This window comes from Dendrobates tinctorius, unplaced genomic scaffold, assembly GCF_039654945.1.
Source record: "Dendrobates tinctorius isolate UK_male_01 unplaced genomic scaffold, ASM3965494v1 ptg000321l, whole genome shotgun sequence".
In the NCBI taxonomy this organism is placed as follows: Eukaryota; Metazoa; Chordata; class Amphibia; order Anura; family Dendrobatidae; genus Dendrobates; species Dendrobates tinctorius.
Window position 1 is genome coordinate 1,393,885 of NW_027361988.1, and position 72,089 is coordinate 1,465,973.

The 72,089-nt window shown below is 47.1% G+C and overlaps 2 long non-coding RNA genes across 2 annotated transcripts; both read left to right on the top strand.

The window, feature by feature from the left end:
* The first annotated feature begins 1,827 nt into the window (after positions 1-1,827).
* On the top strand, positions 1,828-29,290 carry LOC141073989 (uncharacterized). The gene is made up of 4 exons (XR_012227106.1): positions 1,828-2,032; positions 3,978-4,061; positions 14,064-14,156; positions 28,942-29,290. It is a non-coding gene; the product is annotated as an uncharacterized lncRNA (long non-coding RNA).
* A 693-nt stretch (positions 29,291-29,983) lies between these two features.
* On the top strand, positions 29,984-43,938 carry LOC141073988 (uncharacterized). Its single transcript, XR_012227105.1, has 5 exons — positions 29,984-30,159; positions 30,242-30,546; positions 30,745-30,835; positions 42,438-42,595; positions 43,185-43,938. It is a non-coding gene; the product is annotated as an uncharacterized lncRNA (long non-coding RNA).
* The last annotated feature ends 28,151 nt before the right edge of the window (positions 43,939-72,089 follow it).

Here is a 72,089-nt window from a genome sequence, read left to right on the forward strand (position 1 = left end):
TCAGCACTATGGCACCTCACCTCCTATCACAAGGATAAGTCCCCTGATGACTCAGCTTGGAAGAAACACATTGGGCTCTTCCATGGGGGAGTGCAGGGCTTGTTTAGCACAGGGGGAGCTGTGGACTGTCAGGGTGGAGTCTTGGGGATAGACTATGGTTCGCCCTTTAGGGTCTTGTAGGGCATTTTCTTCCCCTTGTCCTGCATGGATCATCCTGGACCCAGGATCTACTTTTCCTCCCGCACCTGCTTCATGAATTGCTGAGCTTGTGCTTTTTCTCACTTATTGCTCTGGCATATTCCGGGTGGTAAGTGTAACTCTACTAATCTCATCCAGATTCCAGTCATTACTGTTATATGCAGCCAGAATCTGTCAGTCGTTGTTTGCAGGGTTCTGTGGGATTCTCCCAGATCCACGAGAGATTCTGGGACTTGCTGATTGCAGTTCAGCCATTGCAAGTGGGAATCATTCCTCCTCACGCCCCTCTATTTGTGACTTCACCGATACATTGTTTATATGTATAATAATAATAATCTTTATTTTTATATAGCGCTAACATAATCCGCAGCGCTTTACAGTTTGCCCACATCATCATCACTGTCCCCGATGGGGCTCACAATCTAAATTCCCTATTAGTATGTCTTTAGAATGTGGGAGGAAACCGGAGTACCCGGAGAAAACCCACACAGACACGGGGAGAACATACAAACTCCTTGCAGATGTTGTCCTTAGTGGGATTTGAACCCAGGACCCCAGACTGCAAGGCTGCAGCGCCACCACTGAGCCACCGTGCCGCCCTAAAGGGTATGTTTACTAAAGGGTATGTTTTATCTCCCGTCCACCACACACCAGCTCCGGCTCCGCTCCCGTCCACCACACACCAGCTCCGGCTCTGCTCCCATCCACCACACGCCGGCTCTGGCTCTGCTCCCGTCCACCACACTCCAACTCTGGCTCTGCTCCCATCCACCACACTCCAGCTCCGGCTCTGCTCCCGTCCACCACATGCCAGCTCCGGCTCTGCTCCCGTCCACCACACGCCAGCTCCGGCTCTGCTCCCGTCCACCACACGCCAGCTCCGGCTCTGCTCCCATCCACCACACGCCGGCTCCGGCTCTGCCCCCGTCCACCACACACCAGCTCGGCTCTGCTCCCGTCCACCACACACCAGCTCGGCCCCTACACCCATCCACCACACGCCGACTCCGCTCCCGTCCACCACACTCCAGCTCCGGCTCTGCTCCCGTCCACCACACGCCAGCTCTGGCTCTGCTCCCTCATGCTCACCCTCTGACCCCCCATTCTCAGCCTCTGCTCCCCCCCACGCCCAGCCTCTGCTCCCCCCACATGCCCAGCCTCTGCTCCCCCCACGCCCAACCTCTGCTCCCCCCATGCCCAACCTCTGCTCCCCCCCATGCCCAGCCTCTGCTCCCCCCATGCCCAACCTCTGCTCCCCCCATGCCCAACCTCTGCTCCCCCCCACGCCCAGCCTCTGCTCCTCCCCCCACGCCCAGCCTCTGCTCCTCCCCCCACGCCCAGCCTCTGCTCCTCCCCCCACGCCCAGCCTCTGCTCCCCCCACATGCCCAGCCTCTGCTCCCCCCACGCCCAACCTCTGCTCCCCCCATGCCCAACCTCTGCTCCCCCCACGCCCAGCCTCTGCTCCCCCCCCACGCCCAGCCTCTGCTCCCCCCCACGCCCAGCCTCTGCTCCTCCCCCCCACGCGCAGCCTCTGCTCCTCCCCCCCATGCTCAGCCTCTGCTCCTCCCCATGCCCAGCCTCTGCTCCCCCCACACTCTTCCTCCCCCCTCCACACACCGTCTCCCTTCTGTCCTCTGCGGGGTGTCGGCCGCTCCCTCCTCCGGGCTTCTTGGTGTGTTGTGCCGAGCTGACTGCTCTGCTACTCTGCTGCGCGCTCTCCACAGTGGAGGAATGGTACAGGACCTGCAATGACATCACAATCATGTGACTCAAGGGGGAGGAGCCACAGCATTTGCAGGCTGGAAGCTGAAGGAGATGGGAAACTTGTGAGAGGTAATGGCGGGAACAGGGAACATGGGGAGGACAGGGGGTGTGTGATAGAAGGGAGCAGGGGGTGTGTGATAGAGGGGAGCAAGAGGGTGCAGGGGGTGTGTGATAGAGGGGAGCGAGAGGGTGCAGGGTGTGTGTGATAGAGGGGAGCGAGAGGGCGCAGGGGGTGTGTGATAGAGGGGAGCGAGAGGGCGCAGGGGGTGTGTGATAGAGGGGAGCGAGAGGGTGCAGGGGGTGTGTGATAGAGGGGAGCAAGAGGGTGCAGGGGTTGTGTGATAGAGGGGAGCAAGAGGGTGCAGGGGGTGTGTGATAGAGGGGAGCGAGAGGGTGCAGGGGGTGTGTGATAGAGGGGAGCGAGAGGGCGCAGGGGGTGTGATAGAGGGGAGCGAGAGGGTGCAGGGGGTGTGTGATAGAGGGGAGCAGGAGGGTGTGTGATAGAGGGGAGCGAGAGGGTGCAGGGGGTGTGTGATAGAGGGGAGCAGGAGGGTGCAGGGAGTGTGTGATAGAGGGGAGCAAAAGGGTGCAGGGTGTGTGTGATAGAGGGGAGCAAGAGGGTGCAGGGTGTGTGATAGAGGGGAGCAAGAGGGTGCACGGGGAGTGTGATAGAGGGGAGCAAGAGGGTGCAGGGGGTGTGTGATAGAGGGGAGCAAGAGGGTGCACAGGGTGTGTGATAGAGGGGAGCAAGAGGGTGCACGGGGTGTGTGATAGAGGGGAGCAAGAGGGTGCAGGGGGTGTGTGATAGAGGGGAGCAAGAGGGTGCAGGGGGTGTGTGATAGTGGGGAGCAAGAGGGTGCAGGGGGTGTGTGATAGAGGAGAGCAAGAGGGTGCAGGGGGTGTGTGATAGAGGGGAGCAAGAGGGTGCAGAGTGTGTGTGATAGAGGGGAGCAAGAGGGTCAGGGGGTGTATGATAGAGGAGAGCAAGAGGGTGCAGGGGGTGTGTGATAGAGGGGAGCAAGAGGGTGCAGGGGGTGTGTGATAGAGGGGAGCAGGAGGGTGCAGGGTGTGTGTGTGATAGAGGGGAGCGAGAGGGTGCAGGGGTGTGTGATAGAGGGGAGCAAGAGGGTGCAGGGGGTGTGTGATTGTTATAATAATTGTAATAAAGTTCTTTCTTTTATGTGCGTGTATATAGACATATATATCCATACGTGTATGTGTGTGAGTATATATATATATATATACACATGATTGCATATATGCCATTATTATGCTTAGACTGAAACTCTTTTCTGCTGATGTAATACATGGGTGTAATGCTTAGTTTGCTATCCTTATCTAACGTACAAAAATAAAAAGTCATACCTTTACTTCTCTGGTAACGTAGATAAGGATATCTTATCTCCACAATTTTAAGCGTGCCCTGAAAACGCATTTATTCAGACTGACTTATCGCCTCAACACATTAACCTAATCTATCCCTGGGTGGCACAGCCAAAAGTTTTGCCATAACCAGGTTCCTCGCATCATGTTCCCACATGCTTTATGCATCCATTAGCCCTCTGTGTCTGTACTGTTACACACTTAACATTATGGCTGGTCCATACAATCAGGGCAACTGTTACCACCCACCTTTCGTGTCTCCCTCTTTCCTCATAGACTAAGATTGCGAGCAGGGCCCTCATTCCTCTTGGTATTTGTTATAATCTACTGTATGTGATTATTGTTATGCTGTAATGTCTATTGGCTGTACAAATCCCCTCTGAAATGTAATGTGCTGCGGAATATGTCGGCGCTATAGAAATAAAATGTATTATTATTATTAAGGATTGCTAACAGCTAAGTATATTGTATGTACTATTTTTGCAAACGAAGTATGTTTCAACGCCCTCCTCTTTTATTATTTAAACTCTAAGAATATGTATTGAGGCAGACAAAGGACTGCTCACATCTGGTGTGGCTGTCATTCTCTCTCCATGCTAGCATGACCAAATAAAGGATCTTACTTATTCAGGTCTGGACGATTTCTAATTGGAAGACTGAAACTCCACTGACATTTGGTGTGTTGGCCAGGAAATCCAACACCTTTCCCTCACCGGTGAGTACTGTAACCCATGCACGGGGGAGTCTGGAACTCCTTAAGTAAGTCCTCCGTCTTGAGGAAGCATTGACAGCGAAACGCGCGTCGGGGTTTAGGATCTTTTAGCGGGCCACTTGGCATTTATGTAACAAGAGCTGGGAACAGGTAATATGTATTTATGAGACATCTATAGCGTTATTCGCATATCTGATTGTTAGCCTTCATAAGTATAGCTTTCTGTGTAATACAATGGCAGCACTTGCAGCCGCCTTATATGCTTAGGTCTATAATGAGACTTTGCACTATGCAAGGCACATGGCAGCATTGGGAACTGCCTTAATGAGATTCCTGTGTTTTCAATGCAGGATACACACTCATTTAATAGTGTGGCTTTGAGTGTGCTATACTATGTCTATATTGAGCTGAAAAATATTCAGAATTGAGAGTCCTCAGTGGTTGATACCTTTTAATGGCTAACTGAAAAGATGGTAACACATTGCAAGCTTCCTAGACTACTCAGGTCTCTTTATCAGGCTAGACTAATACAAAATCTGAAGAGTCACATATTTATGCACAATACAACACAGAAAAAATGCAATAGATGAGACAAGTGACGTGAAGCAGAACTATCAATATGGGAGAGGGAGAAACATAAATATTGGACCAGTACATAGATAAGGAGTTTTACAGTCCTCTGATTGGGGTCTCCTAATGTGTTGTGATGCCCCTACAAGGTCTTGGAAGCAAATTCCTTAATTGATGTAAAAAGACATAAATCCATGCGACACTTTCATTCCAGCACTGAGAGTGTCAAAGGTCGTCATAAATTTATACTCACAGACTCTTCTCTCTCTCTGAGATGTGAAGTTACCTTTCAATACCAGTAATTTCATATCCGTGGTGTTGTGGTCCATCATACAAAAATGTTTTGCCACAGGTAGATCCCTTCTTTTTTCTCTTATTGTGTGATGATGAGCATTCATCCTTGTTCTAAGCTTTTGCCCGTTCTCCCCCACATACAGACTCCCAGTTGGACATTTAGTACAGATAATTAAGTACACCCCATTAGATGTGATGCAGCTGAGAGTACCTGGGATCTTGTAGTCCTGATGTGAGTTGGGGATCTTTATCTTGTCCGTGGTCATTATAAATGGACAGGTTTTACATTTTTTTCTGGTTTCAAGGAAAGGTTCCTGCAGCTGATGGAGAGGACAGGGAGCTTCTGACAATGATGCTTCTTACATTTGGGGGCTGCCTAAAACACAGCAGTGGGGGGTCTGGAAACATGGATTGTAATCGGGCATCTTTTTGCAGTAAAGGCTGTAATTTCCGTGCCGCTCCCCTTAGCACTTCCAGATTTGGGTTGTAGGTGACCACTAGAGGCTCCCGGTTATTCTCTTCTTCAGCTTTGTAATGTAGCAGGTGATTCCTTGACATTCTGGTGGCTCTTGTAATCTGGTTTTGAATTGTTCTTGGATGGTAGCCCTGACTCAAAAAGGACTTTTTGAGGCGACCAAGGTGTTTGTCTCTATCCATGGGGTTGGAACATATACGATTGTATCTGATGGCTTGGCTATAGATAGAGTTCTTTATGTGTTTTGGATGGAAACTGTCCCATTTCAGGTATGTTGGACGGTCGATTGGCTTCTGATACAGGGATGTCTCTATTTCATTGTTTTTTAGCTTAATGATGGTGTCCAAAAAGTTAATCTCAGTGCTGGAGTAGTTGAATGTTAAATTGATGGTGGGATGAAATTGATTAAACTGTTCGTGGAACGTCTTTAGCTGTTGCTCAGACTCCGTCCAGATGATTAAAATATCATCAATGAAGTGGTAGTAGGCCAGGGGCCTGATGGGGCATGAGGACAGAAAGTCGCTTTCAAGCTTGGCCATGAAAAGATTGAGCTGGTAACTTTAAAGTAGACCATATGGCTAAATATACATAATAGGAAGAAGCACGTCATAAAGAATTTTGTTATTAATAGGAGCATTTACTATACGCCTTTGATGTGCAAAATATTTAGTGGATACGGTTCTCATTATGTTATATGTGACTACTACAGTGCTAATCTAAAATATTATGTGAATTGTAATTTATTAAGCCATGTGGTTATTACAAAGATAAAATAAATATTTGCTATGGAGAAATAAGCTGTAAGAGGCAATTTAACTTTGTATAACAAATTAAATAATATACTTTTAATAATGTGAGATCTTAGAGACATTTTGGTCTTATATGTTTGTAGATATTATAGTAAATATTTTTTGCACTATTATATGCATTTGGGTATATATGACTCCTTTTATGTCCCTGAAACTTGTGTATACGCTAAATTTTGATCTTTCTATGGTATGAGGCACTTTATTTTATATGTATATGTTGGAATAAAGATTGGAATTTTTAATGAGTATTTCTATCACACTTTTTTGATCAGGAAGTAGCGTATTGTCTACAATGATCAGTATGTTTCATTAAAATAGAACCCAGTATAAAATTTTGCCGGTATTGTTTGAATGTTGTTTTCTGGTAAGTGTGCTGTTTTGTCTGTCTTTTAAAACTACATAGAACGAAAACGCCATAACTATATGTTTTATGTTACACATGAGACTCCTTGAGTGATCTCTTGAGTGAATGTATAAGGATTGGAATATAAAATCCTGGGTGTATAAGGGAGTCCAGTAGGCGTGGTTGACATTCACCTGTGGACTGGAGACAAATCATAGTTTATTATAGTGGTATAAATCACCTAGATACATGCCACCTGATTCCCATAGAGAATATTCTATGTAGTTTTGTTATATGTTTTTCTTTTAATAGCACAGAGTGACTGAACCTCCTCGTTTCACTGAGGAGAGTCCGCGCCGGTGGTGCTCTGAATACCTGATATTAAGAACGGGAACGTCTCTGTTTATAAAGAGGCGGTGTCATTGGACTTTATCTCAGCACTTCAGGTGTAGGAGTACGAGGGAACTTTACTCTCTTGTCTTATATGTCTCTGCGTATGTGTGTATGTCCAGTCCCTAACTGTGAAGATCGTTGTGTGTTTGTACTGTTACACTAGTCAGAAGTCCTTGTGAGTATATGTATCTTTGTGATATCAGTGACCATAGTCTTTGGGGAACTTTGTTATTATTACACTGTGTTGTGACACTCGCCCCTTACAGGCCTTCATTGGGTGGAGGTGGCAGGATATAGCGATACAAGCTGGTAAATATCTAGGACATGGTGTAATCAGTGAGGATTATTTAGATCCTGGATATTAGTAGCAGTAATTGAATTGTTGCTATTGGTTTATTATCTTCTTGTTGACATATGAATTTCACTGATATTTGTCAGACTTCTTATAAGTGGGTAGAAATCCATTGTGCTCCAGGGTTTATATTGTGTATAGTCCTCATCTTGTTTGTCTTTTTGTGTTTAAGAATTTTATGTAACATCATTATGGGACTTTATCCCATAGATACAGATATATATATTTTAAGGTCTTGTCCTCATTGTAAGGCAGTAATGTTATTGACCATTTCATGTGATGGCTGGAAAGTTATTAAGATTGTACCAAGAGGGTATCCATGGAATGAAACTGGATATGGTCCTTTCTCATCGGGTACCCAGAGAGAACAGTCTTCAGATCAGATGTGCAATGTGTCCTTATTGGTAACTTATAGGCCTAACTCTTATATATTATAACAAATAGAGAGTAAACATTGTAGATCCCTGACATTGTCTTTTTAATCTTGAAAAACTAGGAGAAGGCACCACCCAGAGCACACAGTCCTGAGGTGGGGAGATAAGCTGTGAGCATGAGAAATGTTTTGGAATGTGGTTGTTTGTGGTTTTAAGATAAGAAGGGACCACTAGAAGAGCTGAGGGTGTCCCCTGACCAGATGGGTTGTATTTGATGATAAAACTTACTTTGATAAAATGTGAAAATTTGGTACAAGAAAGGGGTAATGAGAGGAAAAATTTAATTTGGCTAAAGTAGAAATACATTTATAAAACACTGTATTTCCAGAAGTAACCGTCCTTGTGGTAAGCCATGAGGTCACTTCTCTTGTTGATTCAGCAGCAGCACTAGAACCTTAGTACATCCAGAAGAGATACCGACTATTGGACTGTCTGCTGCCTGCATAGTGGTAAAAGGAGCAAGTGGTAAGGGCCACAGAGAACCATTGTCTACGCCTGTGGAGACACCGGGCCCTCGGCACAGGTAAAAATGCAATTATACAAATTATAATATCAACTGTGTGGGAGGGATATGATGCAAGCCCTGAGCCTGGGAATAATTCCTACTGCTGCCGGACTATAGGTGAAATCCATGGCTGAGACAATGGTGATCCAGGGGTATGGGGAATCTAGATACTTTTACAGTCTAGATCTAGTAACTGCAGGACCATCCTTTATCAAGGAAGCAATAGATAAAGGTATACAAATGTAGATTTTCACACACCTGAAGAACTACACTGCACCATGTACTACAGGTATTTAGGGGTCCTGATGTAAAATATGAGAATTTCCATGCTCTAGATTGTTCTTGGACACTCTATACTGGGATCATGAAGGGAAATGTGTCATCAGTTTTAAACTGGCAGAACTAATTAAATTGTTGTTTTTTGCTTTTTAGAGGTTCTGTGCCACATGTTTCCCTCTCCAGATGTAAAGTAGATCATGGAAATTCCTTTGTGATTTTGTTAAAGAGTGTAAGGAAAGTAACAATGGGAGGATTTGGGTGATGGCTTATTTTACAATACCAGACTGCAGGCATGTTCACAAGTTCTAAAGTGGAACACCATTTCTAAACCCAGTGTCCACCTGCAGCGAGGCAGGGGAACGAGTGAGAAATGCTGATCCTTTCCTAGAATTAGAGGAAGAATTGATCACATACCCAGAATCGTTGTGGTCCACATGACCTGCAGATGTGGGATTGATAAAAGGGCTGATTATATCCTGTCCAGCTCACCTTGTAACACAGCCAGTAGGGAGGGCGCCCCCATCTGTAAGCGAGGCAGTGATAACAAGAGCCCCCACAGTGCCGGACCCCCATACTCTGCTGAATGACTGGAGGCCGCAAAATAAGGTCTTTACAGTGAGATCTCAGTAATGTCAGTGGAGTTTTAGTCTTCCAATTAGAAATCTTCCAGACCTGAATAAGTAAGATGTTTCTTTATTGATCATGCCGGCATGGAGGCAGAATGACAGGCACACCATATGTGAGCAGTCTGTCTGACTCTATACATATTCAAAGAGTTTAAATAAGAAAAGAGGAGGGCGTTCAAAATACTACGTTTGCAAAATAGTACATACATTGAAATATGCTTAGCTGTTAGCAATCCTTATCTATGTTACCAGAGAAGTATGACATTTTATTTGCATGCAAGACAAGGATAGCAAACTAAGCATTACACCCATGTCTTCTCATTACACCAGCTGAAAAGAGTTTCAGTCGAAGCATAAGAATGCAATCATGTGTATATTATATATATATATATATACACATACTCATACACACATACGTATATATATATATATATATATATATACACTCACTGGCCACTTTATTAGGTACACCATGCTAGTAACGGGTTGGACCCCCTTTTGCCTTCAGAACTGCCTCAATTCTTCGTGGCAGAGATTCAACAAGGTGCTGGAAGCATTCCTCAGAGATTTTGGACCATATTGACATGATGGCATCACACAGTTGGCGCAGATTTGTCGGCTGCACATCCCTGATGCGAATCTCCCGTTCCACCACATCCCAAAGATGCTCTATTGGATTGAGATCTGGTGACTGAGGAGGCCATTTGAGTACAGTGAACTCATTGTCATGTTCAAGAAACCAATCTGAGATGATTCGAGCTTTATGACATGGCGCATTATCCTGCTGAAAGTAGCCATCAGATGTTGGGTACATTGTGGTCATAAAGGGATGGACATGGTCAGCAACAATACTCAGGTAGGCTGTGGCGTTGCAACGATGCTCAATTGGTACCAAGGGGCCCAAAGAGTGCCAAGAAAAAATTCCCCACACCATGACACCACCACCACCAGCCTGAACCGTTGATACAAGGCAGGATGGATCCATGCTTTCATGTTGTTTACGCCAAATTCTGACCCTACCATCCGAATGTCGCAGCAGAAATCGAGACTCATCAGACCAGGCAACGTTTTTCCAATCTTCTACTGTCCAATTTCGATGAGCTTGTGCAAATTGTAGCCTCAGTTTCCTGTTCTTAGCTGAGAGGAGTGGTACCCGGTGTGGTCTTCTGCTGCTGTAGCCCATCTGCCTCAAAGTTCGACGCACTGTGCGTTCAGAGATGCTCTTCTGCCTACCTTGGTTGTAACGGGTGGCAATTTGAGTCACTGTTGCCTTTCTATCAGCTCGAACCAGTCTGCCCATTCTCCTCTGACCTCTGGCATCAACATGGCATTTCCGGCCACAGAACTGCCGCTCACTGGATTTTTTTTCTTTTTCGGACCATTCTCTGTAAACCCTAGAGATGGTTGTGCGTGAAAATCCCAGTAGATCAGCAGTTTCTGAAATTCTCAGACCAGCCCTTCTGGCACCAACAATCTTGCCACGTTCAAAGGCACTGAAATCACCTTTCTTCCCCATACTGATGCTCGGTTTGAACTGCAGGAGATTGTCTTGACCATGTCTACATGCCTAAATGCACTGAGTTGCCGCCATGTGATTGGCTGATTAGAAATTAAGTCTTAACACACAGTTGGACAGGTGTACCTAATAAAGTGGCCAGTGAGTGTGTATATATATATATAAATATAAGAGAATTGGGATCCAGCAAAAAGATGAAAGTTCACCAGAATTATAAAATCTTCTTCTTTATTTATCCATTAATTCATGTAAAAAATATATGAGGAACTCCAAACAATTGGTAACATTCCAGCAAGGGACTACATGTTTCAGCACTATGTGCCTTCTTCACGGTCCTATTTGAACTGAGCTCCAACACTGACAATATATCCTCCTTTGTGGAACATATTCAAATGACCCTTAATTAAAAGCAGTGAAACAAACCAATTAAAAACACCTGAGTAGATGGTTGAAACTCAGTTCAAAAATATTGCTAGAAAAATACATATATTGAACATGTTTTATACATAGACCAATGATATAAACATTTGGTAATAAATCAACAGTGATGTGGAATAACTGCCACAAAAAAAATAAAATAAATTATTTTATAAACATATATGAAAAAATACATCAAGTAGTAGGCGCGATCTAAATATCAGAGACAATCACAAATATAACTCTCAAAAGGAATAATATATTGGAGTAGGTATAAGATAGAGATATAATCTTTTGAAAACTAATATATGCACTCTATAAAAAAAAAAAAAATTCTACTCTTATTTTCTTACTTAATATTGTGTAATGAGATCCATTCTACTGTTCAATCCGTCAGGAACTCTAGTCTCTAATAAAAAGATCCACCTACTTTCTCTAGAGAGGATTTTACTTTTATACTCACCACCCCTACGTGGTTTTGTAACCACCTCTATTCCCCTAAAGGAAAAGCTTTTTAAATCTCCTTTATGCACATTAGCAAAGTGTTTGGAAACCGCAGAGGCTCCTGCAATAGGCAAATTATATATATATATACATGCACATAAAAAAAAGAACTTTATTACAATTATTATAACACCCAGGGACACTGCTGGAGGAGCCAAGAGGGGAGCATTGCTGCCGGCCGCAGGCTGGGATGAGGGGTCATTTGAATGTGTGGCGCGCCGCTGTGGGTGTACGGTGCTGCGGGGGCTCTGCCGACATTTTGTGAAAGGACAGAACCCCCGCAGTTTATATATTTATATTTACTCATTTATATAGCGCTATTAATTCCACAGCACTTTACAGACATTAGTGGCATTGTCCCCAATGAGGCTCACAATCTACATTCCCTATCTTTAGAGACGGACATGCGGCGCGTCTTTCCAGATCACAACATGTCTGTTTATTTGCGGAGACGCGATAGATCTCACCCTACAATGTATTGGACGCGGTGAATCCACACGGTTCAGTGATCACATGTGGAGTCACCTGCGTTCAGTAGCCGGCAGCGGACGTGTGCTGCGTACAAAGCGCTGCCAATTCCTGATCGTGTGCACCGGCCTAAGGGAATAAATCAGTCAATTTCAGAAAAAAAACAAATTCCTCTGACCTCTGCTGGTGTCAGTGCCGTCTGTGGCCCCAACGGGGATTTATGTGATTCCTATTTTAGGGGGATTCAGGCAGAGCCCCCGGACGCACTGCAGAAGCGCAGTGTGAACAGGGCTTAATATCCTATTGTGTGGAATAGTGCTGTCTACTATACTATTCACACTGTCCCAGTGCAGCAGCCAGACACGGACGCCGGGCAGACATGGACGCCGGGCAGACACGGACGCCGGGCAGACACGGACGCCGGGCAGACACGGATTCCGGCCAGACACGGACAGCAGCCAGACACGGACACCGAACAGACACAGACACCGGCCAAGCACAGACAGCAGACAGACATGGACACTGGCCAGACAGGTGCAGCAGCCAGACACGGACACCGGCCAGACACGGACACCGGCCAGACAGGGACACCAACCAGGCATGGACACTGGGCAGACAAGGACACCAAGCAGACATGGACACCGGGCAGACAAGGACACCGGGCAGACACAGACACCAGCCAGACACAGACACCGGCCAGACACAGACACCGGCCAGACACAGACACTGGCCAGGCACAGACAGCAGACAGACAGGGACAGCAGCCAGACACGGACACCGGCCACACACGGTCACCAGGCAGACATGGACACCGGCCAGACATGGACACCAGCCAGGCATGGACACAGGCCAGACACGGACACCAAGCAGACATGGACACCGGGCAGACAAGGACACCGGTCAGACACAGACGCCGGCCAGACACGGACAGCAGCCAGACACGGACAGCAGCCAGACACGGACACCGGCCAGACACGGACACCGGCCAGACATGGACACCGGCCAGACACAGACACTGGCCAGGCACAGACAGCAGACAGACAGGGACAGCAGCCAGACATGGACACCGGCCACACACGGTCACCAGGCAGACATGGACACCTGGCAGACACGGACATCAGCCAGAAGACACTTTTTTTTATAAATCTGTTGCTGTTGTCTTTCAGAATATTTCCTGCCAACACTGTAAATAAATCCACAGCAACAATGGTGGGTGTGAACAGACACTACAGGGGATTTCTGAGAATGTAAAAATAATTAGCATGAACTGATAAATTCCCCGTGGCTCCAGCACCGATGCTCGAGGGGTCTCTGCCAGTCTCAGCACTGGGCTGCAGGGGTCTTGTGGCTCCAGGGGTCTCTGTCAGTCTTAGCACTGGGCTGCAGAGGTCTTGTGGCTCCGGGGGTCTCTGCCAGTCTCAGCACTAGGCTGCTGGGGTCTTGTGGCTTTGGGGGTCTCCGTCAGTCTTAGCACTGGGCTGCAGGGGTCTTGTGGCTGCAGGGGTCTCCGTCAGTCTTAGCACTGGGCTGCAGTGGTCTTGTGGCTCCGGGGGTCTCCATCAGTCTTAGCACTGGGCTGCAGGGGTCTTGTGGCACCAGGGATCTTCATAAGTCTCAGCACTGGGCTGCAGTGGTCTTGTGGCACCGGGGATCTCTGTCAGTTTTAGCACTGGGCTGCAGTGGTCTTGTGGCTTTGGGGTTCTCCGTCAGTCTCAGCGCTGGGCTGCAGGGGTCTTGTGGCTCCAGGGGTCTCCATCAGTCTTAGCACTGGGCTGCAGGGGTCTTGTGGCTTCACCTTATATTATAGCTGCAAAATGAATAAAAACCATCAGGGCCCCCGAACCATCGGCCACGGAGCCAGAGGGGATTTAGCAGAGTAGTTTGGGGGACATATAGGACTTTAATCTCTTTTTATTCTGCTGTTTGTGAGGTAGGATGTAGAAAAAGACGGCAATTCTGCTAATGTTTTCTATTATGTGACTGTACGGCCCCTTCACACGACCTGTCATGTTTTTCACAGATGCCACGTGTCCCCTATTTGACCTACGGTGCTGCTCTCATGTCCGTGTTTTCCCAGCATCACAGATGACAAAGGACCAAGACAAGTCTATGGGTCCGTATAAACATGCCGTCCGTGTGCTGTACATGTGCAGTCCGTGTGCTGTACATGTGCTGTCCGTGTGCTGTAGATGTGCTGTCCGTGTATTGTACATGTGCTGTCCTTGTGCCATCTGTCTGCCATACAAGTGCCGTCTGTGTGCTGTACATGTGCTGTCCGCGTGTTGTACATGTGCCGTCCAAGTGCTGTATATGTGCTGTCCGCGTGTTGTACATGTGCCGTCCATGTGCTGTACATGTGCTGTCCGCGTGTTGTACATGTGCCGTCCATGTGCTGTACATGTGCCGTCCATGTGCTGTCCATGTGCCGTCTGTGTGCTGTACCTGTGCCATCTGTGTGCCGTACATGAGCTGTCTGTGGGCTGTACATGTGCCATCCGTGTGCTGTACATGAGCCGTCCGTGTGCTGTACATGTGCCGTCCGTGTGCTGTACATGTGCCGTCCGTGTGCTATACATGTGCCGTCCGTGTGCTGTACATGTGCCGTCCGTGTGCCGTCTGTGTGCTGTACATGAGCCGTCCGTGTGCTGTTCATGTGCCGTCCGTGTGCTATACATGAGCCGTCCGTGTGCTGTACATGTGCCGTCCGTGTGCTGTACATGTGCCGTCCGTGTGCTGTACATGTGCCGTCTTTGTGCTGTACATGTGCTGTCCGTGTGCTGTACATGAGCCATCCGTGTGCTGTACATGTGCCGTCTGTGTGCTGTACCTGTGCTGTACCTGTGCCATCTGTATGCCGTACATGAGCTGTCTGTCTGCTGTACATGTGCCGTCCGTGTGCTGTACATATGCCGTCCGTGTGCTGTACATGTGCCGTCCGTGTGCTGTACATGTGCCGTCCGTGTGCTGTACATGTGCCGTCCGTGTGCTGTACATGTGCAGTCCGTGTGCTGCGCATGTGCCGTCCGTGTGCTGTACATGAGCCGTCCGTGTGCTGTACATGTGCCGTCCATGTGCTGTCCGTGTGCTGTACATGAGCCATCCATGTGCTGTACATGTGCCGTCCATGTGCTGTACATGTGCCGTCTGTGTGCTGTACCTGTGCTGTACCTGTGCCATCTGTGTGCCGTACATGAGCTGTCTGTGTGCTGTACATGTGCCATCCGTGTGCTGTACATGAGCCGTCTGTGTGCTGTACATGAGCCGTCTGTGTGCTGTACATGTGCCGTCCGTGTGCTGTAAATGTGCTGTCCGTGTGCTGTACATGAGCCGTCCGTGTGCTGTACATGTGCCGTCCGTGTGCTGTACATGTGCCGTCCGTGTGCTATACATGTGCCGTCCGTGTGCTGTACATGTGCCGTCCGTGTGCCGTCTGTGTGCTGTACATGAGCCGTCCGTGTGCTGTTCATGTGCCGTCCGTGTGCTATACATGAGCCGTCCGTGTGCTGTACATGTGCCGTCCGTGTGCTGTACATGTGCCGTCCGTGTGCTGTACATGTGCCGTCTTTGTGCTGTACATGTGCTGTCCGTGTGCTGTACATGAGCCATCCGTGTGCTGTACATGTGCCGTCTGTGTGCTGTACCTGTGCTGTACCTGTGCCATCTGTATGCCGTACATGAGCTGTCTGTCTGCTGTACATGTGCCGTCCGTGTGCTGTACATATGCCGTCCGTGTGCTGTACATGTGCCGTCCGTGTGCTGTACATGTGCCGTCCGTGTGCTGTACATGTGCCGTCCGTGTGCTGTACATGTGCAGTCCGTGTGCTGCGCATGTGCCGTCCGTGTGCTGTACATGAGCCGTCCGTGTGCTGTACATGTGCCGTCCATGTGCTGTCCGTGTGCTGTACATGAGCCATCCATGTGCTGTACATGTGCCGTCCATGTGCTGTACATGTGCCGTCTGTGTGCTGTACCTGTGCTGTACCTGTGCCATCTGTGTGCCGTACATGAGCTGTCTGTGTGCTGTACATGTGCCATCCGTGTGCTGTACATGAGCCGTCTGTGTGCTGTACATGAGCCGTCTGTGTGCTGTACATGTGCCGTCCGTGTGCTGTAAATGTGCTGTCCGTGTGCTGTACATGTGCCGTCCGTGTGCTGTACATGTGCCGTCCGTGTGCTGTACATGTGCAGTCCGTGTGCTGTACATGTGCCGTCCGTGTGCTGTACATGAGCCGTCCGTGTGCTGTATATGTGCAGTCTGTGTGCTGTACATGTGCCGTCCGTGTGCTGTACATGAGCCGTCCGTGTGCTGTACATGTGCCGTCCATGTGCTGTCCGTGTGCTGTACATGAGCCATCCATGTGCTGTACATGTGCCGTCCGTGTGCTGTACATGTGCCGTCTGTGTGCTGTACCTGTGCTGTACCTGTGCCATCTGTGTGCCGTACATGAGCTGTCTGTGTGCTGTACATGTGCCATCCGTGTGCTGTACATGAGCCGTCCGTGTGCTATACATGTGCCATCCGTGTGCTGTACATGTGCCATGTGTGTGCTGTACTTGTTCCGTCTGTGTGCTGTACATGTGCCGTCCGTGTGCTGTACATGTGCCGTCCGTGTGCTGTACATGTGCCGTCCGTGTGCTGTACATGTGCCGTCCGTGTGCTGTACATGTGCCGTCCGTGTGCTGTACATGTGCCGTCTGTGTGCTGTACATGTACCGCCTGTGTGCTGTACATGTGCTATCCATGTGCTGTACATGTGCTATCCATGTGCTGTACATGTGCCGTCCGTGTGCTGTACGTGTGCCGTCCGTGTGCCGTCCGTGTGCCGTCCGTGTGCCGTCTGTGTGCCGTCCGTGTGCTGTACATGTGCCGTCCGTGTGCTGTAAATGTGCTGTCCGTGTGCTGTACATGTGCCGTCCGTGTGCTGTACATGTGCCGTCCGTGTGCTGTACATGTGCCGTCCGTGTGCTGTACATGTGCCGTCCGTGTGCTGTACATGTGCCGTCCGTGTGCTGTACATGTGCCGTCTGTGTGCTGTACATGTACCGCCTGTGTGCTGTACATGTGCTATCCATGTGCTGTACATGTGCTATCCATGTGCTGTACATGTGCCGTCCGTGTGCTGTACGTGTGCCGTCCGTGTGCCGTCCGTGTGCCGTCCGTGTGCCGTCTGTGTGCCGTCCGTGTGCTGTACATGTGCCGTCCGTGTGCTGTACATGTGCCGTCCGTGTGCTGTACATGTGCAGTCCGTGTGCTGTACATGTGCCGTCCGTGTGCTGTACATGAGCCGTCCGTGTGCTGTATATGTGCAGTCTGTGTGCTGTACATGTGCCGTCCGTGTGCTGTACATGTGCCGTCCGTGTGCTGTACATGTGCCGTCTTTGTGCTGTACATGTGCTGTCCGTGTGCTGTACATGAGCCATCCGTGTGCTGTACATGTGCCGTCTGTGTGCTGTACCTGTGCTGTACCTGTGCCATCTGTATGCCGTACATGAGCTGTCTGTCTGCTGTACATGTGCCGTCCGTGTGCTGTACATGTGCCGTCCGTGTGCTGTACATGTGCCGTCCGTGTGCTGTACATGTGCCGTCCGTGTGCTGTACATGTGCAGTCCGTGTGCTGCGCATGTGCCGTCCGTGTGCTGTACATGAGCCGTCCGTGTGCTGTACATGTGCCGTCCATGTGCTGTCCGTGTGCTGTACATGAGCCATCCATGTGCTGTACATGTGCCGTCCATGTGCTGTACATGTGCCGTCTGTGTGCTGTACCTGTGCTGTACCTGTGCCATCTGTGTGCCGTACATGAGCTGTCTGTGTGCTGTACATGTGCCATCCGTGTGCTGTACATGAGCCGTCTGTGTGCTGTACATGTGCCGTCCGTGTGCTGTACATGTGCCGTCCGTGTGCTGTACATGTGCAGTCCGTGTGCTGTACATGTGCCGTCCGTGTGCTGTACATGAGCCGTCCGTGTGCTGTATATGTGCAGTCTGTGTGCTGTACATGTGCCGTCCGTGTGCTGTACATGAGCCGTCCGTGTGCTGTACATGTGCCGTCCATGTGCTGTCCGTGTGCTGTACATGAGCCATCCATGTGCTGTACATGTGCCGTCCGTGTGCTGTACATGTGCCGTCTGTGTGCTGTACCTGTGCTGTACCTGTGCCATCTGTGTGCCGTACATGAGCTGTCTGTGTGCTGTACATGTGCCATCCGTGTGCTGTACATGAGCCGTCCGTGTGCTATACATGTGCCATCCGTGTGCTGTACATGTGCCATCTGTGTGCTGTACTTGTTCCGTCTGTGTGCTGTACATGTGCCGTCCGTGTGCTGTACATGTGCCGTCCGTGTGCTGTACATGTGCCGTCCGTGTGCTGTACATGTGCCGTCCGTGTGCTGTACATGTGCCGTCTGTGTGCTGTACATGTACCGCCTGTGTGCTGTACATGTGCTATCCATGTGCTGTACATGTGCTATCCATGTGCTGTACATGTGCCGTCCGTGTGCTGTACGTGTGCCGTCCGTGTGCCGTCCGTGTGCCGTCCGTGTGCCGTCTGTGTGCCGTCCGTGTGCTGTACATGTGCCGTCCGTGTGCTGTACATGTGCCGTCCGTGTGCTGTAAATGTGCCGTCCGTGTGCTGTACATGTGCCGTCCGTGTGCTGTATATGTGCCGTCCGTGTGCTGTACATATGCCGTCCGTGTGCTGTACATGTGCAGTCTGTGTGCTGTACATGTGCCGTCCGTGTGCTGTATATGTGCAGTCCGTGTGCTGTACATGAGCCTTCCGTGTGCTGTACATGTGCCGTCCGTTTGCTGTACATGTGCCGTCCGTGTGCTGTACATGTGCCGTCCGTGTGCTGTACATGTGCCGTCCGTGTGCTGTACATGTGCCGTCCGTGTGCTGTACATGTGCCGTCTGTGTGCTGTACATGAGCCGTCTGTGTGCTGTACATGAGCCGTCTGTGTGCTGTACATGAGCCGTCCGTGTGCTGTACATGAGCCGTCCGTGTGCTGTACATGTGCCGTCCGTGTGCTGTACATGAGCCGTCCGTGTGCTGTACATGTGCCGTCCGTGTGCTGTACATGAGCCTTCTGTGTGCTGTACATGTGCCGTCCGTGTGCTGTACATGTGCCGTCCGTGTGCTGTACATGTGCCGTCCGTGTGCTGTACATGTGCCGTCCGTGTGCTGCAGATGTGCCGTCCGTGTGCTGCAGATGTGCCGTCCGTGTGCTGTACATGTGCCGTCCGTGTGCTGTACATGTGCCGTCCGTGTGCTGTACATGTGCCGTCCGTGTGCTGTACATGTGCCGTCCGTGTGCTGTACATGAGCCATCCGTGTGCAGTACATGTGCCGTCCGTGTGCTGCACATGTGCCGTCCGTGTGCTGTACATGTGCCGTCCGTGTGCTGTACATGTGCCGTCCGTGTGCTGTACATGTGCCGTCCGTGTGCTGTACATGTGCCGTCCGTGTGCTGTACATGTGCCGTCCGTGTGCTGTACATGTGCCGTCCGTGTGTTGTACATGTGCCGTCCGTGTGTAACATGGAAAGTCTATGAGAAGCTTTGTAATTCCATTTCCATTATCCATACGGATGACCAAGATCAGAGTCTCATTACCCCGAGTAGAGAAGCTCCAGGGACAAAGACCCCGTCTGGTCCTAACACGCTGGGGGCCCGGAGTATCCAGCCACGGGGCCCGGATTCTCTCATTTGTGGCCCCAGCGTTTCCTGTAGAATAAATCCCTTTCTCACACAGTCCTGTAGTAATGACTTTGTTCTCACGTTTTGTAGGAGGGTTCGTCTGACTCCATCTTATGTTATCAGTATAAGTGCAGGATAGGAGAAATGTGGTCAGTCAATCCACGCTGTGAATCACTGAGGAATGAGTTCTGTGAGACTCTGAAACGCGTAGAATAAAGTCCACTGTATTAATAATCTGAGTTTTTCGTGATTCGCAGCGCGGATTGACTGACCACATTTTTCCTGTCCTGAATCTTCTATGTTGGTCCCTCGTGGATCTGTGGTTCTGCAGCAGCGAATCCTCCATTGCCGGTTACAAATCTCCATTTGGTGAGTGTATCACTTGCGATTGTTATCTGCACTCCGGATAATGCACTATTGCGCTATTTCTCTTTTACAGCAATATTAGTATAAGTGCGAGAGATGAGACACCAGCGACCGCAGTTTTACCGTGTGTGTCCGACAGAGGCGTATCTAGGCTTTCTGGCACCCGGCGCAAGAATTTGGTTCGCCCCCCCCACACACACACATGCGACTTGCACACTTAGCCATGTACCCACGAGCTGCTCTCCCTAATGCCCTCAATGTTCAGTGAGAATCTGAGAGAAGCAGGAAGATATATATAGCAGGGGTATCTCAAACCAATGTCAGATATTTAGAGGTAGCAAATTGGTATATCATAAACTATAAAACATAACCTTTAATGATTCCTTAAAAACCATGCATCAAATCTAGACAAACATGTGCCAAAGTGCAATTGTGTTGTGCTCTATTTAAAAACAAACCGTTATGTACTTTATGAGGTACCATATGGCCCTAGACATTATCGTATTTCTTGTCCAAATATTTATAAACCTGGACTCTCCGACCATATGGGCCTTATACATATATATTCATATGCCAAAGGGCCTTTATGTCATCAGAATTATTACTTGTTAGACATATACTCAGCCCGTATACAAATAGCATAGCGTGTGTACAGCACCGGTCAAATGCATAAATATAAAATCACCTCATCAGCAATTTATATCCATTTATGATACCACTGTAGAAACTAAGACCGCTGTACTTATCTTTGGACGCTTCTATAAATAACGGATGATCAGGTAAGGTCCATCTGAAAACCCCAGAATCAAGACCCGATCTCCAGAATTGTCACCCAACGCGTTTCATCAATGTCTGACTCATCAGGGGTATTGTGACATCTTTTTCTGGCGCATAGCTCGCCCATTGTGAGATAGCTGCCTTTTATAAATCGCGGCATACCGCGGCTTATTGCCGTTTCCGGTTGCCCCGTTCAGTACTTCCGGTTTGCGCATGACGCCGGCATCTGCTCAGGCATCTTGCCCCACTTCCTGGGTTTTCCTAAACAGGCGCCGCGCGTCATGTTGGGGCAGGAACCGACCCTACCCTGCCCCACTTCCTGGGCGTAACCGGGCCTGTCGGTCTGCATATCAAAATATTGCGTGATTGGTCTAAGCAGTCACCTGACCATCACGTACCATTAGGAGCCGCTCCCTTTGTTTTACTACATCAATCTAATAGTGCGGCTTCATTTACTCAATCACAAAATGTTGATTGCGTCCCCCTATCATTATTTATACGGGATCTGAATTATTAAGTCATTTTATGATTGCATAGGCGTTATGAATCAGTACAAAACGCCAACACCCATATTATGGACATTGTCAAGGATTATCTTGTGAATAAAAACAAATTCTTTACACCCCATCGTAGGGAAAGAAACAGAAAAAAGAAAATGAAAAATAATCAGGGTACCATCTGCAAATTATGTATAATGTGGAATTTGTTCAATTATTTTGTTGCATGCATAATAGGGGATACCACCAACCTCCATGTGTCTGTAGGAATTATAGAAAGGGTGCCCACTATATCTGGCCCTAAATGTCCCTAACTGACTGTTCCCTACCTCACGCGGAGGTTGGCACCCTAAATTCCTGCGCAATGGCGCCCCCACTCCTCGTCGGCTCTCCCTGAGCTAAAAAGCCCTATTAAAACTCCCTACAAGAAGGAAGAAAAGGATAGTGTCTCATTAAGTCCTTTGGGATATACAGATTGTAATGAGAAAATCCAATATGCTTCTCTTTGGAGTATACGTTTATCCCAATCACCTCCTCTTGGATTTTGGGGGACCTTTTCTATGCCCATGAAACTGACAATGGGCGAGCTATGCGCCAGAAAAAGATGTCACAATACCCCTGATGAGTCAGACATTGATGAAACGCGTTGGGTGACAATTCTGGAGATCGGGTCTTGATTCTGGGGTTTTCAGATGGACCTTACCTGATCATCCGTTATTTATAGAAGCGTCCAAAGATAAGTACAGCGGTCTTAGTTTCTACAGTGGTATCATAAATGGATATAAATTGCTGATGAGGTGATTTTATATTTATGCATTTGACCGGTGCTGTACACACGCTATGCTATTTGTATACGGGCTGAGTATATGTCTAACAAGTAATAATTCTGATGACATAAAGGCCCTTTGGCATATGAATATATATGTATAAGGCCCATATGGTCGGAGAGTCCAGGTTTATAAATATTTGGACAAGAAATACGATAATGTCTAGGGCCATATGGTACCTCATAAAGTACATAACGGTTTGTTTTTAAATAGAGCACAACACAATTGCACTTTGGCACATGTTTGTCTAGATTTGATGCATGGTTTTTAAGGAATCATTAAAGGTTATGTTTTATAGTTTATGATATACCAATTTGCTATCTCGAGAAGCAGGAAGAGAAGCTCGTTGTCACAGGACCATAACTATGAGAGTCACATATGAGTGACGTGTCCGTGTGATGACACTGGAACCTGCAGAGCTGAATCCTGACATTGCAGCTTCTGAATTCTCACAACGAATGCACTGCACACATTTAGGATTCTCACTTGCCGATGTACAGTCATGTCAGCACAAGTATGTGATTTATATACTTCTGGCCACATTCCTACTAGACATGCCCGGCCTCACTCCGTTCATTTTCATTGAGTGAGGCCACACATGTCTCGTCAGCATGTGACCGTATGTATGTAAATTACCGGCACGAGAGAATCCTGACAGCGTGCAGTGAGCACTGTGAGAATTCAGACGTCTGCAGTCACATAGAATGTCTGCAGACTCAGCACAAACCTGGACAACCCCTTTAATGTTACTAACAAATAAAAACATGAGAATAAGTCAGTATCACAAATAACATTTACCTCCAGGTACCTTATAGATGATGTCGTCTCTGGAGTCGTTCTCCTTTTCTTCATCTTGTCCAGACCCCATGATGAGTTTTCTCATCCACATCTCATCTCTGCAGACTTCCATCTTCTCCGGTCTTCTGCAGCAAATCTCCACATGACGCCCTTAAAGATAGAAGTGTCATTATAAAGCTCCTAAATACAAATATCTGCAATATACTGTCGCCTCACACTATTCCCCTCCCTCCTCATACTGTCTCCTCTATCATCCCTCTGTTCACAATACTGTCTCCTCATATATTTACCCCCTCACTCTCTATACTGTTTGCTCACACATACCCCTGACTCCCCATACTGTCTGCACACATCCCATCACCCTCACTCCCCATACTGTGTCCACATACATTAACCCGTTTGCTCCCCATACTGTCTGCACCCATCCCCCATACTGTTTCCTCATACATACTCTTCATTTTGTGTCCTCAAATCTCCCCACTCATATTAAATCCCCCATCCCCAATTCCCCACACACATTAAGTACCCCCCATCCTGACTCCAAATCCCCCCCACCCACATTAAATGCCCCATCCCCACTCCAAATCCCTCACACACATTAAATAACCCCCATCCCCACTCGAAATCCCCCCCACATTAAATAACCTCCCATCCCCACTCCAAATCCCCCCACGCATTAAATAACCCCCCATCCCCACTCCAAATCCCCACACACATTAAATAACCCCCCATCCCCACTCCAAATCCCCCCACACATTAAATAACCCCCGTCCCTACTCCCAAATCCCCCAACACATTATGTACCCCCACTCCAAATCCCCCCACACATTAACCCCCATCCCCACTCATTAACCCCCCACACATTCACCCCATCCCCACTCATTAACCCCCACACATTCACCCCCATCCCCACTCATTAACCCCCCACACATTAACCCCCATCCCCACTCATTAACCCCCCACACATTAACCCCCATCCCCACTCATTAACCCCCACACATTAACCCCCATCCCCACTCATTAACTCCCCACACATTAACCACCATCCCCACTCATTAACCCCCCACACATTAACCCCCATCCCCACTCATTAACCCCCCCACACATTAACCCCGATCCCCACTCATTAACCCCCCACACATTAACTCGCATTCCAACTCATTAACCCCCCACACATTAACCCCCCCACACATTAACCCCCATCCCCACTCATTAACCCCCATCCCCACATTAACCCCCCCACACATTACCTCCCATCCCAATTCATTAACCCCCTTCCCCAAATTAACCCCCCACTCATTAAACCCCTTCCCCCCTCATTAACCCCCCAACCCCACATTAACCCCCATAATGTCCTCAGGTTTCCCTCTCCTCCTCCCATATGTTCCTCATCTTTCTCCACCACACCACATGAATATGTCTGCATCCTGGCCTTGCGCCGAGTCCTCATACACTGTCCTCAGTAAATTTACTCCCCCTGCTCCCTCCCTATCCATTCCATGGGACTCTGCAGCCATCCCGCAATCTTCCCTTGCACAGTCGGTGGTGTCTTCAGCTCCATTACCCGTCTGAAGCACTTACCGCACCAACCGCAACGCTGCCTCACTGCCCGAGTCTTCGCCTCTGTAGAGCTGGCATGTGATGTCAGCAGCGTGATCATGTGACCTGATCATGCTGCTGGCGCATGCGGAAGTGCCGGTGGCGGTGAGGCGCCGCTGGCAGTGGCGGCGTAGCGGCGCTTACACCTCTCCAAGTGAGTCAGACAGTGTATGTACTAGTACACAGACGTGCAGCACTTTCTCTGCGCCAGCTGCAAGTTTGACAGCCAGCTCAGAGAACTGGAGAATCTGAGTGTGGGGGCGGCAGAATGCTGCCAGCGGGGAGTCTCCTCTTTGGACCACCGCATCAGGCAGCCCGATGGTGCTCCCTGTCGGCTGCACTCTGGGCAAATGCCCCAGCTGCCCCCCCTGGATACGCCCCTGGTGTCTGACATCAGTTCTACAGTGTGAGAGATGCGGGTTCTGTGACCGAAGCTGGGGGTATACGGGTGTATACAGTATACACAGGGGTCTGCGACTGAAGCTGGGGGAATACGGGTGTATGCAGTGTACACAGAGGTCTGCAACTGAAGCTGGGGGTATACGGGTGTATACAGTGTACACAGGGGTCTGCGACCGAAGCTGGGGGTATACGGGTGTATACAGATTATGCAGTGGTGTCTGTGACTGAAGCTGGGGTATACAAAGTACACAGAAGGGTCCGCACAAAGGCGGCTTTGCTCCGTACACCTCGTACACACATGGCTCTGCTCCGCACACCTCGTACACACACGGCTCCACTCCGTACACCTCGTACACACGTGGCTCTGCTCCGTACACCTCGTACACACACTGCTCCGCTCCATACACCTCGTACACACGTGGCTCCGCTCCGCACACCTCGTACACACAGGACTCCGCTCCGTACACCTATTACACACACGGCTCCGCTCCATACACCTCGTACATACACTGCTCCGCTCCGTACACCTCGTACACACAGGGCTCCGCTCCGTACACACACGGCTCTGCTCCGTACACCTCGTACACACGCGGCTCAGCTTCGTACACCTCATACACACACGGCTCCACTCCGTACACCTCGTACACACGGCTCTGCTCTGTACACCTCGTACACATGTGGCTCCGCTCCGCACACCTCGTACACACACGGCTCCGTTCCGCACACCTCGTACACACACGGCTCGCCTCCGTACACCTCGTACACACAGCTCCGCTCCGTACACCTATTACACACACGGCTCCGCTCCATACACCTCGTACATACACGGCTCCGCTCCGTACACCTCGTACACACAGGGCTCCGCTCCGTACACACACGGCTCTGCTCCGTACATCTCGTACACACGTGGCTCCGCTCCGTACGCCTCATACACACACGGCTCCACTCCGTACACCTCGTACACACGGCTCCGCTCCGTACACCTCGTACACACAGGGCTCCGCTCCGTACACCTTGTTCACACAGGGCTCCGCTCCGTACACCTTGTACACACACTTCTCCGCTCCGTACACCTCGTACACACAGGGCTCCGCTCCGTACACCTTGTACACACACTTCTCCGCTCTGTACACCTCGTACACACACGGCTCCGCTCCGTACACCTCGTACACACAGGGCTCCGTTCCGTACACATCGTACACACACGGCTCCGCTCCTTACACCTCGTACTCACACAGCTCCGCTCCGTACACCTCGTACACACACAGCTCCGCTCCGTACACATCGTACACACACGGGTCCGCTCCTTACACCTCGTACACACACAGCTCCGCTCCGTTCACCTCGTACACACACAGCTCCGCTCCGTACACCTCGTACACACAGGGCTCCGCTCCGTGCACATCGTACACACACGGCTCCGCTCCGTACACCTCGTACACACAGCTCCGCTCCTAACACCTTGTACACACAGCTCCGCTCCTAACACCTCGTACACACACTTCTCCGCTCCGTACACCTCGTACACACACGGCTCCTCTCCGTACACCTCGTACACACACGGCTCCGCTCCGTACACCTCGTACACACACGGCTCCGCTCCGTACACATCGTACACACACGGCTCCGCTCTGTACACCTCGTACACACGGCTCCTCTCCATACACCTCGTACACACACGGCTCCGCTCCGTACACCTCGTACACACACGGGTCCACTCCTTACACCTCGTACACACACAGCTCCGCTCCGTTCACCTCGTACACACACAGCTCCGCTCCGTACACCTCGTACACACAGGGCTCCGCTCCGTGCACATCGTACACACACGGCTCTGCTCCGTACACCTCGTACACACAGCTCCGCTCCTAACACCTTGTACACACAGCTCCGCTCCTAACACCTCGTACACACACTTCTCCGCTCCGTACACCTCGTACACACACGGCTCCTCTCCGTACACCTCGTACACACACGGCTCCGCTCCGTACACCTCGTACACACACGGCTCCGCTCCGTACACATCGTACACACACGGCTCCGCTCTGTACACCTCGTACACACGGCTCCTCTCCATACACCTCGTACACACACGGCTCCACTCCGTACACCTCGTACACACACGGCTCCGCTCCGTACACCTCGTACACACACGGCTCCTCTCTGTACACCTCGTACACGCGCGGCTCCTCTCCGTACACCTCGTGCACGCGCGGCTCCTCTCCGTACACCTCGTAGACGCGCGGCTCCTCTCCGTACACCTCGTAGACGCGCGGCTCCTCTCCGTACACCTCGTACACGCGCGGCTCCTCTCCGTACACCTCGTACACGCGCGGCTCCTCTCCGTACACCTCGTACACGCGCGGCTCCGCTCCGTACACCTCGTACACGTGCGGTTCCGCTCCGTACACCTCGTACACGCGCGGCTCCGCTACGTACACCTCGTACACACACACGGCTCCGCTCCGTACACCTCGTACACATGCGGCTACGCTCTGTACACCTCGTACACGCGCGGCTCCTCTCCGTACACCTCGTAGACGCGCGGCTCCTCTCCGTACACCTCGTACACGCGCGGCTCCTCTCCGTACACCTCGTACACGCGCGGCTCCTCTCCGTACACCTCGTACACGCGCGGCTCCGCTCCGTACACCTCGTACACGTGCGGTTCCGCTCCGTACACCTCGTACACGCGCGGCTCCGCTACGTACACCTCGTACACACACACGGCTCCGCTCCGTACACCTCGTACACATGCGGCTACGCTCTGTACACCTCGTACACGCGCGGCTCCTCTCCGTACACCTCGTACACGCGCGGCTCCTCTCCGTACACCTCGTACACGCGCGGCTCCTCTCCGTACACCTCGTACACGCGCGGCTCCGCTCCGTACACCTCGTACACGTGCGGTTCCGCTCCGTACACCTCGTACACGTGCGGTTCCGCTCCGTACACCTCGTACACGCGCGGCTCCGCTACGTACACCTCGTACACACACACGGCTCCGCTCCGTACACCTCGTACACATGCGGCTACGCTCTGTACACCTCGTACACGCGCGGCTCCTCTCCGTACACCTCGTACACGCGCGGCTCCTCTCCGTACACCTCGTACACGCGCGGCTCCTCTCCGTACACCTCGTACACGCGCGGCTCCGCTCCGTACACCTCGTACACGCGCGGTTCCGCTCTGTACACCTCGTACACGCGCGGCTCCGCTCCGTACACCTCGTACACGTGCGGCTCCGCTCCGTACACCTCGTACACACACGGCTCCGCTCCGTACACCTCGTACACACACGGCTCCGCTCTGTACACCTCGTACACACACGGCTCCGCTCCGTACACCTTGTACACACAGGGCTCCGCTCCGTACACCTCGTACACACACGGCTCCGCTCCGTACACCTCGTACACACACGGCTCCGCTCCGTACACCTCGTACACACACGGCTCCGCTCTGTACACCTCGTACACACACGGCTCCGCTCCGTACACCTTGTACACACACGGCTCCGCTCCGTACACCTCGTACACACACGGCTCCGCTCCGTACACCTCGTACACACAGGGCTCCGCTCCGTACACCTTGTACACACAGGGCTCCGCTCCGTACACACACGGCTCCGCTCCATACACCTCGTACACACACGGCTCCGCTCCGTACACCTCGTACACACACGGCTCTGCTCCGTACACCTCGTACACACACAGTTCTGCTACATCCACCCTGTAAACCCCTCCTGACCCCACACATAAACTTCTCCTCATCCAGCACCATGACAACCAGCACAGCAGAGTCCTGCACACACTGAGGCCCCTGATCATGTGACCCCTGACTCCGCCCCTCCTGTGACCTCATCACAGGTCCTGTGTGCACAGAGCAGCTGTAGAAATCTCCGGCCTCGGGGGTCTCACCAGACTTCGCTCTTTTCTTGCAGGGGCCGCAGTGGATTTCATCCTGGATCCATAGAGCTGAATAGAGGAGCGATGTTCCTTCACTCTGATGGGAATTGATGGTGACGTTTGTCCAACGTCCACGTTGCCGAGTAAATCCCCCCAGGACTGCAGCCGGTAAAGACCCCGATATCCACAGGTGTCCCCTTTAATTTGGGGAAAGGGATAGAAAAGCCTCTTATCCCGAGGGGAAACCCTGTACATGGAGACATCGGCCTCAGATCTCTCCTGTCCTGTTCTTCCAGAAAAGCCTCAAACTTCTGTGTGTGACTCAGAGCTGAGATCTAACGGGAGAGAAGATTCCAGTGCGGGGAAGACGGGAAACCTTCATATAGACGGCCGGTGGGGATGGAGGCAGTGACCGACTCTGGCCACATCTGTCTCTAGAGCCGTAGTAGAAGATGGAGATGTCGTCCTCATCATGAAGGAGTTATTTCTCATGTCGCGTGTAATGAATATCTCCTGCAGTATTGCTAATGCCGATTCCAGTGTCGGTAATGAGACGAGAATTAGCGTTATGGAAGATGAGTCTATGAGGAACGTGTTCAGCTGCCGACTCCGAGGAGGAAACTGCTTGTTGTCTGTGGCCTAAATATATAGGTTTTATTAGTAGATGTCAGGGAAGAAAACTAAACCCTGTAAGATAATAAATCTCCTCATATGTTTCCCTTATTATCTCCAGTAATTGTATTATTACACAGGATTCTTATGATGTTACATCGGATCATCTTCTTCTCATTCAGGTCTCTACAATATCGGATCCTCTCAGTGAAGATCTTCTACAAAAGAGAATTTTCCTGATTTACCCATCAAGGATGGATATGGACAGAGACAAGATGGCGGAGAGGATGTTACACCTCACCCTAGAGATCCTCTTCCGTCTCACTGGAGAGGTGAGAGATTCTGATGACGTCACATTACATCATTCTTATCTATGGGAAGAACAGATGGACAGAACTGGAGAGGTGAGGACTCTGGGAATGTCTGTAGTGAGATTTATTAATGTGTCTCTCCATAACCAGGATTACACAGTGGTGAAGAAGACCTCTAGTGATCGCTGTAAGGACCCTGTGTCTGAGGGATGGGGAAGACCCCTGAGCCCAATCACGGGGCCTCCACTTCACCCCCTGACACATAAGGACATCAATGACCAGAAGATCCTAGAACTCATCTACAAGATGATTGAGCTGCTGGCTGGAGAGGTGACACTGCTGAGAATGCTGGGACATTATACAGTAACACTATGAAGGGATCGGGGGATGACGGTATCATTGTATGTGTCAGGTTCCTATAAGGTGTCAGGGTATCGCTGTCTATTTCTCCATGGAGGAGTGGGAGTATTTAGAAGGACACAGAGATCTGTACAAGGATGTCATAATGGAGGTTCCCCAGCCCCTCACATCTCCAGGTAATAGACAGGACTAAATACACACGGCATATAATTATCTGTATGTAGAGAATGAATTCAGTCCCTGTATGTGTTTCCTCCAGATCTATCCAGTAAGAGGACAACACCAGAGAGATGTCCCCGTCCTCTTCTTCCACAGGACTGTAACCAAGAAGATCCCAGTGCTCCTCAGGATCATCAGGTAGGAGGAGAGAAGGTGTCAGGAGATCTCCCCTATGATGTGTAGACGGCTGTGAAGGTCTTGTGCTCAGTCTTGTTTTATCCACCAGTATTATATGTTTTATACTTGTGTAATGAGAACGGTGGAGATGGCAGGATTAGAGCTGATCATAGATGGGACTTCTCCATCTGTCTGTGACTTTTACAATATTTGTTTCAGGGAGAAGATCTGACCCATATTAATACTACAGAGACATATGTGAGGGGTGATGAGTGGTGTAAAGAGGAGATTCCCACATATGACTACCCAGGTGAGTAGTGACCACTGAATGCAGAGAAGTCACAGATTCCTCTCAGTCACCGGCTGTGGCTGCTTTATCGGTGGTGTAGTCCGGCCGTATTACCATGATCACCATTTTGTCTCCCGACCACAACATTCTCCTCCACCCAAAACCGTTCAAGTAACTTTGGGCATTGAAAGCCCTTTTCTATAGAACTTACAACCTGGAGGATTCACCTACCCCCTGGGATTAAGAGACGCTGACCGTTACCTGCCCAGATCTGTAACTATAAAGCCAAATGACAGGGTACTTAGAATGTGCTGACATGAGATTCTCATGCTCTGGGGTGGGGCTGTGGGCGGGGCTGTGGGCGTGGCTTTATGTGGTACACTGATTACATATTCCTCTGTATTGGCTTATGAAAGGTCGCTGATCCCTCACTGACCTGCCCCCATTATTACATAATGCATATAATAGCATTGATATTATTGGTGATAATGCCTATAATATTGTGGCTATTGTGAGGCTTAGAAAAAAAATTACATCCAGCAAAATGACACCAGCGGCGCCTGCGCAGTAGCCTCTATCTCTTTTTTTTTAAAAAAAACTTCTTTTTTATTGAATTTATATAGAATACAACATAAAGACCATTGTATACAGTGCAATAGCTACGAGCATTTATTCCATGGCGCTTTACATGTGGAAAAGGGGAAATATAGACAAGTATAGTAAACATGTGTAAGACATTGACACACAAGTACATAAGGAGAGGGGACCCTGCCCGCGAGGGCTCACAGTCTACAGGGATGGATGAGGATACAGTAGGAGAGGGTAGAGCAGGTCGTGCAGTGGTTCAGTAGACCGAGGATCATTGCAGGCTGTAGGCTTGTTGGAACAGGTAGGTCTTCAGGTTCTTCTTGAAGGTTTCCGTTGATGGTGAGAGTCTGATGTGTTGCGGCAGAGAGTTCCAGAGTATGGGGGAAGCACGGGAGAAGTCTTGTATGCGGTTGTGGGAAGAGGAGATAAGGGGGGAGTAGAGAAGGAGATCTTGAGATGATCGAAGGTTGCGTGCGGTTAGGTACCTAGAGATCATGTCACAGATGTATGGAGGAGACAGGTTGTGGATGGCTTTGTATGTCATGGTCAGGGTTTTGAATTGGAGCCTCTGGGCAATAGGAAGCCAGTGAAGGGCCTGGCATAGGGGGGAGGCTGGGGAATAGCGGGGAGACAGGTGGATTAGTCGGGCAGCAGAGTGCAGGATGGACTGGAGTGGAGCCAGAGTGCTAGAGGGGAGGCCAGAGAGTAGGAGGTTGCAGTAGTCGAGGCGGGAGATGATAAGAGCATGCACTAGTGTTTTTGTGGTTTCGTGGTTGAGGAATGAGCGGATCCGGGAAATATTTTTGAGTTTGAGGCGGCGGGAGGAGGCGAGGGTTTGGATATGTGGTTTGAAAGAGAGTGCAAGTCTTCTAATAGATACCAATCTGAGTTAATGAAAGACACCGTTATCCCCTGTATTTCTCCAGTAGACAACATCGATTCCATGAACATTTTCCATTTTCTGAAAAACTTTTCTGTAATTTTATCTTTCTGTCTTTCTGCCTCTTTTTCTTCCAAATACAAGACAGAAAGCAGCCCTGCCTTTACGTCTTTTACCCCTGGAAGCGTTTTGGCAAGCCAATGTTGTAAAATTAGACGCTTTGTTACCAGAGTCAGAGTATAAGCAGTTTTCCACCACTTGTTTTGCCTATCGTTTAGTGAAACAACCAGCTCATTGGATCGATATCCACCCGAATCCCACATATCTGTAAATACATGTCTTGGATCTTGACCCAGAGTTCTTGTGTTTTAGGGCACGACCATATTCCATGTTCCATGTCTGTTTTAGGAGTGTTACATTTAGGACAACTCGTTTGTCTATCAGGTTTTTGTGGAGTAGGCTGTATATTAAATCCGCATATCGTTTTGTGCATTATCCTAAACTGGCTGTCCCTCCACTGCTCATTGATAATATGTTTCCTTACCAGTTCCCAACCTTGTAGTATTTTATGATTGAGTTCTCCATCTTGTATATGTTTTTCCCATTTGTGAAAAACTCTGTCTGTTCCCGATGGGCGTAGCGTGTCCCTCAGTTCCCCATATATTGAGGAGATCGATACTTCCCCAATGTCCCTGGTAACCATGTCACCCCATACCTCGGAGTCGATTTCCTTCCTCACATCCTGCAAATTATCTAATACATAATGCTTTAATTGACTATAGAGCATCAGATGGAAACGTGGCATTTTATATTTGTCTATCACCTCTGGTCCCGTCAACCAATGACATCCCTGAACATGTATTAAGTCATCTAACGTCTGTATACCTTATTGGATCCATTCCGAATATAGTTTATTTTCTCTACCCAATTTAAAAGCTGGGAACGCCCAAGAATTAAGATGTTTTGATACCCTCCATGACATTTTCCGTTTTTTCCGTACTGCCTTCCATGTGGCAATGGTGTCCTTACAGATTACCGAGTGCATAATATCTGGAGGAATAGGTGACAATGGTGTGTGAAGCAATGCCGTCAGGTCCCATGGACCACAAAATTCCGATTCTAGCGCATAATCAGTATAACGCCCCGTCTTTTTAATCTAATCAATTACATTTCTCATTAAGCATGAGAGATTGTAGCCTCTAATGTTTGGAAATCCTACCCCCCTCCCTCTTTTGAGCGCATTAGAACTCTCAAAGCAAGTCTCGCCCTTCTCCCTCTCCATATGAACCTAGAAAAGGCCTTATTCAGTCTTAGAACATCCACGTGTCTGATCAGCATTGGAACAGTCTGCAATGGGTACAAAAGTCTTGCAAAACTTGTCATTTTGATTAGATGGCATCTTCCTAATAGTGAGAGGGGTAAGCTCCCCCATCTTTCCAATTCTTTTTCTATTTTGTCAGTAATTGGTTTATAGTTTAGATCATATATCTGTTTCGGGCATGTCCCCAAATTTATTCCCAAGTATTTTATAGATGTTGTCGCTTTCGGGATACCCACTATATTATTTTCCTGGCTTCGTTTCTCACCATTTCTCATAAACAAAATCTCGCATTTACTCTTATTTAACCGAAAGCCCGAAAATTCTCCAAATTTTTCAATCTCTGATAGTAATCTAGGGAGATCTTCTTCTGGATTTCTCATAAATACAATTATGTCATCCGCAAATAATGCAGATTTAGCCATCTGTCCCTCCACCGCCACTCCCCTGTATATATCATGATCATTTAGATATCTTGACAGGGGTTCTATTGCCAGGTTAAACAGTAGAGGAGACAGAGGGCACCCCTGCCTCGTTCCTTTTTTCAGCTTGAAGGTTTCTGACAAAAATCCGGGCGTATATATCCTTGCTCTTGGGTTATGATATAGAGCTGTCACAAAATCCCTAAATGGGCCCACCAAATGTATTCTGTCTAATACTTGACCCAGCCACGGCCACCTCACGTCACACGCTTTTTCTGCGACTAGTGTGACCATGGCTGGATCTTCCCCCCGTTCCAGGTGTTTATTTCTAGTCACGACTAGTAGCAGCATAGCTTTCCTAATATTAGTAACGGCTGACCTTCCCTTTACAAAGCCTGTTTGATGATTCGAGATTAACCTAGGTAGTATTCTAGCCAGTCTATCGGCCATTATTTTTGAAAGGAGATTGACATCTTGGTTTATTAATGATATTGGCCTATATCCCGAGGGATCTTCTAGATCTTTCCCTTCCTTCGGGAGGAGTTTTATGTAAGCCGTATTCATAATTTCTGACAGGGCTTCCCCTTGCAGAATACTGTTAAATAGATCTTTAAGTATGGGAGTTATTTGTCCATTTAATGATTTATAGAAAGATCCATTAAACCCATCGGGTCCAGGAGCTTTATTGGACCCCAACCCCTTTATTGCCATACTTATTTCTTCCTCTGTGATATAACCATTTAAGTCCTGTAACTCCTCATCCGTAAGTTTCGGGATATTAATTTTGTCAAGCCATGCGTCATCCCCTGTTGCGTCTTGTCGTCCTTCCTCTCTGTATAGGTCAGCGTAGCATTTCCCTAACTCCCTATTTATATCTATAGGGTCCGTCAGTCGTTGTCCTTCCTTATTCCTAATTGCCATTATAGATGTAGGAGCATACCTTCCCTTGGCTAAATTGGCCATTACTTTCCCTGCTTTGTCGCCATACCTATTTAATTCTATGTCTAAGTAGCTCCTATGTATTTGTTCCCTTTTTTCTGCCCATTCCTCAAAATCTTTTTTAGCTCTCATCCAATTGTTTTTATCCTCATCCAATAGGGAGTTTTTATACTTTGTATATGTTGTCCTGACTTCGTTAATTGCCCTTAAAAATTGGTCTTTTAATTGCTTCTTTAATCTTTGTGTGTGGGCTATGATGTTTCCCCTTAATGCCGCCTTCGCTGTTTCCCAATAAAGTCTAGGGTTGGATTTGTGTTCTTCATTATGGGATGTAAATTCTGTCCACCATTCTCCCATCCGTTTAACAAAATCATAATCTTTCGTCATGGTTCCCGGAAAACGCCATATGTAGTCTGTCCCTTTCTGGTGTATATCAGCCAGGTCCAGAGTTACAGGACTATGATCCGAGATCACCATGTCTTCAATATTGACAGCCAGCATTTTAAGCAAAAGCTTGTCTGAAAGAATAAACATGTCTAACCTCGACCATGTCTTATGCGCATGAGAGTAATGTGTAAATTCCCGGTCCATAGGGTGCGTTGATCTCCACGCATCCTTTAGCTGCCAATTCATTATCATGTCTTCTAAGTACCCTTTTCTCCCCGTGTGCCCTTTCTCCTGACCCAGGTTTAATCCTGCTAACCTCCCTTTTCTATCCTCGTCCTCTCTAAGTACCTCGTTATAATCTCCCCTTATAATTATGTTATCATTCTTATCCGTAAGTATTGTGTTCTGTAAAGATGTAAAGAATATCTTTTGGTTTGTGTTTGGGGCGTATATGTTATATAAACTAACAATGTCGTTATGTATTTGTAATTTCAAATGTATTATCCTGCCCTCTTGGTCTGTCTCTACAGATGTCACTTTATGTGCCAACGCTTTATGTATGAGTATTAGGACCCCTGCTTTCCTGTCTGACGCACTAGAGCCATAAACTTCTCCCACCCATAGTTTCTTCATCCTAAAAATATCTCCCTTGGCTAGATGCGTCTCTTGAAGCAAGGCTACATCTACCCTTAGTCGTTTCAAATGATGGAGTACCATCAGCCTTTTGTTTGGTGAACGTAATCCCTTTACACTCCAAGTTATTAACCTAACCATTTTTTAGTATAAGATATTTCCTTCTGCGGTTATAGGTGAAATTCAACTGCACCTTAATCGGGTACTTTATGTCATTAAGTAACTTTTTAGCCAGTAGTAATCTCATAAGTTTATAACAAGTAGAATCACGGAAATCCCCCCCCCCCCCCCCGTTTTCCCCATTCCCCAGTCCTCCCTCCCCCTGTAGAAACCACGTCTTTGACTTCTCTTTTTTTCCACCACTTTCCAGACCGAACTATCCTCCGTCCGCCGTATTTCAAACATCTCACCTTAACCGTTGATTTTATATGTAGTTAGACCCTGAGCCCTAAACCTCTTGTAAACATCAAACTTCCAGCCTTTAGACCCTAAACATCCCCCAAACTTCTGTATACTTACAACAGTTCTAAAATTCCTGAACTTCTCCCCCCAACAGTACCAAAAAAGCCCCTTTTATCGCCCCATCTATGAAGCCAAAGAAGCATGAAGTTTGTTCCCCCCCAAGAGAGCCCCAACAGTATACTTTTAACAAATATGGGGCAATTTCACCCTTAGAAAGTTCTCAACTCAGAACAAAGCAATACAACTAGTGTTGTCCTTGTCCATCTTCCTAATATACTGGTCGCCACCAGCCGGGATTGTCAAGAGTCGGCATAAAGTTCTCTCCTGTGGAGACATCTCAGTACCTTAGTCCCTTGGAACAAGAGAACACAAAGCTCGACAGCCGCTGGTGCACTCCATATCCTAGATTGATGAAATACGCATCCTGGGTCTTTCTTTTGTCTCAGCTGTATCTGCATAGCCTAAAAGGGGGGGAGGAGAAAAAAAAAGGTGGGGGGAGGAAGACAGAACAGAAAAAGAACAAGAAAAAGGGATTCCACGGGGGGGGGGGGGGGGGGTGGTAGATTATGAGATCTGTAGGTGAAAGAAAGCGTCCCTTCACAAACCGGCTAATGAACATATTGGTGATTGTTGCGTCTTCGTGCGTATTTTAGATGCAGTCTTTTGTCGGTTTTCAGCTACTTTTTCTCAGAGAGTTGGAGATAACAAACAGTCCTTACTAAGCTCATTATTTATCACACTTAGTCTTCATCACCATCTCTCAAGTGCATCTTGTATGGCTTTAACATTAACTGGACGTCCTTACCAATCACAAGATGTACTTTATCTCGGTTTTTACGTCCTCGCTTCATTTTGCGTCTTGTCTTATTTGGCTTTTCTTGGTCGACCTTGTCACTGGGGGGTCTCTGTTCTTTTGCCATTGAGACTCTTTCATTGTCCCCCTCTGTATGCACCTCCGATCTTAGTCTGTAGGTGTGGGGTTGAGTCGTCCCTCTCTCCTCTTCTATGTTCCTTTCCGCTGCCTCTCTCGGGGGGCTGGCGTTTGCTGGTGATTGGTGGCCGGATGAGGGCATTTGTTGGTTTATACATTCCATGGCCTCTTTAGGATCTATGAACGACTTCATCGTACCCTCTCTTGTTCTGAACCTCAAAGTTGCTGGGTAATTCAGTTGGAATCTTACATTGCGTCTGAACAGTGTAGTACATACTTCACTGAAAGCTCTCCTTCTTCGTGTCACTTCAACCGAAAAATCTCCAAACAGAAGGGCTTTGTGTCCCTGTATTATCAGTGATCGTCGCCTCCCCTTATAGGCTCTCAGTATTTCTTCTTTATCTTTAAAATTCAGATATTTTGCCACAGATTGACGTGGTCTTAGTGTTTCCCTGTTATTTCGTCCACTCCTGCTTTTATCAGGCTCTAGGGGGGCCGATTCTATGGGCACGTTCGACTCTGCACTTGTATGCCAGACCCAACTCCTTTGGCAGTTCTATCTCAAATATATCATTTAATTGTTGTGCTTTTATTGACTCTGGGAGACCTATCAGCTTCAAATTATTTCTGCGGGACCTATTCTCCAAATCGTCCAGTTTATCCATAGTATAAAGCCCCCGTTACACACTGCGATATCGCTAGCAATATCGCTGTAAAGTCACCGATTTTGTGACGTTGCAGCGATATTGCTAGCGATATCGCTGCATGTGATACTTACCTCCGACCGGCTCCCCCTCTGGTTATCGCTGATCGCGCGAGAAGCTCCTGGACCATTCCTCGTCGGTCACTTCCTGCGGCGCTTCCTGCTGTGACGACGAGCAGCGCGTGGAGCCGGGTGGGAGGATGCAGGATCGCCTCGTCTGACAGGTAAGTAGCGACCCCCGTCCCCTGCGATGTCGCTGGTGAGATCTGCCTGAGTGGCAGCTCACTAGCGACCACCTAGCGATGCACCAGCGATCCTGACCGCGTCATATCGCTGGTCGGGATCGCTGGTGCATTGCTAGGTGTAACGGTACCCTAAGAGGACTGTCTCTTTAAATCATTAACCTGTGCCTGTCCTCAGCCTCTGAGATCCTGTGCTCTCCTCCTGTAGCTGCCCTTCCTGATGAGTCATTTTGCACTGCAGCTCTTTGGTGGTGACTTGTATCATGTCAGCTACAGCCTGCTTGAAATCTTCAGTCAGGTACACAGCCATTTCTTTTGCTAACAGCTTGAAATTCATTTGTCCCTGTGTATGGAGCTGGTTTTCCACCAAGCCTCCTAAATCTGCTCCCCTTTGCTGGCTGTGTTCCTCTTCTGTCCCAGGGGCCTTCTTCCCCTTCTCCTGCCCTGTTCCTCTCATCCCCTGGTCTGTCTGACTCTCCTGTCCCGCTTGTGTCTCCGGCGCCATTATTGTACCTCCACCTTGCAGGCTGCCTCCGCTCTCCTCCTCCTCCTCCTCCCTCTCTCTCCCCGCGCCTCTGGTAATAATAATAATAATCTTTATTTATATAGCGCCGACATATTCCGCAGCGCTTTACAGTTTAACAGTTTCAAAACACAAGTCATAAGTAACAACGTTAACAATACAATAATTTAAGCAAAATAAGACAAAATAATCCGCCCCTGCTCGTGAGAGCGTACAATCTACAATGAGGTGGGAGACGTACAGAGTACAGGTGTGTATTCACACTGGTGTATTTACAGTGATGGTCCAGCCATCCTGAGGGAGTGAGGGATGGATGGAGATAGTGAATGGGCTACACACGCACACTTACACATAGAATGACTGTGATTAGTGAACGTGATAGGCCGCTCTGAACAAATGTGCTTTGAGGGAACGCCTAAAACTATGCAAATTGTGGTTAGTCCTAATTTCTTGGGGTAGAGCATTCGAGAAGATAGGAGCAGCACGGGAGAAGTCTTGGAGTCGGGAGTGGGAGGTACGGATTAGTGCAGAGGTTAGTCGAAAGTCGTTTGCAGAGCGCAGCGATCGGCTAGGCCGATAGACAGAAATGAGGGTAATAAATCGGTCCATGTCATGGCCGCTCTCAGATGACACCGCTGCACTCCCAGTGTCAGTTTTAGTTCAGGGCTCTGTGCAATAACAGATTTTTGGCGGCAGTCGGCGGGAGCTCCTTCACCCACGTCCGTACATGGTGGCGCCGGAACCGGAAGTCTAGCCTCTATCTCTTACTTATAGAGGCTACTGTGCAGGCGCCGCCATCACCGGTGACATTTGGCTGGATGTAATTTTTTTCTAAGCATCACAATAGCCACAATATTATAGGCATTATCAACAATAATATCAACACTATTATATGCATTATGTAACAATGGGGGCAGGTCAGTGAGGGATCAGCGACCTGTCATAAGCCAATACAGATGAATATGTAATCAGTGCACCACATAAAGCCCCGCCCAGAGCCCCGCCCACAGCCCCGCCCCAGAGCACGAGAATATAATTTACTGAAAACTACAAATACACATTAAACAACAACCACAAGACGGATTTCATCACCAGGTATCACTGTAATCAGTATAACGGCGCTGACCTGACAGTGTCTGTAGGTTACTGAGCACAATCCTGCTGACAGGTTCCCTTTAAGACATCTCAGCCCTGCACTATTATACACAGTTCTCTATAAATGTGTAATATTTCTTCTTGAAACTCATCTGACAGAAAATATTGGAACTTCCAATAGTATAGATTGTGACGTCACCGAGCCCCATACTCTAATTACCCCAGAGAGGTTTCACCACTAGCTGCTCATTTATTACTGATGGAGACTGTGGAGTTTGATCATCTCAGTAGATGTTATTGTCTATAGTCACAGTGTTTGATTACAGAAGTGTCCAAAATACTCTGATTTTTCAACTTCTCACTATACCCTATATACGGTTGTACACTACTGTCTGGCACATGGCAGTGTTCAGAAGGGAAGGAGCGCCATTTAGCTATTTGAATGCAGATCTAGCTGGAATAGTTTGCAGACACAATGTATGGGGAGCACTGTTCGTGGTCACCTGGCAGCTCAAAAGATGTCCACCATGAACATGCTTGGCGCTATCTTCTCTACTTTCTATATCCCAAGGATTGCCTTGCTCATCGCCCTATAACACCCTTACATGGATCTGCACTTACACTGGGACCCCTAGGCTTGGACCATGGTGTTACCTGCTATTCTGTGGTGTTAGATGGCAAGAAGAATAGTCAGGTAGCCGGGTCAGAACCAGAAGGACAGAATACAGAATCAGAAGACACAAGAGTAGTCAGTAAACGGGCCACGGTCACAGCAGGAAACAAATACACAAGCCGCAAGCTGAGCACAGAGGACTGAACCAGAGGAGAACAGCGCTGTATCTGGCAGATTCCGGCCATGTGCTTTGCACTTTAGTAGGGTGTGGTACTTTCCAATTGGCTGAAGTAGGGAGCAGATTACTCCAGCTGGACAGCAGGAACAGATCCCAGATGAGATTGGACACACCATATGCAGAAGCCCTAATATGACTAAATGACAGAAAACCAGAATAGTAGAAATCCCCATAAAGTGATTCCATTTTATAAATTAATTCCCTGAGGGTTATAATCTATACACACGGGGTCAAAATTGTTGGTACCCCTCATTTAATGACAGAAAAACCCACAATGGTCACAGAAATAACTTTAATCTGACAAAAGTAATAATAAATAAAAAATCTATGAAAATGAACAAATGAAAGTCAGATATTGCTTTTCAGCCATGCTTCCATGCTGCATATGGCACAGGGTGTATAGAATCTGTGCAGGGTACAATGAAATCTCAAGACTATGAAGGGATTCTAGAGAGAAATGTGCTGCTCAGTGTCAGAAAGCTTGGTCTCAGTCGCAGGTCATGGGTCTTGCAACAGGATAATGACACACAATACACAGCTAAAAACAGGCAAGAATGGCTAAGAGGAAAACATTGGAATATTCTGAAGTGGCCTTCTATGAGCTCTGACCTAAATCCTAATGAGCATCTTTGGAAAGAGCTGAAACATGCCGTCTGTAAAAGGCAACCTTCACACACGAGACAACTGGAGCAGTTTGCTCTTGAGGAGTTGCCAAAATACCTGTCGAGAGGTGCAGGAGTCTCCTTGACAGTTACAGAAATCGTTTGATTGCAGTGATTGCCTCAAAAGGTTGTGGAGCAAAATATGTTAGTTAAGGGTACCATCATTTCTGTCTAGGCCTATTTCATGAGTTTTATTTTTTTTTAAATTCTGAGGAAGCATGGCTGAAAAGCAATGTCTGACTTTTATTTGCTCATTTTCATAGATTTTTTATTTATTATTACTTTTGTCAGATTCAAGTTATTTCTGTGACCATTGTGGGTTTTTCTGTCATTAAACGAGGGGTATCGACAACTTTGACCACGTGTGTAGGAGGAGTGAATATTTTGACTCCACAGCCACTTTCCGGAAATTAACACGCAGTGGATGTTGGAGAGTGAAAATTACACATTTGCCATTTTCTTACCTAGCACATAGTGCCCAGATTGTGCTCCAGGAGACACCGCAAATTAAGTGGATTCTTCTCACTATAATATTGCTAAATACAGGAATCCTAAATGTTGTTTGTGCACACTGCAAGACTCCGAAGTGAGAGCGGATTTTGCTGGATTGGTTTATAGAAACTCTGCTGCTTTTCAGCAGCCTTTGAGCCACTAATAGTGTGGGAACCTCTGTTTTTCCATTGACAGATGATGGACCTGAGTCGGGACTTGTTTTTTTGTGAGATGAGAATTGGTATTATTTTCACCTACATAACACTGATTGGTTTCTTTTTATTTGATATTTGGGAGGCAGAATGAACAAAGTGTTGAACACCGCACACTACTGGCTCATTAAACAAGGTTTTCTATTAGACTGTGAACTGTCATTGTCTTGGTAAATAAAGTTTTTTACATAGCTTGCCATTTTTATGGACAGTTTAAGTAGAAATGTTCAAAAATATAAAACTCAATTATATTTTATTAAAAAATATTTTTTTATCTTAGCAGATGACTGTACCAGGAGATCAGAGGGACAGCTGACATCTTCAATTTTGAAATCAGAAGATCTTGAGATCCTACAAGATACAACTGAAGTGAATGCCATTACTCCAGATATATCATCATCCACTCACAGCAAAGATCTGTCATCTGATCCTATGAAACAGGTCCCATCTTCTGATTCATTACTGACTACTAAGGAAAATGAAAGTCACAAAAGAGGCAATAAAAAACAAACTGCTCCTAAAGCAAAGAAGTCATTTTCATGTTCAGAATGTGGAAAATGTTTTATATGGAAATCACGTTTTCTTGCACACCAAAGAACTCACACAGGGGAGAAGCCTTTTTCCTGTTCAGAATGTGGGAAATGTTTTAACCAGAAATCACATTTCGTTAATCACCATAGAACTCACACAGGGGAGAAGCCTTTTTCCTGTTCAGAATGTGGGAAATGTTTTATAAAAAAATGTAATCTTAATATACATCTAAAAATTCACACAGGGGAGAAGCCTTTTTCCTGTTCAGAATGTGGGAAATGTTTTACACTGAAATCATATTTGGTTAAGCACCATAGAACTCACACAGGGGAGAAGCCTTTTTCCTGTTCAGAATGTGGGAAATGTTTTAACTGGAAATCACAATCAGTTAATCACCATAGAACTCACACAGGGGAGAAGCCTTTTTCCTGTTCATAATGTGGGAAATATTTTGACCAGAAATGGAATCTTTCTAATAATAATAATCTTTCTTTTTTAGATAGCGCTGACATATTCCGCAGCCCTTTACAGTTTGCACACATTATCATCGCTGTCCCCAATGGGGCTCACAATGTAAATTACCTATCAGTATGTCTTTGGAATGTGTGAGGAAACCCACGCAAATACGAGGAGAACATACAAACTCCTTGCAGATGTTGTCCTTGGTGGGAGTTGAACCACATTCTCCAAGCCTCTCATTTCTACGGGTTTCATCGTCCTCACCAAAGGCGACTCATCAGGAGACTTTATTTAATATTGATCTATATTCAAGCAAGACTAGACGAAAAAAAAATTAAAATCATGTATCATGTTATCCGAAACAGAAAACTAGCCACATATAGGCAGATCCCAGGCTTCAAACTATATACTTCGTATAGTTTTTACATCTCGAGGGACACGGATCTATCATTCTACAGGAAACAACCTAGGGGTTTTCAGCCACGGTTGGAAGAATACAGATCTGCTCCATTGACCATCGCTGAACCATGGATATGTATGGAGATGCCAGGTTGTGATCCTCAGATCAACTGGCATTTTACCTTGTATGGACTGAATGGATTGTCATCTTCCTTCGCTTGTCCTTACCTCCTCTCTGTGCGAACCACAGGTGGGGTAGCGACCCTGGGAGCGAATCAGCGGAAGGGTGAGACTCTGTAATGTGCACTCTGTTGGGTACTGTGCTGGGAATGTTCTATGTGTTATCTGCCTGTTTTGTGGTTCAATAAAGCATTGCCACACTGTTTTACCCTCAATGTGTGTTGTCTGAGTAGTGTCGTAGCTGTTTTTGTCCTGACCAAAGTCAGATCTGCCAAATCACCAGTGAGGCCAGATTAGGAGTTTTACGCCCTTAATTTACAAGCGCTTGGAGAAAAAAAGAGACTGCACACACACGAGCCATGGTCAAATCACTTTATCTGACGTAATGAAATACAAGGCAATCTTTTATACCATTTACAACAATATGTAATTCTATGGGGCTCATGTGGCCCCCACCATCACCTCAGTGTCATACCATGTTTACAATGTACCCAGAACACATTATGGTTGACTATTGAGAACATATATGATAAGAAGCATTTTTCCCTTGAAGAGGAGACTGGCAAACTGCAGAGTCATAAGAATAAATGAAAGGCAAATCAAGAATTAAAGGCAATTAAAGGGATATGAAGGCAAACCTTCCATATCAATTTCCCCCTTTTGTAAATGGTATAACCTTTGCCACAGGGTCAACTGATGTCCACAAAGGAGCTACTGTCTCATGGGTCTAGTACCCATACGGGGGCTTCCTACCTGCTTTGCCCATCCACCCTCAGTGTGGACACTCACTTTCCCCATCAGCAATGGCTACCTGGGGTCTATGATACACTACAGAAGGTTCAGCCTTAGATTCTTTTTTATGCATACATTATTCAGTAGCTTAAGTAATACATATATTAGCGCTTTTACGGCTACATAAACCAATAAGCAAAACAACAAAATTTGCATACAAGTCTGTACAATGCCAAAAATCCATCCTGCAAGGCCATTAAACCAATTTGCTGGATTTAGAAAAGAGAATGTGTTACCCCACCAGGAGTCTCTGTTTGCACTGTGTTGTTTTAACCATTGGTCTCTGAGTTCACCTATTTTGTCTATACTGGCCCTGATTGTGAGATTGCCAGCATGGTCGATATAATTACAATAGGTGGGACCAATTATCTGACACATTCCTCCTTCTTTTGCAGTCAGGTAATCTAGTACTATAGTATGCTGGTTAGTAACTACGATTAATTGTCTCTGTATTGTATTAGTCTCATTAAGAACTTCAAGAATCTGGAAAATCTGATCGTCCAGGTAGGCGGTGGCTTCCACTAATTTGTCCCACATTTGGGTTATGAAGGGGTATATTAGCATACTACTGAATATTTTATTTATTTCCCCATTTCTACTACATGCGGCCTACCATTTGGCCGGGGCTTATTGTCTGCAGCCCTTCTATACAAAGTATGAATTGGAACTGCTGCTGTGTCTATTTTACTATGAGGAACTATGAAAGTGGCTGGTATTAGTTTGGCAAGAGTGCAAACCCCCCTTATGTCTGGGCTCACCCACCTGTAGGCACAATGTCCGCAAACCAAGAATACTCCTTCAGGGAGAACACAAACGTGACCAGGGGTCTGTATACATTGGTATAAACTCAAAAGTCCTGACATAGGCTTATGGGCGCACCAAGTATTATTCATCTGTTTTCCACTCATATCAGATATACATTTACCCCTTTCTTTCCTTATTATTTTACCGGTAGATGCTTTACAGCCTTCAATACCATCCTGGTACACCGTATCATTAACCTGTGTTTGATCGCGAGTGTATAAGCGGAAGCAATTATTGTCCTCACCACAGGTGTCTGCTCCAGTGTGTTGAAGACTGAACCACAGTCCATCATTGGGAATAGGGTCTGAGTGAGGGATTTCAGTCCTCCTCCTGGCGACCATATTTCCGACATCTGAGTCATATTCCCGCCGCCACATTTGTACCTTTAGGCCGCGTTACATTAAACTGAAACCAGGGATTAGAGACCCATCCAGTTATAGCCAATGAGGCAGATATATCACGGGGCACATCTTTTCCCCAAAACCTAGATTGAGTCCAAGTCTCATTGTGTAAGCAGTGTGGGGTTAATACCTCCCATGGCTCCAGAGGTAAGGATAAGTACGGCATGGTCCTCGCAGATACTGGGCTGTGTGTACAGACCCAACAGTCCTTCGGTTTCTGTCCTTCCATGTCCTTTATAAGAAGAGCATGATGCCGAATAAGTTTGTTGTCCCAATCAGCATTTAAGAGTTTGTCCTGTGTCTCTGTAGAGTGCAGTAACCCTGTCACTGCCAGCAAGGTGATGAGGAGAACAGTCATTCTGCTGTTGACAGGACCTTCTTGCAGTGACTGGCGTGGATCCAGGTGGGCTTTCCCTCAAGTTTTACTGAGATGGATGTGGTAAGCTGGACTTGGAAGGGGCCGTCAAATCATGGGTCCAGGCTCCTTTTCAAGTGTCTGCGTGCAACCACCCAATCACCTGGATTCAACTGATGCACATCTGCACTGGCATTAGGATCTGGAATGGATGAGAACACATGTTTATGAACCACATTAAGACTTTCCCGCAAGGCCTGGACGTAGGCTGTCATAGAACCGTAAGTACCAAAAAAATCCCCTGTTAATGGGAAACAAGTGATAGCACAACTCAGAAAGCAGTATATATCAACAAAGAACCATATCTCAACTATTAAGTGAAAATTAGGGACCAAAAGAGTTTTAGCAAAAAAAGTAAATTTTATTACATAATAATTAAAAACAGCAACAGAGCATCAATGCTAAAGCAGGCAGTGATAGACATAAATAATTGATGACATCTAGAGTAAAAAAATCCAAGTGGATAGAATAATCGTAGAGAGCATTACTCCCTCAAAGTACTCAATAATAAGTCACATCCATATAGTATAAATATAATCTAGAATGCCTCATTCATCGATCTGCCATATTTATGTAGTAGAGATAATAGAGAATATTTCTCTTGCCGAAGGATTTCTTTTAATGAATTCACTAAAATGTTAGTTCTTAGCTAAGGCACCGTACATTGCACCGTAAGCAGTTTTCACCGCACGGAGAGTGGATTTCAAAAAGCTGCGCCAATCACATGAACTCGCATAAAATGGCATGAGTTAAAAATGAGTACAAATAATTGCCACAATGTGAGCTGGCAAAAATTAGCCCACTGTGATGTCCAAAAAGAACAACATAAGCAAACAGATAGTTGCTAAGCAGAGTAAACTACATATTAATGCAAATTAAACTGGGCGCAATTTGATTTGAAAGTACAAGTAATAGCCTCAGCAAATACTGGCGAACATAAGCCCATTAAGATGACCAAACTAGGGCAAAAGCAAACTATTATCTACTATGCAGAGAAAAGCCTATTAATGCAAGTTAAACCAGATGACAATTCTGAAATAGAGTAACGTAACACTTACATTAAAGTGACTATGTGCTGCCGCTGCCTGCCGCCTCTACGCGCGTTGCGCCTTGGCTTCCTTTAGTGAATTCATTAAAAGAAATCCTTCGGCAAGAGAAATATTCTCTATTATCTCTACTACATAAATATGGCAGATCGATGAATGAGGCATTCTAGATTATATTTATACTATATGGATGTGACTTATTATTGAGTACTTTGAGGGAGTAATGCTCTCTACGATTATTCTATCCACTTGGATTTTTTTACTCTAGATGTCATCAATTATTTATGTCTATCACTGCCTGCTTTAGCATTGATGCTCTGTTGCTGTTTTTAATTATTATGTAATAAAATTTACCTTTTTTTGCTAAAACTCTTTTGGTCCCTAATTTTCAGTTAATAGTTGAGATATGGTTCTTTGTTGATATATGTCATAGAACCGTGTTGCATTTGTAGCACCTGTGGGAAGTACAGACCAGTCTTTGGTGCACTACCAAACAGGACTTCAAAAGGAGACAAGCCTGTCTTTCTATTTGGAGTGTGTCTGACTGGAAAGAGTGCAAGAGGCAAGCACTCTACCCAGCTCTTTCCTGTGTCTGCCATGGCCTTTTGACTTTTCAGTTTAAGGGTCCCGCTTAATCTTTCCACTTTCCCACTACTTTGTGGCCTATATGGTGTATGAAATGCTTGCTGTACACCCAGGGCCTGCATGACTTCCCTCATTATTTCTCCCGTGAAGTGTGCACCCCTATTGCTTTCTATGGATTCTGGGACACCATACCTGCAGATCAGTTCTTTCATCAGTTTATCTGCAGTCGTTTTAGCATTTTCACATTTTACCGGATGGGCTTCCGGCCAGCCAGAGAAGAGAGCTACACATACTAGGACATTTGCATACACTCCTACCTTGGTAGCTGTAGTCAATCTGCAGTCTCTGAAACTGGTAGAGAGGCCAAGTTGTCGCTTTCTTAGGGACTTTTACTGTTTTACCTGGGTTGTGCTGTGCACAGATGAGGCATGAATGTACAAGTTTTGCGGCTGCGTAACTGAAACCAGGAGCGATCCAGAAGGCATCTACCATGGCACACATGTGACTTTTTGAGGCGTGAGTGGGGCCATGTGTTGCTTGCGCCATAATCGGGAACAGGGACTTCGGTAGGCACAACTTATTCTTATTCTCCCATACTCCGTTTGAGTTCAGCTCAGCTCCCAGTCTCCCCCGGTGTACCTTCTCTGTTTGGGCAGCCTGTTGCTGGAGAGATTTCAGGACATCTAGGCTCAGTGTGGCTGGAATACGCTGACTCCCCGCCACCGTCCACTGCTCTCTCTAGGCCGCCTTGCTGCTACTTTAGCAGACTCGTCCGCCCTTCTGTTGCCCTCTACCTCCACGGAGTCACCTTTTGTGTGTGCTTTTACCTTGACAATGCCAACCTGGACTGGTAACATCAATGCCTCCATTAATTGTTTCACCAGCTCTGTATTTTTAATGGGCTTACCGGCTGATGTAAGGAATGCTCTGCTTCTCCATATAGGGCCATAATCATGGGCTATTCCCCATGCATAATTCGAATCTGTGTAAATATTAGCGACTTTACCTGCACCAGCTCTACACGCCTCAGTGAGTGCCTTCAACTCTGCCTCCTGTGCTGACATTTGAGGAGGGAGTGGTTCAGCTCGGATTACCTCATGTGAGGATACTACTGCATATCCATCCTGGTGGTATCTGGAGCCATCTACAAAAAAAACCTCAAAATCTGCATTAGGAACAGTTCTATGCAGTCATGTTCATGAGTCATGTCAAAGTATTCTTCCTCACTTGCTAATACGGTCACCAATTCCCACTTTTCTGGATCCACAGGCAGGAGGGTGGCTGCATTCAGAACATTACATCTCTTGAGGGAGACATAATCAGGAATTAGTAGAGCACACTCAAGTCGGAGCTGTCTGGTCATAGACAGATGTCTTGGTTGAACTTGTACGAGTATGGAATGGATGTCATGTGGGAAATAAATTGTCAAAGGAATGAGATCATAGGGGTCTGGGGACAAGCAGTCATAAAGTGGTTGCATCATTTGTGAAGAAGGCCTTATTCAAGGCCTACTGTAGGTCACTAAGCCTAGGAAAGTGCGTAGATGCTGATGTGACCTGGGTAGAGGGAGATCTTGAATTGCCTGTTTCCTGTAAGGTGTCTGGTACCTTCGGCAATACAATGTCCCAACAAATGTCACCTTTTGTTTGTAATACTGTAATTTGTCACGTGAGACCTTGCAGCCCTTTTCTGCTTAAAAAAACATAGCAAGGAGACTGTGGCTTCCCTGCAGGACCTCTGGTCCAGGCAGAACAGCAAAAGGTCATCCACGTACCGTAATAGTACAATCAGCGGATGAGGTGATTGCCACTACTCAAGGATACCTGCCATCGCTGCTGAATAGATGACAGGGGGTTTCTTTCCCCCTTTGTGGGAGAACTGTCCAACAATATTGTTTACCTTTATGAGTAAAGGAAAAGATACTGACAGTCAGGGTGCAGGGGTACAGAGAAGAATGCACCCGCTAAATCAATGACTGCGAAACATTTTGACGTTGCTGGGATCTGTGACAGTATTGTGTGTGTGTGTTAGGGACGATTGAGGTCACACTCTCTGTAACATCATTAATAGCCCTTAAGTCATGAACCTTTCTGTAAGTGTCAGCAAACTCTTGAGTCCTTTTTCCCTAATGGGATACAAAGGGGTGTTGCAGGGGGAAGATCTTTGCACTAGAACCGCCCTGCCTTAACAAACTCTCTAATATCTCTGCTCGGGGCCATTGATTTGGCTAGGCTCAAGGGGTATTGCTTTAACAAGGAGGATTGGTTCCTTTTTTTTTTTCCCCCAATTTAATCATGATAGTAAATTCATAGGGGTATTGTCACTAACAATAAGTTTTGCAAGTACCACAATTCCAGCACTTCACTGTTTCTAGGTCCCTTGGTCCCCTATTACGTCTCCACTGTTTTCCTTGTGCTCCAGCATACATGACAGGTTGTCTTACCGTCCTTGTTTGCTCAACTTCTTTAGCTACCTTAAGGAGGTCTTTCGGATCTACATGTCTCCATTCAGGTCTGGCTGTCTGTACTGCGTCTTGTAAGTCTTTGTTCATGACGTCAATGAATGCATTTGGAGCGCCCTCGGTGGCCAGGGCTGTGGGGTACTCGGTACTGGATCCGTTGATCTCAATGGGAGTTGTCACGGAAGCTGTGACCCGGTCCGTGGCCCTGGTGCTCCATGGCAAAAAGGGGAATGAATGGATAATAGAATAGAATAGTTTGTGATGCCACCTGTGGTGTTCGGCAATGAAGATGTTAGGCCGACGCTGCATGCAGATCCTCTGGGACTGGTGGTGTGGTGCAGCCAAGATGGTGGAGCTCCCCACAGGTGGAGCTGTAGTCCCAGGGCAGTGTAGATGTGGTAAAGGAGAAGAGGCGCAGGCAGTGTAGAAACTGGTACTCAGATGTAGCAGTGTGGAGTGCAGCGTCGGACTGGCCCACCGGAGAACCGGTGGATTCTCCGGTGGGCCCTGGCATCTGGTGGGCCCTGGCACCTGCTGGCATACAGGGCCAGCAGTTGCCTAGGGCCCCCGCTGCTCCAGGGGCCCCCAGCCAGTGGTGTGTCGCACACCATGCAGCTGCTATGGGGGCCCCTGCCAGCGGAGCAGCAGCGGGTGTCAGGAGGCAGGAGCCCCTGTCCCAGCTGCTAAAGAGAAATGAATATTCACTGCGAAGCATATCATTTCAGGTCTCCACCCCCAGAGGCCCCGCCCCCAGCCCAGTAAGCCGCTCTGCATCAGGGCCGGCGCCGCCCTCAGTCCTCTCTGCTCCTGGCTCACAGCCAGTGGGCGATGACGTCACTACATCACACACCCGCTGTGTGTCTGGCAGAGGGGACAGCTCCTGACACTGAAGCCGGGATCAGCGTGGGAGCGAGGAGGAGAGGTGAGTATTGTGTTTTGTTTGTTTTTTTATATCTCTCTCGCTCTCTCTATCTGTCTCTCTCTATCTATCTATCTCTATTTCTCTATATCTCTCTCTCTCTCTTATATCTATCTATCTATCTTTCTATCTCTATCTATTATCTATATCTATCTATTTCTATATCTATCTATATCGCTCTATCTTTATATCTATCTTTCTATCTCTACATCTATCTCTATATCTATCTATCTATATATCTCTATATCTATCTATTATGTCTATCTATCTCTATATCTATCTATCTTACTCTATCTATCTCTATATCTATTATCTCTATATTTATTATCTATCTAGCTACCATCTATATCTATCTATCTATCTTTATCTATATATATCTCTATCTAATATCTATACCTATCTATCTATTTATCTATCCGTTATCTATCTCTATATCTTTTCTCTGTATCTATCTATCTCTATATCTATATCTCTCGCTATCTATCGCTCTATCTCTATATCTATATCTCTATATCTATCTCTATTTCTCTCTATATCTATCTCTATATCTCTATAGCTATCTATCTATATATCTCTATCTCTATATCTATCTCTCTGTATATCTATCTATCGCTCTATCTCTATATCTATCTTTCTATCTCTATATCTATCTATCTTTATCTATTTAGCTCTATATCTTTTCTCTGTATCTATCTCTCTCTATATCTATATCTATCTCTATATATATCTATTATCTCTATATCTATATCTATTTCTCTCTATATCTCTCTCTATATCTATCTATCTATTTATCTCTATCTCTATATCTATCTCTCTGTATATCTATCTATCTTTCTATCTCTATATCTATCTCTATATCTATCTATCTTTCTCTATCTATCTATCTATCTATCTATCTATCTATCTATTTATCTCTATCTATTATCTATATCTATCTCTATCTATCGCTCTATCTCTATATCTATCTTTCTATCTATATCTATCTCTATCTATATCTATCTATCTAGCTATCTCTATTATCTATATCTACCTATCTCTATATCTTTCTATCTTACTCTATCTCTATATCTATCTGTTATCTCTATATTTATTATCTATCTTTATCTATCTATCTCTATCTATTATCTATATCTATATCTATCTCTCTATCTATTTATCGATCTCTGTATCTATCTCTCTCTCTATCTACCGCTCTCTCTATCTCTATCTATCTTTATATCTATATCTATCTATCTCTATATCTATTATCTCTATATCTATCTACCTATCTATCTCTATATCTATCTCTATATATATATCTGTTTCTCTCTATATCTATCTCTATATCTCTCTCTCTATAGCTATCTATATATTATCTCTATATCTATCTATCTATCTATTATCTCTATATCTATCTATCTCTATATCTATCTATCTATCTATCTCTATCTATCTATCTCTATATCTGTTATCTCTATATCCATATCTATCTCTATATCTATCTATCTCTATATCTATCTATCTCTATATCTATCTATCTCTATATCTATCTTTCTATCTAACACTATATCTCTATATCTATCTCTATATCTCATTATCTATCAATCTCTATCTCTCTCTCTCTCTCTCTTTATCTATCTATCTATTCATCTATCCATCTATCTCTATATCTATCTCTATATCTATCTCTATATCTATCTATTATATCTATCTATTATCTCTATTATCTATATCTATCTATCCATCTATCTATCTAGCTATCTCTATCTATCTCTATATCTCTCTATATCTATCTTTCTAACTCTATATCTATCTATCTCTATACATATCTCTATATCTAGCTATTATCTCTATATCTATCTCTATATCTATCTTTCTATATCTATCTGTCTCTATATCTATCTCTATATCTATCTATCTATCTATCTCTATATCTATTATCTCTATATCTATCTATCTCTATATATCTCTATATCTATTTTTATTTATAGACATCTATCTATATATATTTATCTCTATATCTATATATGTCTATATTATTATTATTAGTATTATTATTATTATTATTATTATTATATCTGTATATCTCTATCTATTATCTATCTCTATCTATTATCTATCTCTATCTATATATCTATCTATCTCTATATCTATCTATCTATCTATCCATTATCTATTTTCTATCTATCTCTATATCTATCTACCTATCGATCTATCTATCTATCTATCTATCTATCTATCTATCTATCTATCTTTCTTTCTATATCTATCTTTATATCTATCTCTATCTATCTCTATCTATCTCTATGAATCTTTCTATCTATATCTATCCATTATCTACTTTCTATCCATTATCTACTATCTATCTCTATATCTATCTATTTCTACATCTATCTTTCTATCTATATCTATCTAACTCTATATCTATATATCTATATAGCATTATACCCTATGAGGGGGTGCATTATTATTCCCTATGAGGGGGGCAGTATTATACCCTATGAGGGGGCAGCATTATACCCTATGAGGAGGCAGCATTATACCCTATGAGGAGGGCAGCATTATACCCTATGAGGGGGTGCATTATACCCTATGAGGGGGTGCATTATACCCTATGAGGGGGTGCATTATACCCTATGAGGAGGCAGCATTATACCCTATGAGGAGGGCAGCATTATTCCCTATGAGGGGGTGCATTATACCCTATGAGGGGGTGCATTATTCCCTATGAGGGGGGCAGTATTATACCCTATGAGGGGGTGCATTATTCCCTATGAGGGGGGCAGTGTTATACCTTATGAGGAGGGCAGCATTATTCCCTATGAGGGGGTGCATTATTCCCTATGAGGGGGGCAGTATTATACCCTATGAGGGGGGCAGTATTATACCCTATGAGGGGGCAGCATTATACCCTATGAGGGAGTGCATTATTCCCTATGAGGGGGGCAGTATTATACCCTATGAGGGGGTGCATTATTCCCTATGAGGGGGGCAGTGTTATACCTTATGAGGGGGGCAGTATTATACCCTATGAGGGGGGCAGTATTATACCCTATGAGGGGGCAGCATTATACCCTATGAGGGGGGCAGTATTATTCCCTATGAGGGGGGCAGCATTATACCCTATGAGGGGGCAGCATTATACCCTATGAGGGGGGCAGTATTATTCCCTATGAGGAGGCAGCATTATACCCTATGAGGGGGGCAGTATTATACCCTATGAGGGGGCAGCATTATACCCTATGAGGGGGTGCATAATTCCCTATGAGGGGGGCAGTATTATACCCTATGAGGGGGGCAGTATTATACCCTATGAGGGGGTGCATTATACCCTATGAGGGGGTGCATTATACCCTATGAGGGGGGCAGTATTATATTCTATGAGATGGCTGCATTATATTCTATGAGATGGCTGCATTATACTATGTGAGGGGGCTGCTTTATATTCTATGAGGGGGCTACCCCAACTCCTGCTACATAATTAAGACATGTACAACCTTATATTATACCCGGATATTAGCGTGTTTTACCACATAATTGGTGGTCTGGTATTTAACTCTATGCAGCTACATAGTGGGCCCCAAGAATGATTTTCTCTGGTGGGCCCAAGGTGTTCCAGTCCGGCGCTGGGAGTGTGTTGGTGCAGGAATAAGTGGAGGACACCGGGTCATGTAGTTCCAAGGCTTTACTCACAGTCTGCAGTTCACACAGGTGCCTGCCTCCGTGCCGTGTCCTCCGGGCCAGGGACTCAGTCAACCTCCAGGCAAGATGGAATGCTCCCTTCCAAAACACCCCACCAACATGTACCTTTCTGAACTTCTCTTATAGCGCCTTTGAGTGAAGTACTCCCAGTACTGAGTTACACTGGAGTTCCTCCTGACAGATGTTCCTATGAACTCTACTTGTACGGCAGACAGCTGTGGCCTGCTTCGGGGACTCCTTACTCCTGAGTCCCGGCTCACTATCCAAGTTGCTGTTGTGCTCCCAAGTCTGGTGTGGGAATATAGCATTTACAGCTTCCTATTCCTCCGGTGTCTGTTGCAGGATCATCAGTATCCGAACAACCTTGGGGACCGGGCCCCGGCCTTGCGCTTAGGACTGGAAGGGGTTCTCCTCTAACCCGGTTCCCACCATCCTCTTATTCTCCTTACGTTCCGTACTGTTCTTCCCTTCTTATGTAAGGTTAGGATGTCAGTCTATGTCTCTCTCCTTTCTCTCTTTCCCGTGCCAGCAGGCCCAGGTCACTGTGACCTGCTGCAGCACTTCCTTCATACATCCATCTCTGGCTCTCACTCTAGCCCAACTCCTCTAATCCTAAACCTTCCTGCTCTTTATGTATTCTAAACTCCACCCGCCTCCCAGCACGTTTACTGTTCCAATCAGGGAGCCACCAAAGGTGCTCTGCTACACTCCAAGCAGGGAGCCGCAATGTGGCTTTGCTGAACTACTGTGTTGTGTGGGATGCAGGTGTTGGAGCGTGGTTAGGAGCCTCCACCTTACCTGGATGGTGGGGCACCACACCACAGGTGGAGGTGCAGTACCTCTGTGGCGACTGAAGCCTCAGGGGCGCCACATACCCCCCCATTAAACACAGCACGTCCGCGGGCTGCAAGTCAAACAGAGATAAACAATACGGGAACATACAAAATTTTTATATTGCTATGTAAACATGACTTATACTAAACTTCCTAATATAGGAGGCACAGTTTCTTGAACGTTACAAACAAGTTAACTATCTAAATTTTAAATTATGCTACCTAATTTAAAGTGCTGTAGTAGCAAACTCAGCATTAATTCACATTTTCTAGCAACACATCTCTTTTCTGTTACCTTTCACATTTTCTACTTTCTACTGTCTCTTCTAGACTTAAGATGACAACCGTGGATACCTGGTTCGTCACCTGTAATTCCAATTCTGCATTCACATCCTCAACATCTTTATTCAAAATTCTATAAAACATTCACTATGTCTTTTTCTCATTATACTCCTATAAAATCTGTCATTAAGATTTTCATTATATGCTAATACTTTCTAGCTTATTCAACAAAACTGAACATTATCAATAAGTGCGAGAATAGACACTGGTCCGGCCAACATGTCTGGAAATGTCCCTATAATGAGGTAGGTCTTCTTTCAAGAAGAGTGTCCTATGTAAAACCAAGAGAGAGCACCTAAAGAGGTGCAAACTATATACAAAACAGTTCTGGACCATTCAGGTTTCATGATCTCCACAGTTCAATATGGAAGCTGCCAACAAACTGGGCAACACTGGAAGAACAAAACTAGAACATGATATCAAAAACAGAAAAAACTGGAAAAAGGCACAACTGTGCAAATACCCTCCTGGGTAACGAGAGTTGAACTTAAGAAAGTATCTTAACTAGTTGTCCCCTCCTGGGGTTCTGGAAACTGGTTGCTGGGGACGGCTTCCAGAGGAGATGCTCTGGGTTTCTTCATCTTGTTTCTGGCGGTCTTGGTCTACCAATCATAGGTACTCCGCTTCCCAAAGGGTAAGGTAGGGGATTGTTGGGGTAAAGGACAGGGCCATAGAGAGATCAACCGCCTGCGGGGACAGCTGGTCCGCTACTGCCAAGGGTACCTCTGCTGCTGTGGGTGATCCAGTCGGCGTGGCCACTGATGACTCAGAATCAGACTCTGCGGTGTCCATCGGGACCTCAGTTGGCAGTGCCGCAGCCTGGGGTTGCAGACAGGGTGTAATCGGGCCATTCCGGCTCGCCGGTACCACTCCCGGAGATGAGTCTGGATCCAGTACGGGTACATGGTAATGAACGATGGTGGCCGCAACTCCCGGGGTTGTTGCTGAGGAAGGCCGCAGTTGGATGGGGGCGGGGGCAGAGTTGGTGTCCGCCAAGACCATTGGGGGAGACCCGCGCAGCCGCGCCAGGTCTAGACGGGAATATGGGCCCGGTCCTCCATTCTGCTCCAGGGCCCTCATATACCTCCTTCTCGTGGGCCGCATCCAAAGGCAGTATCGGCCGGGAGGTGGTGGCGGGAGCCGCACATGGCGCCGTAGCGGCCGTATGCTCCGCAGGGGTGGCCTGGGGGTAGGTTGCCCCCCTTCGCGTTCTTCCGACCCCTTCTCTTCTTCCATCATGGCGTTCTGGCGTTCTTCTTCCTGTCTCGGCTCCTTTCCCGCCGCCGGCTTTCGCTCCTCCTTCTGGGGGCGGCATCTTCTTCCAACTCCTCCATACCAGGCCAGTATCCGTACCCCTCGGGGGGTAGGCCATGTTGCAGTTGCATAGAAATTAAGGCAGGGGAGGCCCAGGACAGTTCGCGGTCTTTTCTTGGGACCACCCATCTTATCACGCCCTTCTTCATCATGCTGGCGGCCATTTTTGGCATTCATTGTACAGTCTATTAAAATGGGTCTTCGGCACATTCTCAAAAGTTTAAAGTCCAACAAATCTTAGGCACACAGAACCCGATGGCATTGGGTCCCGTCATCCTGTTCATGACGCCAAAATGGAGTGCCCTCGGTGGCCAGGGCTGTGGGGTACTCGGTACTGGGTCCGTTGATCTCAATGGGAGTTGTCACGGAAGCTGTGACCCGGTCCGTGGCCCTGGGGCTCCATGGCAAAAAGGGGAATGAATGGATAATAGAATAGAATAGTTTGTGATGCCACCTGTGGTGTTCGGCAATGAAGATGTTAGGCCGACGCTGCAGACAGATCCTCTGGGACTGGTGGTGTGGTGCAGCCAAGATGGTGGAACTCCCCACAGGTGGAGCTGTAGTCCCAGGGCAGTGTAGATGTGGTAATGGAGAAGAGGCACAGGCAGTGTAGAAGCTGGTACCCATATGTAGCAGTGCAGAGTGTGTTGGTGCGGTAATAAGTGGAGGACACCGGGTCATGTAGTTCCAAGGCTTTACTCACAGTCTGCAGTTCACACAGGTGCCTGCCTCAGTGCCGTGTCCTCCGGGCCAGGGACTCAGTCAACCTCCAGGCAAGATGGAATGCTCCCTTCCAACACTCCGCCATCATGTACCTTTCTGAACATCTCCTCTTATAGCGCCTTTGAGTGAAGTACTTCCAGTACTGAGTTACACTGGAGTTCCTCCTGACAGATGTTCCTATGAACTCTACTTGTACGGCAGACAGCTGTAGCCTGTTTCGGCGACTCCTTACTCCTGAGTCCCGGCTCACTATCCAAGTTGCTGTTGTGCCCACAAGTCTGGTATGTGAATATAGCATTTACAGCTTCCTATTCCTCCGGTGTCTGTTGCAGGATCATCAGTATCCGAACAACCTCGGGTCCGGGCCCCGGCCTTGCGCTTAGGACTGGAAGGGGTTCTCCTCTAACCCGGTTCCCACCGTCCTCTTATTCTCCTTATGTTCCGTACTGTTCTTCCCTTCTTTTGTAAGGTTAGGATGTCAGTCTATGTCTCTCTCCTTCTTTCTCTCTTTCCTGTGCCAGCAGGCCCAGGTCACTGTGACCTGCTGCAGCACTTCCTTCATACATCCATCTCTGGCTCTCACTCTAGCCCAACTCCTCTAATCCTAAACCTTCCCGCTATTTAAGTATTCTAAACTCCACCCGCCTCCCAGCACGTTTACTGTTCCAAGCAGGGAGCCACCAAAGGTGCTCTGCTACACTCCAAGCAGGGAGCCGCAATGTGGCTTTGCTGAACTACTGTGTTGTGTGGGATGCAGGTGTTGGAGCGTGGTTAGGAGCCTTCACCTTACCTAGATGGTGGGGCACCACACCTCAGGTGGAGGTGCAGTACCTCTGTGGCGACTTAAGCCTCAGGGGCGCCACACATTCACCAGTATTCTAACATCAAGTGGGTTTATGCAAATGTACCCCATGTCTGCCCATTTCAGCTGTAACCGTCCAAAGTGCATCTCTACACTCTCTCCTCTTTGCTGTGTCACGTTAGTCAGGAGTACTGACTGCTCTGATTGTTCTACTGTAGCCCATTGTTTTAGTGACTCACAGTACGTCTCCCCAGACCGTGCAGATTTATCATCCATGCCCCAAGCCTGATTCTTTGCCACATCTGTGTGTGTATTAATTATATGTCCTAGTGCGTCACCTGCCTTTAAACTCACCAACCTCTCTAGGTCTGCCCAGGTACACTTATATGTCTTCTGTATTTCCTTTATGTGTCTGTAAAATGGGAATGGTTGGCTTTCAGGGTCAGGTAACTGCTTTAGCATAGCCAACTGGTCAGAGGGGCTCCAGGGATAATACACTTGAATCTTTCTTATTCTAGTCGCCCTTCTAGGTCCTGATGTGGTTGGTCGTCTGATGTCTACAGTCAGCTCACTCCTCAAAGGTCAATGTCCCCACTACCCACCATCCACACTAGTCTGGACAGGATTTAGCGCAACTCGCTTAGGTCAGTAGCACAGGTCACACAAGTAGCTATTCAGTCTGGGTTTGTCTGAGTCTGATCACAGTGTTTACAAGTCCATCTGTTTTGTCTGGGTCTCTGGTTAAATTTTGTCAATCAAAACATTCATAATACACCTTCTATACTGCTGCACATTCTCAAGCATCATTTATTCACTTGCTATTTTCTTACCTTGTCTGTGCCTTTTTGTACATCCAAACATTCACACTCTGGTATTTTTGCCTTTTTCAATATTGGTCCCACTTGTTTTACTGCTTCCTTTCTTCTCTGTCTTTTTCAATTTGCATAGCTGTCCCGGATCCCATTGGGGGCACCGACTGTACGCAGAAAAAGGTTGCCCATGGCTTCAACCTTTCTCTGCCGACAGCTCACCTTACTTATGAAATGCCCTCTCAGTGTGCCTGACTTTGTCTTACAGGACACACTTAGCAAGTCAGAGAGAGCCTGCCAAGGTGTAGCGGGAAGGCTCCTTGCCTCTCACCCGGTAGTCCTACAGGATGTAACGAGAAGGCTCTCTGCCTCTCACCCGTTAGATCAGCTGGCTAGATAGGAATAGGCCTTTTTTCTTCCAGCCCAGCTCCATGGATTGTGGGAAGGCTGCTTCAACTTAGACAGCTCATCTTTCTTCTGAAATGCTCTTCTGTGTGTCTGGACCTCTGTCTTACAGCCCACACATAGCAAGTCAGAGTGAGCCTGCCAAGGTATATCCAGAAGGCTCCTTACCCTCGCCTCTCATCCACAACAAAAAACCCGCTGACTAAAGTAAGAAGGCCCAGGTGTGATAGGCCTCTAACCTACTTTATCAGCCATACAGTCGGCTACCTCCTTTGTTGATCCACAACATGCCATACAAATTAATCAAACAACTATAAGCAGGTTCAAACACATTAATGACCAAACAATCACTTACAATTTCCTTCTAAGTTAGGCACATATTTTACTTTCAACTTCAACTTACAAAATTTCATTCCACTTCAATTAAGTACTGTTGCTTTAAAATGCACAAATCTAGCAGCAAGCATTTCAGAACTACAGAGAATCTTGAACGCGGCTCAGTGCCCCCTCCTATTAGACACTCAGCAGAGATAAGACGAGAGGAGCGAGGGGAGAAGAGAAACTGCGCAGCGGCATCATTCCCCCTCCCATCAGAATGTAGTGTCCTTCATCACGGGATTTCACTGTACAGTAAGAGCAGATAACTGTATAATGTGAGTATCCACGCCTTGCCCTTTTCTGGCAAAATGATTCCAGAAAACTTTCCAATGTCATACCACATATAACACGAGCTATATCATTACTCAATTCATTCAATCTCAGATGTAGATTGAAATATCTGTAAAGTACCCCTAGAACTCCTGTGCAGTCTTCACAGAATGGTGTAAATTCATCAAATTCATTCATGCGTGCTCATTCAGGGATTGATTTTTTTCTCCTCTTTCACTTTTCAGTGGTCATTTGATTTTACAAAGAGAAGATAACAAAAAATCCCTTATCTCAATTACTCATCTCATTCGGAGGTTCTTATAGACATATACGTATACAAGGATTCACACAGCCTGCCTATCTTGCGCTTTGGATTTGACACCTTAACCTACAGCAGTGTCCACTGAAACTCTGAGAACACCAAAGCCAACTTAAACAACAAGAATCAATGAAAACCAGAACAACCAAAAAACACAGTCCTATACAAAATACAGCCTCATATGATTTACTGAAAATCCAAAATAGTCGCTGCACAAAGTCTATCCCAGGCTTTGTGCTACACAGTACACCAGTACACAACCAGTTAGTATATTAGGATATTGCCAGAACAGATTGACAGATAATACAGATGACAATTATTATCTTATTACTCTATTATTCAACTCTCATACAGACATACTCACTGCTCACTGGTGATGTGGGTTCTTTTGAACCGTGTCATACAGTCTTACCCAGAGATATGTAGAGATCCCTAGAGAGGTTGCAGACACAGAATCAATGTAAGAATAAATGTTCTCACCTGCTGCAGCCTGGATTCTGCATATTCAACCTCCCAGGAAGCTCCCACATACGGATTCCGAATAGGCTGGTTTCCACGGTCCCCGTTGGGTGTGAAAACTGTTGTAGCTGTTTTTTGTTATGACCAAGCATCAGGTATGCCAGATCACCAGTGAGTCCGGATTAGGAGGTTTTCGCCCTTCTGTTCACAAGTGCTTGGAGACAAAGATACTCAACACACACGAGCCGTGGTCAAATCACTTTATCTGACATAATGAAATACAAGGCAATCTTTTATACCATTTACAACAATATGTAATTCTATGGAGCTCATGTAGCCCCCACCATCACCTTCAGGGTTATACCATGTTTACAACGTACCAAGAACATGTTGTTACTGACTATTGAGAACAAATATGATAACAAGTATAGTTTCCTTGAAAACAGAGACGAATAGCCTACATAAGAATAATTCTAGCAATAATAGGCAAAAGGCAATTGAAGTCTTAAAGGCATTTAAAGGGATATAAAGGCAAATCATTAACTCTTCTATATCAAGGCCGACCATACAGCCGGTATCTGAGGCTGAGAACAATGAATAGTAAAGAAGAAGGTTTCATACAACAAGCGGATAACCTGACAGACGACTTATTACACAGAGGTTATCCGCCAACATTATTACACTGTGCTAGAGCGATGGAGGAACCCATGTGGGTCTAGTTACAGGATCGAGGAGGAAGAGCAGAAAGAAGGACGAGATAATAAAAGGTTTATTGTTACTTTTACACCTAATCCCAATATGAATGTAATAAAATCGGCGATAAACAGGAATTGGCATTTGTGAGGAGATGAAGATTTAGCCGTAGCAGCAAAGAACAACCCTCGATTGCTTCTAGAAGAAGCGGTGACTTAGATGACTTATCGCTACAGGAAAGATTCCAGGAGAAGAACAATAAAGTCACCTGGTTACATGGAAGACGCCCAAGAGGCCATTTCCATTGTGGGGATCGCTCCTTCTGTCATCTCCATCTTACAGGAGAAATCTGAGGATCGGGGCGATGACGGTAGATAAACTAATCACGGGCCGCACAGAGCAAGTGCTTTATGTCATATACTGCCCAGGACGATTCTTATATTGCCCAGACTATTAGACCGCGGCACATCAGGCTCAGAGAACATTTCCATTCAGTTACACAGGGAAAGGATCTGTGACATTAATGATATAAGAGAGGTCCATAATGCGGACCCCGATGTGCTGAGATCTGCAGGAATTGAGCCCGCTGATTATCCTGTACAAGGCGGTGACCAGAATAGATTACTACTAACAAGAGAAGCAGCATGGATTGTGGATTGCGATGCACAAGTTCCCCTTGGCCTCACTGATACATTGAATATGTCTGTGTGGCTATAATCTATGTTATATTTCTTTTAATTTTTTATATTAATCATTTCACTGTACTCACTGTAAATGTTTTGCACTTCTCAGTTAACCATTCCCTAACCCTTATAAGGAAGTGGTGTTACCCACTGACAAGCATGTAGCGGTAGAGGCGCTAAGCAAGTGCGAAACAGCCGTAGTCCGTCAGGCTCTCTCATCTGTATAGCTCCCTGCTACCTGCATGCCGCACTCTAATATGGTTTGATGTCACGTTTCACCATGGAATAAAATTGCAAGAAGGATCTGGGTGACAATTCTTTCAATTCCTTATGATTACTCTTATACGTATACACAATGGTGATGAATGGAAGGCCGCATTCAATACACCGGAGGGGCATAATGAAAATTTGGTGATGCCATTCAGATTAAACAATGCTCCGGCAGTCTTTGAAAATTTCATTTTTTTTCTCACTGATGGGTAGATTTGCGGTAGTTTACCTGGATGATATATTGAGTTACTCACGTCCTCTGCAGCAGCATCATGAGCATGTCAGACAGCTGGAGTGGGAAAAACATTACCCAGCAATCCCTTTTTGACATTTCGAAGACTTCCATCATTGAAAAATGTCCTAGCACCAAGAAAAATAAAAGAGAAGAAAGAAGATTTGCTAAAAGTCGCCTGTCTCCCGAATAAAATCATTACATGCAATCTGAAAACTTGCCTCTGTTGTGACTCGATCTGCCATGGTCTCTCTGATCTCACCCTTATTTCTACTGGTGAAATTTTCCCGACCAAAACTCCCATGTCATGTTCCACCAGTTATGTTACACACGTGATTATATGCTCATACCAGAAATTATATGTGGGAAGGACGACCCAACCCCTCCACAAAAGGCTGAACTCACACCGTTCCAATACTCCATAGGGTTTTCTCCAACATGGGCTTTCACGTCACTGCACCATCAAACACAAGAAAGATTCCACACAACTGAGAATATTCCCCACAGAGGAGATTCCCCCACAGGATCAGAATCGCATTGGACAACTACATCGGAAAGAAATCTTCTGGATTTATAAACTAAACCCCCTTACTCCAAATGGCCTCAGTGAGATTTCAGATGTTACAGAGGCTCCTGCTGCACCAGCCTGGGGTAAGTCAGATCATCGTCGGATCCCCGAACACCTCCTGTGACCCGACTCCACCAGCGCTGCCGATCCCCCCCGGGTTTACTGAATTCAGACTGTGGGACAGACCCTCATTTGACACATTAACTTTTTCCCTATTTTCCTTCTGAGAATTTGGGGTGCGTCTTATGGTCCGGTGCGCTTATAGTCAGAAGACACAGTATATTTTTATTCATTCTTTTAGGTGACCTCACTTCATTCATAGGCGCTTTATAATATAATTATTGTATGTAAGTGTGTTCTGTTTTCTCATGAACTATAATTTATCTTTGTGTGACGGACTTTCTCATGAACTTTGACATCTTGTGCTTTGTTGGCGTTTTTCATTCCAAAGACATACTGATAGGGAATTTAGATTGTGAGCCCCATCCGGGACAGCGATGATAATGTGTGCAACCTGTAAACTGCTGTGGAGTATGTTGGCGCTATATAAATAAAAAGGTAACTTGGATAAAACCAATGAAGGGACTGCTGGGACCGTAGCGGGGTCCATCTGAGACCCCAATGCAGAAGCCAAATGTCCTGAGATCTGGACCTGCTGGACCACAAATTGTCATTTCTCCAGGTTACCAAATACATAGTTGTCATGTAGAACCTGGAGACCCTGTCTGACATGCTCAGCATGCTCCTCCAGAGGACGGGAGTAACTCAATATATCATCCAGGAAAATTACCACAAATCTACCAATCAGTGAAGAAAAATATAATTACTGACATTGTCACAGACTGCCGGAGCATTGGTTACCCTGAATGGCGGCATCAGGTTGGGTTTTCTTACAGCGAATATTGGATTTATGTTGGGGCCCCCTGTCCCTGACAGCCGGTGTCATTTCCCCTACAGAGGCTAATCCACAAGGGCACTGAGGTGCGAGACTCGGGCGAGTTTCTCCCAAGTGTGACCCCAGCCTCAGCCGGACTCTGGAAGGGGGGAAATAACCGAGATTTGGGAATTTTAGCTCCTGGTGTGGAGTCGATAGCACAATCATATGCCGCCATATAGTAGACGGCCGGTAACTGGTGAGAATTCCCTCGTGTGGGGTCTATTTCCCTCCAGAGAAATCACACGTTACACTCCACACATAACACTGTGTAGAGAAGGCGGCGCGGGGTAATTGTGCCAGTAGTGAGGGGCGAATAATGGCAGGAATGTCACTGACTGAGGAGAAGGCTCCATGGAGGTCTGCACTCCGGAGATCATGTGACCCCTGACTCCTCCCCTCCTGTGACCTCATCACAGGTCTTGTGCACACAGAGCAGCCATATATGTGGAGTGCGGCTCTGCAGGTTAGTGATGGGCAGTCCGGCTCTTCTTGCTCCTTTCCCCAGTTTTCACCCTCCTGTCCCTTCACTATAAAGCCTGGGCCTCATTATACAGCTGTACAGGGGTCTAGTGAAGGCTTTTTAGCCCTTTCCTCAGACTGTAGCTCCTGGGCACAGGCCCTCACTCCTGTCCCTTCACTATAAAGCCTGGGCCTCATTATACAGCTGTACAGGGGTGTAGTGAAGGCTTTTTAGCCCTTTCCTCAGACTGTAGCTCCTGGGAACAGGCCCTCACTCCTGTCCCTTCACTATAAAGCCTGGGCCTCATTATACAGCTGTACAGGGGTCTAGTGAAGGCTTTTTAGCCCTTTCCTCAGACTGTAGCTTCTGGGAACAGGCCCTCACGCCTGTCCCTTCACTATAAAGCCTGGGCCTCATTATACAGCTGTACAGGGGTCTAGTGAAGGCTTTTTAGCCCTTTCCTCAGACTGTAGCTCCTGGGAACAGGCCCTCACTCCTGTCCCTTCACTATAAAGCCTGGGCCTCATTATACAGCTGTACAGGGGTCTAGTGAAGGCTTTTTAGCTCTTTCCTCAGACTGTAGCTCCTGGGAACAGGCCCTCACTCCTGTCCCTTCACTATAAAGCCTGGACCTCATTATACAGCTGTACAGGAGTGTAGTGAAGACTTTTTAGCCCTTTCCTCAGACTGTAGCTCCTGGGCACAGGCCCTCACTCCTGTCCCTTCACTATAAAGCCTGGACCTCATTATACAGCTGTACTGGAGTGTAGTGAAGGCTTTTTAGCTTTTTCCTCAGACTGTAGCTCCTGGGAACAGGCCCTCACTCCTGTCCCTTCACTATAAAGCCTGGGCCTCATTATACAGCTGTACAGGGGTCCAGTGAAGGCTTTTTAGCTCTTTCCTCAGACTGTAGCTCCTGGGATCAGGCCTTGACTCCTGTCCCTTCACTATAAAGCCTGGGCCTCATTATACAGCTGTACAGGGGTCCAGTGAAGGCTTTTTAGCCCTTTCCTCAGACTGTAGCTCCTGGGCACAGGCCCTCAGTCCTGTCCCTTCACTATAAAGCCTGGGCCTCATTATACAGCTGTACAGGGGTCTAGTGAAGGCTTTTTAGCCCTTTCCTCAGACTGTAGCTCCTGGGATCAGGCCCTCACTCCTGTCCCTTCACTATAAAGCCTGGGCCTCATTATACAGCTGTACAGGGGTCTAGTGAAGGCTTTTTAGCCCTTTCCTCAGACTGTAGCTCCTGGGAACAGGCCCTCACTCCTGTCCCTTCACTATAAACCCTGGGCCTCATTATACAGCTGTACAGGGGTCTAGTGAAGGTTTTTTAGCCCTTTCCTCAGACTGTGACTCCTGGGCACAGGCCCTCACTCCTGTCCCTTCACTATAAAGCCTGGGCCTCATTATACTGCTGTACAGGGGTCTAGTGAAGGCTTTTTAGCCCTTTCCTCAGTCTCTAGCTCCTGGGCACAGGTCCTCACTCCTGTCCCTTCACTATAAAGCCTGGGCCTCATTATACAGCTGTACAGGGGTCTAGTGAAGGCTTTTTAGCCCTTTCCTCAGTCTGTAGCTCCTGGGCACAAGCCCTCACTCCTGTCCCTTCACTATAAAGCCTGGGCCTCATTATACAGCTGTACAGGGGTCTAGTGAAGGCTTTTTAGCCCTTTCCTCAGTCTCTAGCTCCTGGGCACAGGCCCTCACTCCTGTCCCTTAACTATAAAGCCTGGGCCTCATTATACAGCTGTACAGGGGTCTAGTGAAGGCTTTTTAGCCCTTTCCTCAGTCTCTAGCTCCTGGGATCAGGCCCTCACTCCTGTCCCTTCACTATAATGCCTGGACCTCATTATACAGCCGTACAGGGGTCTAGTGAAGGCTTTTTAGCCCTCTCCTCAGTCTGTAGCTCCTGGGATCAGGCCCTCACTCCTGTCCCTTCACTATAAAGCCTGGGCCTCATTATACAGCCGTACAGGGGTCTAGTGAAGGCTTTTTAGCCCTCTCCTCAGTCTATAGCTCCTGGGATCAGGCCCTCACTCCTGTCCCTTCACTATAAAGCCTGGGCCTCTTTATACAGCTGTACAGGGGACTAGTGAAGGCTTTTTAGCCCTTTCCTCAGTCTGTAGCTCCTGGGCACAGGTCCTCACTCCTGTCCCTTCACTATAAAGCCTGGGTCTCATTATACAGCTGTACAGGGGTCTAGTGAAGGCTTTTTAGCCCTTTCCTCAGACTGTAGCTCCTGGGATCAGGCCTTCACTCCTGTCCCTTCACTATAAAGCCTTGGTCTCATTATACAGCTGTACAGGGGTCTAGTGAAGGCTCTTTAGTAGAGTTGAGCGAAACGGGTCGAAAAAATTCAAAAGTCACCGACTTTTGCCAAAGTCGGGTTTCATGAAACGAAACCCGACCCTAGGATGAGGTCGGCCACGAGGTCGGCGACTTACGCACCAAAGTCGCGTTTCAAAAGTTTGTTTTGCGCTCTTTTTCAGCCAATCAGGATCCACGGACACTGTGGGCAACGTGATGACCTAGGCACGGGTCACCACCATCTTTCAGAAGGGCATGCAAGTGATTGGCTTGCTTTGGTGGGCGTCACAGGGGGTATAAAAGGGCGTGCACGCCGACCGCCATCTTACTTCTGCCGATCTTAGTATAGGGAGAGGTTGCTGCTGATTCTGTAGGGAGAGCGTTAGGCAGGGAAGAAGACAAAAAAACTGCTTCTGCTGCTATCGATTTGGCCTTCACAACACACAAGTCACTGTGTGTGCAGTGCAAGGGGAGGCTATATTGTGGTGTATCAGTGGTGTTGGTTGTTGGGCTGCCTTTTAAGGCTTCCTGACACGCTGGCATTGCTGTTTACCCACTGCTTCGCAAACTGCTTTTTTAAAAGCAATCCAATCTCCCTTATCCTCTAGTCACTTTTGTCACAGCTGTGCCATCGAGCCTGTCACATAGCGCTCAGATATCAGTGGGCCTCACACAATCCACAAGTGTCCAGTGTCCAAAAGTGTGCGCAGAGATTCAAAATCTCCATTATCCTCTCGTCACTTTGGTCACAGGCAGCTGTGCCATCGAGCGTGTCACATAGCGCTCAGATATCAGTGGGCCTCACACAATCCACAAGTGTCCAGTGTCCAAAAGTGTGCGCAGAGATTCAAAATCTCCATTATCCTCTCGTCACTTTGGTCACAGGCAGCTGTGCCATCGAGCGTGTCACATAGCGCTCAGATATCAGTGGGCCTCACACAATCCACAAGTGTCCAGTGTCCAAAAGTGTGCGCAGAGATTCAAAATCTCCATTATCCTCTCGTCACTTTGGTCACAGGCAGCTGTGCCATCGTGCGTGTCACATAGCGCTCAGATATCAGTGGGCCTCACACAATCCACAAGTGTCCAGTGTCCAAAAGTGTGCGCAGAGATTCAAAATCTCCATTATCCTCTCGTCACTTTGGTCACAGGCAGCTGTGCCATCGAGCGTGTCACATAGCGCTCAGATATCAGTGGGCCTCACACAATTCACAAGTGTCCAGTGTCCAAAAGTGTGCGCAGAGATTCAAAATCTCCATTATCCTCTCGTCACTTTGGTCACAGGCAGCTGTGCCATCGAGCGTGTCACATAGCGCTCAGATATCAGTGGGCCTCACACAATCCACAAGTGTCCAGTGTCCAAAAGTGTGCGCAGAGATTCAAAATCTCCATTATCCTCTCGTCACTTTGGTCACAGGCAGCTGTGCCATCGAGCGTGTCACATAGCGCTCAGATATCAGTGGGCCTCACACAATCCACAAGTGTCCAGTGTCCAAAAGTGTGCGCAGAGATTCAAAATCTCCATTATCCTCTCGTCACTTTGGTCACAGGCAGCTGTGCCATCGAGCGTGTCACATAGCGCTCAGATATCAGTGGGCCTCACACAATCCACAAGTGTCCAGTGTCCAAAAGTGTGCGCAGAGATTCAAAATCTCCATTATCCTCTCGTCACTTTGGTCACAGGCAGCTGCGCCATCGAGCGTGTCACATAGCGCTCAGATATCAGTGGGCCTCACACAATCCACAAGTGTCCAGTGTCCAAAAGTGTGCGCAGAGATTCAAAATCTCCATTATCCTCTCGTCACTTTGGTCACAGGCAGCTGTGCCATCGAGCGTGTCACATAGCGCTCAGATATCAGTGGGCCTCACACAATCCACAAGTGTCCAGTGTCCAAAAGTGTGCGCAGAGATTCAAAATCTCCATTATCCTCTCGTCACTTTGGTCACAGGCAGCTGTGCCATCGAGCCTGTCACATAGCGCTCAGATATCAGTGGGCCTCACACAATCCAAAAGTGTCTACTGTCCACAAGTTTGTGCAGAAATTCTAAATCTCCCCTGTCCTATAGACACCTTGTACCTTGTTTTACATTACTATATAGTTTGTTGGATTTTGTCTACATTTCTACCAAAAATGAGGAAGGCTGGTGGAAGAGGCCGTGGAATTGGGCGGGGGTTGGCAGCTGGTAATGATGGTGTTGGTGGTGGATCTGATGGTAGTGGCAAGAGCAAAATAGGACCGAATGCAGGAGGTGCTGACCCTGCGTCATCGTCTGGCTACATAAGGCCTCGAACGCTTAGTTTTCTAGGAGTTGGCAAACCGCTTTTAAAGGCAGAGAATCAGGAAAAAGTTTTGTCTTACATTGCTGACACAGCCTCCAGCTCTATCGCCTCCTCTTCTTCAGTTGTAAAAAGTAAAAGCACTGAGTCGTCATTGGAGGCTCATGTTCATGAACCACACCTTTCCTTGTGTCCTTCACCCCAACCAAGATTGAAGGATGACGCAGGCCATACTACTGATTACTCCATGGAGCTGTTTTCACATACCATGCCTGGATTATCAAGTGAAATGGTGAATTACCCAGGCCAAGATGAATCTGACATGGAGTGCACTGATGCACAGCCGCTGATGGATGATTCTGCTGGTACATTCACTCAGAGCACTACATTGTCCTCGCAGTGTACAGAGCCAGATTTTGACCCTGATGAGACTCAGGTGCCCCTTCCCGCACACTATACCACCATACACGGTGACACAGAGAAAGGTGCACATGACATAGAAGAGGAGGTGATGGATGACCCAGTTGTTGACCCAGATTGGCATCCATTGGGGGAAGAGGGTGCTGCTTCCAATAGCTCAGATGAGGAGCATCCACAGCAGACATCGACATCGCAACAGCTGTTATCTGGCAGGCCCGGAGCACTCCAAAGACAGGTTCCAAACATCAAAAGAGTTGCTGGACAGCTTGTCCAGAGGGTCAAAAGATCACAGCGTGCTAGGCCGCAAAATGTCTGCCAAAGTAGGAAGAGTGCAGTGTGGCACTTTTTTGAACAAAATCCTCATGATCAGGCCAAGGTTATCTGTAAGAAGTGCGCAAAGACCTTTAGCCGAGGGAAAAATCTGAAAAATTTGAATACCAGTTGCATGCTTAGACATTTAACCAGCATGCACTTGCAAGCGTGGACACAACACCAAACCTCAAGTGCCACATGTGCAACTGATCACAACGAAGGTAGTCAGCAACGCTACATTGTTTCCCCCACTGTAAGCCCACCGGTTAGCACAGCAGCAAATGTTGAGGTGTCGTTGCAAGACCACAGCAGTCAGGGAATCCCACTGTTATATCAACGAAAGACTGATTCTAGGCCATCAGAAAGAACACCAACTCCATCACCATCATCAACCCTCTCTCAGTCCGCCCTGTCCACCGCTACTTCCACCATATGCAGCTCTCAAGTCCAGCTCACCCTCCCAGACTCTATGAGTAGGTCAAGAAAGTACTCAGTCTCTCATCCGCGTACACTGGGTTTGAACGCCCACATTGCCAAACTAATCTCGTTTGAGATGATGCCCTTTCGGTTGGTGGAAAGCACAGCTTTCCGCGAACTCATGGCCTATGCAGTACCACGCTATGACCTACCCAGTCGCCACTTCTTCTCTTGCAAAGCCATCCCAGCCCTCCACCATCATGTGAAAGACCGCATTGTCCATGCACTCAAGCAGTCAGTGAGCGGAAAGGTGCACCTCACAACTGATGCATGGTCCAGTCGGCATGGCCAGGGCCGTTACGTGTCCATCACTGCGCACTGGGTTAATGTGGTGGATGCAGGGTCCACAGGGGACAGCGGTGGTGGGACAGTGCTGCCTAGCCCACGGTATAGGAAACAGTTGGCTGTAGGCGTTCGACCCTCCTCCTCCTCCTCCTCCTCCAGAAGCGAAAGCTCGTCCACAGAGCGCAGTCGTACGAGCACTCCATCTGCAGCTGCCACTGTTGCACATGATGTGTCCCCCTATCGAGCAGCTAGTGGAAAGCGTCAGCAGGCTGTGTTGCAGATGATGTGTTTGGGCGACAGACACACCGCCGAGGTGCTGGCCGAGTACTTGAAGCGACAAACTGAGTCATGGCTGGGCAGTGTACATCTTGAGGCAGGCAAGGTAGTTAGTGATAACGGCCGTAATTTTGTGGCAGCCATAGCCCTTTCAAAACTCAGCCACATACCTTGCTTGGCTCACACCTTGAACCTGGTGGTGCAGTGCTTCCTCAAAAATTATCCGTAGTTAACAGCCCTGCTCCAGAAGGTGCGAAGACTGTGCGCGCACATCCGCCGGTCGCCTGTACACTCCGTTCGTATGCAGAAGCTGCAGCGATTGCTCCACCTTCCCAACCACCGCCTCATTATCGACATTGCAACAAGGTGGAACTCCACCCTGCACATGGTGGAGCGGCTGTGCGAGCAGAGGC